General features: G+C 55.2%; 1 protein-coding gene and 1 long non-coding RNA gene across 2 annotated transcripts; one reads left to right on the top strand and one right to left on the bottom strand.

The window, feature by feature from the left end:
- Positions 1-26,368: 26,368 nt before the first annotated feature.
- LOC102459158 (transmembrane emp24 domain-containing protein 2) lies at positions 26,369-37,223 on the bottom strand. Its single transcript, XM_025184578.2, has 4 exons — positions 36,988-37,223; positions 32,782-32,974; positions 29,670-29,777; positions 26,369-27,829 (listed from the first exon to the last, which is right to left on the bottom strand). Exons 1-4 carry the CDS (start codon positions 37,201-37,203, stop codon positions 27,705-27,707), a joined length of 642 nt encoding a protein of 213 aa, XP_025040363.2. The 5' UTR covers positions 37,204-37,223; the 3' UTR covers positions 26,369-27,704.
- Positions 37,224-37,304: 81 nt separating this feature from the next.
- On the top strand, positions 37,305-64,460 carry LOC142818428 (uncharacterized). The gene is made up of 3 exons (XR_012895899.1): positions 37,305-37,837; positions 61,964-62,107; positions 62,303-64,460. It is a non-coding gene; the product is annotated as an uncharacterized LOC142818428 (long non-coding RNA).
- Positions 64,461-70,260: the final 5,800 nt, after the last annotated feature.

Raw genomic sequence — 70,260 nt, 5'->3', positions numbered from 1 at the left:
CTGTAGTTTGTTTAGACATTTTATGACCCTTATTAGCTAGAGCAGTGAGAAGTACAACAGAATCTGATCTGCAGGCCTCAAGGGAAGCACTACAAAGAAGCAAATCATCTACATATTGAATACAAGTAGAGCCAGAAGGGAATGTAATGTCAGAAGAGATCCCGCCGTAGACTATGTGAAAAGTAGGTGAGAGAATCTCTAAACCCTTGTGGCAGAACAGTCCAGCAGTATTGCTGTCCTTTGTAGGTAAAAGCAGTAAGGTGTTGGCAGTCAGGATGGAGGGGAACACTGAAAAAGGCAGAGGAGCGATCAACAACGGTAAATTGGGTGGAATCAGGTGGGATAGAGGAAAGAATAGTGGCCGGGTTAGGCACAACAGGAAACTGAGAAACAACAAGAAAAAGAGACAACGCTTGGAGGGTGGACCTGCTAGCACCTGTGTCCACTAAAACCTGGGGCTATGTCTAGACTGCAGGCTTCTTTCGAAAGATGCTCTTTCGAAAGCATCTTTCGAAAGAGCATCTTTCGAAAGATCGCGTCTAGACTGCAGGCGGATCTTTCGAAAGAAAAATCCGCTTTTTCGAAAGAGAGCACCCAGCGAGTCTGGATGCTCTCTTTCGAAGACGGCCTCTTTACATTGAAGAACGCCTTCCTTCGAAAGAGGAACTTTCGAAGGAAGGCGTTCTTCCTCGTGAAACGAGGTTTACCGCCATCGAAAGAAAAGCCGCGTTCTTTCGAAATAATTTTGAAAGAACGCGGCTTGAGTCTGGACGCAGGGGAAGTTTTTTCGGGAAAAGGCTACTTTTCCTGAAAAAACCCCTGAGTCTGGACACGGCCTGGGTGTTTTGTCCAGCAACCTGGCAAGTGCGAGTGCCATCAGAATTCAAGGAAATAAGCGGAGATAAAAAGGTGAAATTGCAATCCTCCTCAGGGCACCCCTATTGACTCTCGGCCGCTGCTAGGTTAAACTGACCCTGCGGGGTGCAGGCTCTGGCTGCCTGGGGTGGCACAGGCACTGACTTTTCCAGTGTCCGGGCTGTTTGCAATAGTGACAAGTATTTGCATTTGTCACTGTCCTGGGGTTGCCTCGACAGGCGGCATCCCCAGACCAAGGTGGCGCTACTCTCGGGGGTTCATATGAGCCCCGTGGCTGTCGTTCTGTGGGGCGCCCCCAACCCCTGCCTGTTTTAGGAGGCAGTGATTGCAAAACCATAAGTTTAGGTTCTTTGTCCTGTTTAGCTTTTAGGCACTGTCTGCAGTGGTTTGCCACTGTCAAAAGTTCCTCTAAGGATTTAGTTTCCCAGCCGATGGTTGTATTTTAACCGGGTCTGGATAGCTGGATCCAATCCATTACCAAAGCAGCACCCAGCGCCTGCTTAGCAGTGTCAGTTGGGTTTTCAATGCCAGAGTGCCTTTCAAACACTTTTGTAAGCCTTTCCAAATAAGCACCTGGTGATTCATTTTCTTCCTGCTTGCAGGTGTTAATTTTAACCCAATTTGGACGTTTGGGAGACTTGAATACTATCAAGCAGTTTCTAGCCTGGGTGAGAGCTCTAACATTAGCTGTTGAGTCCGGGTCTCCTGAAATAGGTCCAGGTGGCCAGCCTGCCTTCTCTAAAATCTTGTTACGCTTAGCATCAGGCAGAATCACCCTTAAAAGCAGATCAAGGTCTTGCCAGTTAGGATCATAAGACCGTATTACTAGTGCCAGTTCTGCTTTGAATTTTACCGGGTCGTCTTCTACTGAGGGAAAACCTTTGGCTAGGGCGTGTAACTCGGTCTTGGTCCAGGGTTGGTAAACCCGCATACGCCCTCCTTGTGGGTTTGGGACTTCCCATAAAGGATAAGCTGTGGCATTTGCAGAGCTACTAACCTCCTCACTGTCTGGCACTGACAGTTGTTCCTTTGCTAGCTTGAGGGCAAGCGCCTGACGTGTCAGCACTCCTAGTTCCCTTATATCATCCCTCCCGGTATATACTTGGTTCCCTGAGATTTCCTGGGACTCAGAAGCTGGAGCTGGGACTGGATATGGTGGGGGATTTCACACAGGACATCATTCATGTCATCCTGTGAATCAAGGTTTGGGAGACAAGGATACAATTGCCCAATAGGTGGTGCACTAGGCTTAGTTATTACTGCTTTTGGTTGAGTGCCAGCCTCTTTCAGCAGTTTAATCTGTTTGCAGTTTTTCCTGAGAATCTCTAAGGCTTTTTAATTGAGATTCTTTGTCTCTTAAAAGTTTCTTCATACCATGGCAGATAGCAGACCATTGCAGAAAGGGAGTTTTTGCTCCACGACCCTCAAGAGCCCCCCTTAAATGTAGAATTTTAGTTACATCAAAAGTCCCTTTCAACGGGAATTGTAATTTAGGATCATTTTGGGTATACAAATTCCACTTTTCTAAAAACTTGCAAGTATTTTTCCCATACTGAGTATACATAAAGAAAGCCAGACTGACTTCAGTAGGCACTGGAATTCCTGTAGACTGACCTACCCCCATTTTCTGCATGCGCTTTAAAAGATTCTGACACACACGGGACCGAAAGTCTGCCTGCTCACACTGACACCCCCCCCCTTTTTGTTTGCGAGGCACTGGACTCAAAAGTCCACCTGGCTCGCAGGGGTTTCTGGCACCCGCCCCAGCCCGGCAGAACACCACGTCCTGGTGCCTGGAGACAGCCTGGCGGAATGGGGAAATACTATGGCCTGGGGTTAGCCTCAAAGGTTAGTACTAAGTCTGCAAGTAACAAAGAGACAACAAAGCTGTCCCACAGTTCTGTGTGCTGAGAGAGTGTCATTGCACCACACCAGCTTTTAGCGTCCGAACACAGAGGGTCCAGCGCATGGCTGCCTAACTAGAGACACCGGTGTGCCCTTTTGGAACGGTGACACATAAGACAGGCCTAATAGACGAAGAGACAAAATTGAATTCCGTAGCTCCCCTTACCCCAACGGCCAGCCGTCACTCCAAATCCCAAGCCCTCAACCAGGAGATTTCGTAACAGGTATCCCCTTACCTTCTATTGAGCGCTCTGAGAGCTTTGGAAGTGGAGTGCCGGTCCGTCCATACGGGCAAGTGGCGCGTTAGGAATCTCGGTGGAACCTCCAAATTGTCGAAGCAAAAGCCTCACTCAGTTTACGTGGCTAAACAGACAGCTTTATTGATCAGTAAAGCAAAGTGAGCCAAACGTGGTCCCAGCAGAGCCGGGCCCAGTAAGGCTGCTAATACAATCAATCCTAGTATCTTTATACCCTTAACCAAACAGTCTGACATCAGGGCATCCAATTACAGAAATCATCAATTAAACTTGGAAAAACAAAGTCTTATCAGCAAGATGGTGGACAGGTACGAGGGAGTACATCTCCTGTCCCAACCAGCCCAATTAACACATTCCAATAGCCCATTCTGTAGGCCTCTTCTCACGGGGTGACAAAGTTCACTCTGGTCTACATGCTAAAGAGAAAAGCTGAAATGGTTTCTGTTATACAAGATGGCTTCTAGCTAAATATGAAATGGTTTCTACACAAAGTAGAAGACAATTTTGGTGTGAAACAACCATCCCCGACTTTTTTGTGCATTGTACTGCACACAAAGTGGTTAATGTGCTCCCATAGTAGATCTGTGTCTCATGCAGCACTGAGCACACAAATAATCATTGCACTATTTTCACAAAGAAGCCCAGATAAATTACCTGCGAAGAACAGTAAAAGCTGTCAGTAGACTCTACCAATGCACTACGCATATGTATCCCGTAACAATGGAATGACTTAATTAGCAGGTAGTCCCACTGCCCCCAGGTCATTTAAAAACTGTTCTAAGACACCACTTCATATACAGTTGCAAACAAGTTACACATTACTTCTGACATGTCAGGTTGTCACACTTTGATATTATTAGGTTACCACCCATTAATTCTGTACCTTGTGGTTTAATTAAATCATCTCTATCCATCATAAGAACGGCCGTACTGGGTGAGACCAAAGGTCCATCCAGCCCAGTACCCTGTCTGCCGACAGTGGCCAATGCCAGGTGTCCCAGAGGGAATGAATTGAACAGGTAATGATCAAGCCATCTCTTTCCTGCCATCCATCTCCACCCTCGGACAGAAGCTAGGGACACCATTCCTTACCCATATTGACTAATAGCTGTTAATGGACTCAACCTCCATGACTTTATCTAGTTCTCTTTTAAACCCTGTGTGACGGCCCGTGTGGGTGCGAGCGCCCCCTTCCGGCGGGGAAGGGGGGTGTGACGGCCCGTGTGGGTGCGAGCGCCCCCTTCCGGCGGGGAAGGGGGGGTTCAGCGGACCCGCCGTCTGGTCGTTTGAGTGCGATCACCCGGCCGCGAGTCCGGACCGGGGATCAGCGAACTCGGGGTTCCTTTTTCTCGGGGCTGGCCCGGGGTACCCGTAAGCCCGGGGTCCCGGCGAGGGGACGGGGTCGCCTCCGGCAGCCTTCCCGTAAGTCGGGTTCCCGCCGGGACAGTCAAAGTGACAGGGTCCTCGCCCTTTTATCTAGTCACCCCAGCGGGGTTCTGTGGGTTGGGGTGTCGTGGTAGGGAGGGGGGATGTGGGGGACCCGGGCCCGCCCTCTCCACCGGGTCCCAGCCCGGGGCCCTAAGTGGGGGGGGAACGAAGCGTACGTTCCTCCCACGACAGGCGGGGTTTATCCCCGTAACGCGCCTGTCCACGGGCGCCAAAAGGCCCCCGCCCCGGGCTGCTTCCACTCTCCGCTCCCCTCCTCCCCGACGGGGGAAGTCCCGCAGTCACTTACCCCGCCCGAGGCGCCGGTCTCGTCCTGCGGCCGTCGTGGGGGTTCAGGGTCGCTCCCTCGTCTCCTCCAGCGTGGGGGGGGTTCCCCTCGGCGGCTAGGTCGGCGGTGGTGGCGGCAGCTCTCCCGAGTGCCGCCCCTTCCTGCTCCGCCGGGCCGCTTGAAAAGCGGCCCGGGTGATGACGTCAGAGGCGTTCGGGCCGCCCCCCCGGCACCCTGGCGTCCGTCGGCGTCACGGCCGGGGCGTCCCGGTCTGACGCCGGTCCCGTGCGGCTCTGGCCAGGCGGAACGCCGGGCGGACTCCTCGCCCCCCTCGGGGGGTTGTCCCTGACCCCTCCTTCCCCGCCGGGGGTTTAGCCGCCCCTCCCCCTGCGGGGTTTCTTCCCCGGCGCACTCTCCCCTGCTCCCCCGGCTGCCTGCCTGTCCGTCCGGCGGGCTCCAGGGGGCGCCAGCGGCCCTGGCCCTAGTGTGGACCGGCGGGGGTCCGTCACACACCTCCCCCCTTTGGAGGGACTCTCTCGGGGGGTTCGTGGTTTCTCCTATCCGCGAGAAAAAGTCCGCGTTTTTGTGGGTGGCCCCCGGCCGGTGTACCACCTCGAAACAGTAGGGTTGTAGCGCTAGATACCAGCGCATAATGCGGGCGTTCGTATCTTTCATTGTATTTAGCCACACAAGGGGGGCGTGATCAGTTACCAGTTTGAATTTATTTCCCCATAAATAATATCTCAGGGCATCAATCGCCCACCTCACCGCCAGGGCCTCCTTTTCCACGGTAGCGTAATTTCTTTCTCTGGTCAGGAGCTTCCTGCTGAGGTATAGAATGGGGTGTTCTTCTCCCTGTCGTTCCTGGGCTAGTACCGCCCCGAGGCCCACCTCTGAGGCATCTGTGTACAGGAAGAAAGGTCTGTTAAAATCGGGTTGGGTCAGCACTGGGGAGTCTGACAGTTTGTCCTTTAATGTCCGGAACGCCCGGTCTGCTAGCGGGGTCCACCTCACCCGTGTTGGTTCGGTGTTCTTTACCATCTCCGTCAGGGGCGCCGCGAGGGTGGCAAATTGAGGTACGAACCGTCTATAGTAACCCGCGAGCCCCAAAAATTGTCGTACCTGTCTCTTCGTTGTAGGCCTCGGGTAGTCGCGGAGCGCTTGGATTTTACTGAAAATTGGCTTTAGCTTCCCCCTCCCGACTGTGTACCCCAAGTACGACACCTCGCGCTGTGCGAAGCGGCACTTTTTTGGGTTGGCCGTGAGGCCGGCCTGCCTGAGGGCCGTTAGTATTTTTTTCAAGTGCTTTAGATGTTCTTCCCCCGTCTGGCTATAGACGACGATGTCGTCTATATAGGCGGCGGAGTACTCTTGGTGGGGGGTCAGCATGCGGTCCATCACCCTCTGAAAGGTGGCCGCCGCTCCATGTAGCCCGAAAGGCATGGTTATGAAGTGGAATAGCCCCACTGGGGTCGAAAAGGTCGTCTTTTCCCTGGCTTCGGGGTCTAGCGGGATCTGCCAGTACCCCTTGGAGAGGTCTAAGGTTGATATGTACGCGGCTTGGCCTAGTCGCTCGAGGAGTTCGTCCACCCGGGGCATAGGGTACGCGTCGAAGCGGGAGATGGAGTTGACCTTTCTGAAATCGATACAGAACCTGGTCGATCCATCTGGCTTCGGGACCAGGACAATCGGGCTCCGCCACTCGCTCCTGGACTCCTCTATCACGCCCCACTGCAGCATCTGCTGGATTTCCCGGGCGACGGTGTCCCATACCTTTCGGGGCAACGGACGGAGGGATTCTCGGACGACCTTCCCGCCTTCGGTTTCTATCTGATGTGTCCCTAGGGTCGTGCGTCCGGGTCGGGTGGTGAGTGTTTTTTGGTGTCTCCGGAGGACGTCACGTAGTTGTTCCCGCTGAGGGTTCGTCAACTCCGCTCCTATCGCGCCCTCTCCTTCCAGTTCTTCCTCCCCGCCCCAAGGCCCGAGGTCTTCTCCTTCGGACGGCGTGGCAATCATCAGGGCCTCGCGGGGGACCCACTTTTTCAACAGGTTCACGTGGAAGACCTGGGTGCCCCGCCGGCTCCCCGCCAACCTGATCTCGTAATCCACTTCTCCCACTCTTCTCACCACCTCAAAGGGTCCCTGCCACTGGGCCAGTAGTTTGGATTCCTTTGTCGGCAGTAGGAGCATCACCCAGTCCCCCGGTTGGAACTCCCTCAGCCGCGCCTTGGCATCATAATACCGGGCCTGCCGCCTCTGGGTGTCTTCTAGGTTTAATCGGGCGTATTCGCCGAGTCGGCTTAGTCTTTCACGCAGTTCGGTAATGTATTGGACGGTCCCCCTTCCCGAGGTGGCCTGGCTCTCCCATCCCTCGCGCAGCAAGTCTAGAATCCCCCTGGGGTGACGCCCGTAGAGGAGCTCGAAGGGTGAAAAGCCCGTTGATGACTGGGGGACTTCCCGGACCGCGAACAGGAGGCCCGGGAGCAGCTGGTCCCATCCTCGGGGTTCGTCCTGCACGAATCGTTGTAGCATCCCTTTTAACGTTTGGTTAAATCTTTCGACCAATCCGTCTGTCTGAGGGTGGTAGACGGAGGTCTGTAGTCGTCGAATCTTCAACAGCCGGCAAAGTTCCCGGATGATCCGGGAGGTGACGTTCGGGCCTTGGTCCGTGAGGATCGCCTGGGGGAGGCCCACCCTCGAGAAAATCTTCATTAATTCCCGGGCCAAGGTAGGGGCCTTGGTGTTCCTGAGCGGGACGGCCTCGGGGTAGCGGGTCGCATAGTCTATCACGACCATAATATACCGGTGCCCCCTTCCCGACGGCTCGAGGGGTCCCACCAAGTCCATCGCTATGCGTTCGAACGGCACCGTCACTATGGGGAGGGGCACCAATGGTGCCTTCGGTACGCGAGCCGGGGCCGTGCGCTGGCACTCGGGGCATGACTCGCAAAAGTCCCTTACGGCTCGGAACACCCCGGGCCAATAAAACCTCTGGAGCACTCGTGCCAGGGTTTTCTCCCGCCCCAGATGGCCCGCCCACGGGTTGGCGTGTCCTAACTCTAAGACCTCCCGTCGACACCGCGCCGGGACTATTAGTTGTCTGAGTTCCCCCCCCCTCCCTCTTTGGTCACTCGATACAGGCGGTCATTTAGTACCTGGAAGCTCGGTCCTTGGGTTGGGGTTTCTAGGTCCCCGTCCGTCTCCCTTGTGCCGGCGGCCTGCTCCCAGGCATGCTGGAGTGAGGGGTCTTGTCTCTGTTCCACCACGAAATCAGGGGCCTCCTCCACCTGCAGGCAGGCATCTCCGTTGATGTCTTCCCGGGGTTGTTGCTCGTCGCTCCGGGCTCCTTGGTCCTGTAGCAGTCGTCCGAATTCGGGCCGGTCTCGCCCGATTAATATGGGGTAGGGCAGGTGCGGGACTTTCCCCACCCTCCAGACCCGTTCTTGTCCGCCTCCGGTTAGGCGGACCCAGACGGTGGGATAGGCTTTTACGTCGCCATGCACGCATTTCATCCATACGGGGTCCCCACCGGGCCGCCCCGGGGGGATCAGGTCCGCTCGCACCAACGTCATCGTAGCGCCTGAGTCCACCAGGGCCTTCACGCGCCGGTCCCCGACCTTCATATCCGTGAGGACCCTCCGTCGCCCGTCCTGCCTCCCTCCTCTGGCTTCCGCTCGTTCCTCTTGGGCCAGGGTACAATCCATGAGCGGGCAGTCTCTTTTAAGATGCCCCTCTTGCCCGCACTGGAAGCAGGGTCCTTTCGGGCCAGCCCGGGGTTCCCCGGGGGGCCTCTCGGGGGCTTCTTCCCCCTCCGATCTCCCCACTGTCTTGGTTGGCCACACGGGGGCCAGTCGGGGTATGTTGTCCCTCCCTCGCCGGTTCCCCGCGGTCTGGGCCCTCTCGGTGGGCTTACCTTGTGGTCGCGTGCCCCCCGTCTTCGGGCCCGGTAGCGCCTCTCGTCGGGCGCTGCCTTCTTCTGTCTCCGCCAAGAGATGGGCCTCCATTAAGCCCACCGCCTCGTTCACAGTCGTGGGTCGGTTTCTCCGCACCCACCGTTGTCCGTCCCGGGGCAAGATGTGGATGAACTGCTCCAGAACAATCAGCTCCAGGACCTGGGTGCCCGTTTTGTGCTCTGGCTCCAACCACCGGGTCGCCCACTCTCGGAGGCGCTGGGCCACCGCCCTAGGCCGGTCCCCAGCCTTCAGTGCCTCCTGTCGGAACTTCTGGCGGCAGGTTTCGGGAGAGTGTCCTATTTGGTCCAAGATGGCCTCTCGGACCTTGGGGTAGTTTAGGGCGTCGTTGACGGATAGGCTCCGGTAGGCCAGTTGGGCGGGCCCTGTAAGATACGGGGCCAGCAGGGTGGCCCATTGCTCTGGCGCCCACCTGGCTGCGGTAGCCACCCGTTCAAAGGTAGTCAGGAAAGCCTCTGGGTCATCCTGAGGCCCCAACTTCGTGAGTCGGAGGGGCAATCCGGGTCCCTCCACGGGCCCCGTGGAGTTCGTTGCCGGCGCTCCGACCCTTTTTTCGACTGTGTAGCCAGACAGGAATCCCCTTGTAACATCCATTTTTGCTTGCCTGGAGCATACAGGGCACACAGAGCAGAAGGCCCAGGCTGTGTGACCGTGAATGGCTGTAAACAGAGATACGCCAATTGCTGACCAAGAGGCTGCCAAGGAGTGCCCTTGACTCAAACCCATATTGATACGAACACACATCCATCCGTGGGGGGAGGAATCTCTCGCCCAGTAAAAAAATGTCTAGTGCTCACAATTTAGTTATCTCTCTTGCAAGTGTAAATTAACTTGAAACTTGCTTGTAAGAACTGGCGCCACAAAACGGACCAGTAGAATTCGGCATCTTAGATAAGAAAGAGAATACGGGCCCCCAGGGGTATAAAGATAGGTCCAGCAGCGCATTTTCTCTGAGTGTCAATCTACCATCTATCTGCTGGTCGGGTTAGGTGTTTGATCTCCCGAGGTTCCAAGGGGACGCCCACCTCGTATTCGTCTTTCCTAGGAATTGAGAGACCGGCCCTGGCCTGACACGCTAGAGTCGAGAGGCACAGAAAGGGGTAAAAATTGTACCTGGATGTGGTCCTTTGTTTAAGTATATATATACATAGACTTAGAGCTCTTTAAAGATTAAGCTGTCACTTGGTACCATTATTTCTATTTTCTATCTTTATTTTCTTTGTAACCATTTTTAAAATCTGTATTTGTTAGCATTTAAGAAATAGAGCAATAGCCATTGTAACCATATGCTTTTTATAAGTCTTTTAATAAACCTGTAACTGTTTAAGCTTTAACCTGACTCCTTCAGTTGCTGTAACAGAACCAAGCACAATTTAAAAGAACTTCAGCCGGTCATAAAGGGACAGACATAGGGAGAGCTTGGGCGTTTGGATCTGTGTCACTCCCAGGTGACAAGATCCGTTGGGGCACCTTTCCAGCCTTTCCCAGGCTGCCCGCTGCGAAGGAACCCCTGTGTTCTAGCAGTTAAAATCTAAGGTGTAATAAGCTCTTTCTATATAACGGGGCGTCTGTTGGCTTGCTGGCCACCCTCTGCGACGGGACCCCGGTCCTAGCAGTAAAGACACGGACGTTAAACCTTTTCTCGGAAGCATACACACACACACTGCCCTGACCGTCGGCTGACAGACTGTCTGGCGCCATTGCTCCTGCTGCGCCGACAGTTCCCGGACCAGCTGTCTCTGGTGCTCTTGGAACTGAGTAGTGAGTTGCTGTATCAACTGTGTTTGTTGCTCCTGCTGGGCTTGTTGTTGCCTCCGCTGCGTCTCCCCGAGCCAATCCAGTAGCTGGCGTGGCTCCATTGTGAGTGTCGTGTCGTCGTCGTCGTCGATGGCCCTCCGTGGGCGCCAACCGCTCGGGCGCCTAGCGTCTGCGGGACAGGGTGGGCGCAATCACAAATGCCCACATTCTCCACCACTGTGACGGCCCGTGTGGGTGCAAGCGCCCCCTTCCGGCGGGGAAGGGGGGGTTCAGCGGACCCGCCGTCTGGTCGTTTGAGTGCGATCACCCAGCCGCGAGTCCGGACCGGGGATCAGCGAACTCGGGGTTCCTTTTTCTCGGGGCTGGCCCGGGGTACCCGTAAGCCTGGGGTCCCGGCGAGGGGACGGGGTCGCCTCCGGCGGCCTTCCCGTAAGTTGGGTCCCCGCCGGGACAGTCAAAGTGACAGGGTCCTCGCCCTTTTATCTAGTCACCCCAGCGGGGTTCTGTGGTTTGGGGTGTCGTGGTAGGGAGGGGGGATGTGGGGGACCCGGGCCCGCCCTCTCCACCGGGTCCCAGCCCGGGGCCCTAAGTGGGGGGGGGGAAACGAAGCGTATGTTCCTCCCACGACAGGCGGGGTTTATCCCCGTAACGCGCCTGTCCACGGGCGCCAAAAGGCCCCCGCCCCGGGCTGCTTCCACTCTCCGCTCCCCTCCTCCCCGACGGGGGAAGTCCCGCAGTCACTTACCCCGCCCGAGGCGCCGGTCTCGTCCTGCGGCCGTCGTGGGGGTTCAGGGTCGCTCCCTCGTCTCCTCCAGCGTGGGGGGGGGGGTTCCCGTTGGCGGCTAGGTCGGCGGTGGTGGCGGCAGCTCTCCCGAGTGCCGCCCCTTCCTGCTCCGCCGGGCCGCTTGAAAAGCGGCCCAGGTGATGACGTCAGAGGCGTTCGGGCCGCCCCCCCAGCGCCCTGGCGTCCGTCGGCATCACGGCCGGGGCGTCCTGGTTTGACGCCGGTCCCGTGCGGCTCTGGCCGGGCGGAACGCTGGGCGGACTCCTCGCCCCCCTCGGGGGGTTGTCCCTGACCCCTCCTTCCCCGCCGGGGGTTTAGCCGCCCCTCCCCCTGCGGGGTTTCTTCCCCGGCGCACTCTCCCCTGCTCCCCCGGCTGCCTGCCTGTCCGTGCGGCGGGCTCCAGGGGGCGCCGGCGGCCCTGGCCCTAGTGCGGACCGGCGGGGGTCCGTCACACCCTGTTATAGTCCTAGCATTCACAACTGCCTCAGGCAAGGAGTTCCACAGATTGACTGTGCGCTGTGTGAAGAACTTCCTTTTAATGGGCAGCAGGCTTAAAACAATTTCATTTGGTGGCCCCTAGTTCTTATATTATGGGAACAAGTAAATAACTTTTCCTTATTCACTTTCTCCACACCACTCATGATTTTATAGACCTCTATCATATCCCCCCTTAGTCTCCTCTTTTCCAAGCTGAAAAGTCCCTGTCTCTAATCTCTCCTCATATGGGACCCGTTCCAAACCCCTAATCATTTTAGTTGTCCTTCTTTGAACCATTAATGCCAGTATATCTTTTTTGAGATGAGGAGACCACATCTGTACTGTGGAAGCAAGGACTACGTGTAGCCATTTTAGAATTGTTAGGAACGGACTTAACCTAACCTCGCGAGAACTGTAATGCCGCCTTTGCTCTCGCCTTGCTTTAGGAGATAATGATGGAATGCTGACTCTAGTGAGAATCCCGAGATAAGGTGGCACATGAAGGGAATTATGGGAAGGAGAATAATTGTTAGTTGTTATATGTAACGGGAAAGTATATATATTGGCTTTAATTGTTTTGTTTTTTGAAGGTCTGCCTTGCAGTCCCTTCCCTCGCAATTGCTCATAAAATAAACTGCCTCTGATTACTTGTTGCTAACGAACGCAGAGTGAAGACCTGTTTTCTTCCACAATTTGGTACGCAGTATTCAAGACGTAGGCATACCATGGATTTATATACGGGCAATAAGATATTCTCCGTCTTGTTCTCTATCCCTTTAATGATTCCTAACATCGTGTTTGCTTTTTTGACTGCTGCTGCACACTGCGTGGACGTCTTCAGAGAACTATCCACGATGACTCCAGGATCTCTTTCCTGATTAGTTGTAGCTAAATTAGCCCCCATCATATTATATGTATCGTTGGGGTTATATTTGGTTAAAAGACAGGAAATGAAGAGTAGGAATAAATGGTAAATTTTCAGAATGGAGAGGGGTAACTACTGTAATTTACCGAATATACCCCACACCCAAATATATCCCGCCGTTTTTTCTATTTAAGTAAAAAAAAACACCTTGTATACCCCGCGCACGAGTATAACCTGCAGAGTATACAAGACTTTTCTGTGCCAGGAGTATATTTGCTAATTTACGGTGTGTGCATGTGTGTGTTGGGGGGGGGGTAGAATTAGCCAGCCACTCACCGCCCCGGTTCCTGCACAGCCGCCAGCCTCCAGGCAGGGGGGCACTTATCCCCCTGGTTCCTCCGCAACCACAGGAAGGGGCGGGGGAGCAGGAGCCACCAGCCTTTGGGTGGGGGAGCACTCACCAATAGCCTCCGGTGAGTAAAAACCGCTGGTGAGTAAAAAACACACAACCCTATATATCCCGCACCTGAATATACCCCGCAAGGGGGGGGGGGGGGGGTTGTAAAAATGAATAAAACCCGCAGGTTATATTCGCTAAATTACGGTATTTATTCCTACCCTTTGTTTCCTGTCTTTTAACCAGTTCTCATTCTATGAAAGGACCTTCCCTCTTATCCCATGACAACTTAATTTATGTAAGAGCCTTTGGTGAGGGACCTTGTCAAAGGGTTTCTGGAAATCTAAGTACACTATATCTACTGGATCCCCCTTGTCAACATGTTTGTTAATCCCTTCAAAGAACTCTAATAGACTAGTAAAACATGATTTCCCTTTACAGAAACCGCGTTGACTTTTGTCCAACAAATTATGTTTTTCTGTGTGTCTGACAATGTTATTCTTCACTATTGTTTCAACTAATTTCCCCGGTACGGACGTTAGACGGTACGGACGTAATTGCCGGGATTGCCTCTAGAGCCCTTTTTAAATATTGGCATTACATTAGCTATCTTCTAGTCATTGGGTACAGAAGCGGATTTAAAGGATAGGTTACAAACCATAGTTAATAGTTCCGCAAGTTCACATTTGAGTTCTTTCAGAACTCTTGAGCGAATGCCACCTGGTCCCGGTGACTTGCTACTATTAAGTTGTTCTAACACCTCCTCTAATGACACTTCAATCTGTGACAAGTCCTCAGATTTGTCACCTACAAGGGACGGGTCAGGTTTGGGAATCACCCTAACATCCTTAGCCGTGAAGACTGAAGCAAAGAATTCATTTAGTTTCTCCGCAATGACTTTATCGTCTTTAAGTGCTCCTTTTGTATCTCGATCGTCCAGGGGCCCCACTGGTTTAGCAAGCTTCCTGCTTCTGATGTACTTAAACATTTTATTACCTTCTGAATTTTTGGCTAGCTGTCCTTCAAACTCCTTTTTGGCTTTTCTTATTACATTTTTAACACTTAATTTGGCAGTGTTTATGCTCCTTTCTATTTTCCTCAATAGGATTTGACATCCACTTTTTAAAAGAGGCCTTTTTATCTCTCACTGCTTCTTTTACATAGTTAAGCCACTGTGGCTCTTTTTTAGTTCTTCTACTATGTTTTTTAATTTGGGGTATGTATTTAAGTTGGGCCTCTATTATGGGGTCTTTGAAAAGTGTCCATGCAGTTTGCAGGGATTTTACTTTAGTCACTGTACCTTTTAATTTCTGTTTAACCTCCTCATTTTTGCATAGTTCCCCTTTCTGAAATTAAATACCACAGTGTTGGGCTGCTGAGGTGTTCTTCCCACCACAGGAATCTTAAATGTTGTTATATTACAGTCACTATTCCCAAGCAGTCCTGTTATAGTTACCTCTTGGACCAGATCCTGCACGGCACTCAGGACTAAATCAAGAATTGCCTCTCCCGTTGTGGGTTCCTGTACCAGCTGCTGCAGAAGCAGTCGCTTAAGGTATCAAGAAATTTTGTGTCTGCATCTTGTCCTGAGGTGACATGTACCCAGTCAATATGGGGATAGTTGAAATCCCCCACTATTATTGAGTTCTTTATTTTGATAGCATTTCGTAGTCACTATTACTATCCTGGTCAGGTGGTCAATAATAGATCCCTACTGTTATATTCTTATTAGAGCAGGGAATTACTATCCATAGCGATTCTGTGGAACATATTCATTCATTTAAGATTTTTACTTCATTTGAGTCTAAATTTTTCACATATAGTGTCACTCCCCCACCCACACAACCTATTCTGTCCTTCTGATATATTTTGTACCCCAGAATTAGTGTCCCGTTGTCCTCATTCCATCAGGTTTCTGTGATGCCTATTATATCAGTATCCTCCATTAACATGAGGTACTCTAGTTCACCCATCTTATTATTTAGACTTCTAGCATTTGTGTACAAGCATTTTAAAAACTTGTCACTGTTTATTTGTCTGCCCTTTTCTCATGTGTCAAATTCTTTACGTGAATGTTTCTCGTCTGATCTGCCCCATACTTTATCCTCTTTCATCCTCTCCTCCTGACAAAAACCTAGAGAATCTCTACCAATAGACTCTCCTCTAAGTGACGTCTGTCCAATCCACGTGCTCCTCTGCACCAATCAGCTTTCCCCCATCTTAGTTTAAAAACTGCTTTGCGACCTTTAATGTGAAATGCCAGCAGTCTGGATCCACTTTGGTTTAGGTGGAACCCCTCCTTCCTGTATAGGCTACCCCTACCCCAAAAGTTTCCCCAGTTCCTTATAAAGCTAAACCGCTCCTCCCTACATCATCTCATCCACACACATTGAGACTCTGAAGCTCTGCCTGCCTACCTGGCCCTGCACATTCAACTGGAAGCATTTCAGAGAATGCTACCATAGAGGTCCTGGATTTCAGTCTCTTTCCTAGCAGCCTAAATTGGGCCTCCAGGATATGTCTGCTACCCTTCCCTACGTCATTGGTACCTAAAGGAAATGCAGTGGATCTAATCTACCTCGACTTTAGTAAGGCATTTGATACAGTACCACATGGGGAATTATTGGTTAAATTGGAAAAGATAGGGATTAATATGAAAGTTGAGAGGTGCATAAGCACCTGGTTAAAGGGGAGACTACAGTGGGTCATACTGAATGGTGAACTATCAGGTTGGAGAGAGGTTACTAGCAGAGTTCCTCAAGGATCAGTTTTGGGGCCAATTTTATTTAATCTTTTTATTGTTGATCTTGGCACCAAAAGTGGAAGTGTCCTGATAAAATTTGCGGATGACACAAAGTTGGGAGGTATTGCCAATTCAGAAAAGGATTGGGATATCATACAGGAAGATCTGGATGATCTTGTAAATTGGAGTGATAGCAATAGGATGAAATTTAATAGTGAGAAGTGTAAGGTTATGCATTTAGGGATTAACAACAAGAATTTTAGTTATAAGCTGGGGACACATCAGTTGGAAGTAACGGAGGAGGAGAAGGACCTCGGAGTCCTGGTTGATTATAGGAGGACTATGAGCTGCCATTGTGACATGGCCATGAAAAAGGCTAATACGGTCTTGGGATGTATTAGGCGAGGTATTTCCAGTAGGGATAAGGAGGTGTTAGTGCCATTATACAAGGCATTGGTGAGACCCCATTTGGAATACTGTGTGCAGTTCTGGTCTCCCATGTTTAAGAAGGATGAATTCAAACTGGAACAGGTACAAAGAAGGGCCACTAGGATGATCCGAGGAATGGAAAACCTGTCTTATGAAAGGAGACTCAAGGAGCTTGGCTTGTTTACCTTAACCAGAAGAAGGCTGAGGGGAGACATGATTGCTCTCTTTAAATATATTAGAGGGATAAATACCAGGGAGGGGGAGAAATTATTTAAGCTTAATACCAATGTGGACACAAGAACAAATGGATATAAGCTGGCTAGTAGGAAGTTTAGACTTGAGGTTTCTAACCATTAGAGGAGTGAGGTTCTGGAACGGCCTTCCAAGGGAAGTAGTGGGGGCAAAAGATCTATCTGGCTTCAAGATTAAACTAGATGGGTTTATGAAGGGGATGGTTTGATGAGGTAACATGATCTTGGTAACTAATTGAGCATTCGTTACCAGTGGGAAATAGGTCAATGGAGGGATGATAGGAGTTACTATAGAGAACTGTCTGGGTGTCTGTCTGATGAGTCTTGCCCACGTGCTCAGAGTTTAGCTGATTGCCATATTTGGGGTCGGGAAGGAATTTTCCTCCAGGGTAGATTGGCAGAGGCCCTGGAGGTTTTTTGCCTTCCTCTGTAGCATGGGGTACAGATCACAGCTGGAGGATTCTCTGCATCTTGGGGTCTTCAAACTATTTGAAGGCTTCAATGTCTGAGATATAGGTGAGAGGATTATTCCAGGAGTGTGTGGGTGAGATTCTGTGGCCTGTACTGTGCAGGGGGTCAGACTAGATGGTCATAACAGTCCCTTCTGACCTTAAAGTCTAGGAGGACCACCGGCTCCTCCCCAGCACTACATACAAGTCTATCTAGATGCCTCGAGAGATCGGCAACCTTCGCACCAGGCAGGCAAGTTGCCATACGGTTCTCCCAGTCATCGCCAACCCAGCTATCTACATTTCTAATGATCGAATCTCCCATTACTAACACCTGCCTTTTCCTAATTACTGGAGTTCCCTCCCCCGGAGAGGTAACCTCAGTGCAAGAGGATATCCCAGCATCTGGAAGAAGGATCCAGAGTATGGGAACGTTCCCCTCTGCTCCCGTTGACTGCTCTCCTTCCCTGAGCCTTTCATCCTCTTTAACAGCGCAGGGGCTGTCTGACCAGAGGTGGGACAATTCTACAATGTCCTGGAAAGCCTCCCTCAGCTCCTTCCGTTCAGCCACCCTGGCCTCTAAAGCCTGTACACTGTCTCTCAGGGCCAGGAGCTCCTTGCACCAAATGCACACATACGCCACCCACCCATAGGGCAGGTAATCATACATGCTACACTGAGCGCAATAAATAGGATAGCCCCCACTCTGCTGCTGGGCTTCTACCTGCATGCTCTCCTCCAGCTACCTAGGTTACTGATAGGGTTTCTAGTTAAAAAAATTAGGAAGTTTTGATTAAAACCTTTCAACTAAGCTATAATGAATGGCAAGTGTACCTGGGTCCCTTCCCACTCCCCTCGCACAAAGCTCCCCTGGTCACTTGTTCACTGCTTTATAAAGCCCTGGCCTTCCTGATAGCCCCACCCCCTGACTAAGGCTCAGCCAATTAACAGAGGCTTCTAGATTTCAAACTTTTAGAAGCTCACAGCTTCCAACTGCCAGCCACAGCACACACTCCTAAAAACCAACCAACCAACCGACCAACACAAGCTCAGCACACAGCAAGTAACCCCCTAACACAAACATATACTACAGACAGCCACTTACCTCAAGGGTCCCCTATTTGCTCCTCTGTCTGGAGAGCTCCCTCTCCATCATGCTGTTATTTTACACCCTTTCCTAAACCTGGGTCAGTATCTGTGGGAACCAAGGTCTTTTTTTTAAATGAGCTGGTGGTACCATGTGCTTTCAACTTATTGCTAGTACCAATAACTGTTCTACACCTGGGCTTATTACTAATTAGTGTTTTACACTCTCAGCCCTGTTGGTGCCAAGTTCTGTGAGCAGGGGCCTGCCTCTTGCTCACAGCTTAGCTTTGCTTTATATTAGCCAAGTGTTGTCCATTGTTAGCTAGGCCTCAAACCAGGCCTGTGCTACATGGGCTTTTCTTTCAAGCCCTCCTCTTACTATAAATGACTATCTGGAATCGTCGAGTGGGGATTGACTTGTGCATGTCTGACTGGAAAAGAGCTCTGTCCACTGAAGACTTTGACATTGTCCTATTTAGGAATCTTCAGAGGGGTAGCAGAGTTAGTCTGTAACAGGAAAAACTGAAGAGTCCTGTTACAGACCAACTCAGTGATCCCTCTGAAGCTTATCTACTCTCAGGGTACGTCTACACTACAGCGCTAATTCGAACTTACTTTGAATTAACTAATTCGAACGAACGCCTCTAGAACTAAAAACTAGTTCAAATTAGCATTCTGCTAATTCGAACTAGCGCGTCCACACTGATTGGATGCAGGGGGGCATTTAAGGGCAGCTGAAACCGGTTGTGGCAGGGCATCAGGTCAGTAGTTGCTTTGTGTGGCTGCTGTCTGAGGCTATCTGAGGCTCGTGCTTAAAGGGACCCCCCCCCGGACAGCCGGTTCTCAGCTTTTCCTGCTTGCTTGCCAACCTTGCCAAGGGACAGCAAAGCGTTGGTCTCTGTGCCCGTCTGTGTCGGTGCTTCCCTTCGGGGACGCCGCAGCAGGTGGCAACATGGAGCCAGAGCTCGCCCTGCACCTTCTGGTGCATTTTCTGGACTTGCTGCTGCAAGCCTGCCACCAATGGCTCCAGGCTGCCTGGCACCTCCTGGTGCACGTCAGCCCCCTGCCTCTCCGCCTGGCCGCCCTGGGGGCCGTGGAGGAGTCGCGGCGGCTCCCCGGCACCGGCGTGCCCCGCCGCATCTGGCGTCTGGACACCAGCACCAACTGGTGGGACCGCATCATCCTGGAGCGCTGGGAGGACCGACAGTGGACCCAGAACTTCAGGATGAGGAGGGACACCTTCCTGGAGCTCTGCGAGTGGCTCGCCCCTGCCCTGCGCAGAAGGGACACTCGCATGAGGCCCACCATCCCCCTCCAGAAGCGGGTGGCCATCGCCCTCTGGAAGCTCTCCACGCCAGACAGCTACCGATCCGTCGGGAACCAGTTCGGCGTGGGGAGATCCACCGTCAGAGCGGTGCTCATGCAGGTATGGCACTCGCCGGCGACTGCGCCGGGGGGGGAGGGGGGCTGCGAGGAGGGGATGGGCCGCCCCAAGGACAAAGGGGGGGCGGGAGGAGGCGAAAGCGCCCCGCACCGGAGGAGTCTGTCTGTCCCAGCCGTACTACACGCCGCCAGGGGGGTTGCTTCCGGGAGTGGGGCGCGGGGCACTGCCAGGGCACGCACGCTCCCAGCCACCCGGGCGCCCCACTGATTGGCGCTTTGCTGTGTCTCTCTCCGCAGGTGGTCAAGGCCATCAACCGGGTGCTGCTCCGCAGGGTGGTCCGCCTCGCCGACCCGGACGCCGTCATCCGGGGGTTCGGCGCCCTCGGCTTCCCCAACTGTGGGGGGGGCCATTGACGGGACGCACATCCCCATCCGTGCCCCGGAACACCAGGCGTCCCGGTACGTCAACCGCAAGGGGTACTTCTCCGTCATCCTGCAGGCCGTGTGTGACCACCGGGGCCAGTTCACGGACATTAATGTGGGCTGGTCCGGCAAAGCACACGACGCCCGGGTGTACTGCAACTCCTCTGTGTGCCAGCGGCTGCAGGCCGGGACCTTCTTCCCCGACCGCCACATCAGGGTCGGGGACGTGGACATGCCCGTGTGCCTGTGTGCAGCCCTGGCTCATGAAGCCCTACACGGGGCACCTCAATCCCTCCCGCCAGGCCTTCAATGCCAGGCTGACCAGGGCCCGCATCGTGGTGGAGGGGGCCTTCGGGCGACTGAAAGCCCGCTTTCGATGCCTCCTCACCCGTCTGGACCTGGCCGAGCACAACATCCCTCCCGTGGTGGCGGCATGTTGTGTGCTCCACAATTTGTGTGAGCGGAAGGGGGAGGCTTTCCTGCCAGCCTGGATGGCTGAGGCTGACCACATGGCTGGACACTACGGTCAGCCCCGCACCGCCGTCGTCCGGGAAGCCCAGCGGGGGGCCGTCCGGATCCGGGAAGCCCTGCGGAGAGCTTCCTGGTGGAGGAGGAGGACTGACCTCTCCCTTGCATGCCCCACTGGGGCCTTCTTCCACCCTACCCCCCTTCCCCTTTCCCCTCCCTACCGTAAAATAAAGACACCTGTTTTTCAACCAAAAACCATCTGTTTATTTCACATAAGTGGGGTGGGGGGAGGGAGGAATGAGGGTGGGGGGGGGGGAGAACCTGGGACGAGGGAGCTGGAAGGGGAGGGAAGGGAGGAAGGGAAAGGAAAGCTCAGGGGTGGGAGTCCGGCTGCCTCTCCCGTCTCGCCACACTGCGGGTCCGGGGGCGTCGGTGGGGAATGGTTGTAGAGGGTGGGGCAGGAGGGACAGGGGGTGTGGAGGAAGCAGGAGCGGGAGCAGGAGGGGGAGCTGGGGGAATTGGGAAGCAGTCCAGCAGGCTCTGGAGGTGGCCTCGCAGGGCACAGCCCTGCTCCTCCAGGGCCTCCAGACTCCTCCAGCGCAGCCTCAGGTCCTCCTGGACCCAATGGTCCTGGAGACGGAGCTGTTGCTCCAGGAACTGGAGGTGCTGCCTCTGATAGTCCTCCTGGTTCCTGACTGTCCTGCTTGCCCGGGCGCGGGCAGCTGCTGCAGGCGGGGTGGTGCGCCCTGCAGGCCCGGGTGCTGCGGCTGTGGTGCAACAAGACCAGCGGTCAATTACCCCAGGGGCCCCGGTGTGTGAAACCCAGCTCCCCTCTGCAAGGCCAGGGCCCCTGCAGGATCCCCAGCTGCTGCTCCGTGGTGGGCAAGGCCCAGGCGCACGGTCCCGGGGCTCCCTCTCGCCCCAGCCCCCCGTACACATAAGGGGAGCACGATGGTACTCACAGATGGACGCCTCCCCGGCCTCGGACGACACAGGCGAGCGGCTCTGTGGGGTGCCTCGGGGGTCCCAGGTCCTGGGCAGGCTGCCAGCAGGCTCCTGGCTCTCGGAGCCCTCCTCCTCCTCCGTCTGTCTCCTAGAGCGGTCCCTCTGCCCCGGGGTCTATCACGTCCCGGGGGGCAGGGACGGCATGAGCCCCCAGGAGGCGGTCCAGGGCGTGGAAGTGGGGGCAGGCCTCCGGGTCGGCCCCTGGCAGGCAGGCCCGGGAGTAGGACTGCCGCAGGTATTTGATCTTGCAGCGCACCTGCTCCCGGCTGCGCTGGTGGCCCCTGGCAGCCAGGCTGGCAGCCATGTGGCCGTAAACTGCCGTGTTCCTGTGGCTAGTGCAGAGATCGTGGACATTGGAGGCTTCCCCCCAAACCTCGATGAGGTCCACGATCTCCCCACTTGACCAAGCGGGTGCCCGCCTCTTGCGTCCCCGGGCAGGCTCCTGGGAGTCACCAGGCTGGTCCTGGGGAGCAGTAGAGGGCTGGGTGTCCTCAGGTGGCTGGCTCATGTTGTGGCAGGTGCAGGGTCTGCTGGCTGGGTGCTGGCAGCCTTGCAACTGGCACAAACAGTGTAGCCAGCCCGTGGCCCTTTAAGGGCTCCGGGGCCGGGAGGGGGGCAGTAGAGTTTGCCTGGTGTTGGCCAGAGTGGCCACCAGGGCAAGCTGGGAAGGGCTAGCCTCCCACTAGTTCGAATTAAGGGTCTACACAGCCCTTAATTCGAACTAGCTAGTTTGAACTAGGCTTAATCCTCGTAAAATGAGGTTTACCTAGTTCGAACTAAGCGCTCTGTTAGTTCGAATTAAGTTCGAACTAACGGAGCGCTAGTGTAGCGCCTATGAAAGTTAGTTCGAACTAACGTCCGTTAGTTCGAACTAACTTTGTAGTGTAGACATACCCTCAGTCTCTCTCTTCTTCCTCGCCTCCATTTTTTTCCCCCTTCTCTCCCCCCCTTCCCTTATTTATTCTTGGATCAGGACTTCCAACACTCCCGTCATCTGAAGTGCGTTGTGCCCATGAAAACTCATACCAGCTACATGTTTTGTTAGTCTTTAAGGTGCTACTAGACTATTTGGTATTTAGGAATGTTAAACACGGTTAAACGCTAGCGCTTAACCAGTTAACTATTTTATAGCTATAAAATAACTAAACTGAAAAGCATTCTGAGTACTGGCATGCAAAAAAATGTCACTTTATTTCAGAACTTCCACGTATGTACCACTACAGAAAGTAGTTTAAAAGGTTTTATTAAATTTACTTCAAGTGTGTATATATTCTAGTATTCCCAATTCAGTCCTTGGACAATGCGCCAGGCAAGAAAGGCTGAGTCAGCACTCTGTTCAGAGGTTCCAATCAAGTAAAGCAGAAAGAAACTGACTAAGCAAAGGTGTGCCTAATTACACCATTAGCCAGAGCAAACAAGTAGGTACAGGAAGGAAAGGAAGTACCGGGGGGAACATAGGCAGAGATTGTTCTCCCCAGTTGTTATAGAGCTTTATAGGTGATGAAGGTGGTAAGCAATTTTCCCTCTAAGAGCAGAGTGAGTTTTGTCTTGTGCACCAATATTGATGCCACATGCGCTTCTTTGGATGAAAATATGACAACAAGGGATGATTTACAAGGTGCATAACCCTGCACCCACCCAACCTCAAAACCATCCAGTTTGGCACCCAGTCTCATTCCCACCCAGGCTTGCTACCACCATGCCTGCATCTATAGGCTCCCCAACCCCTACACCCCCATCCTGTGTACTCTTTAGCATGGTGTCCCCTTTGCCCCTAGCTTCTGCACAGTACCCCCTTCATCCCACCCCCTGCACTTTCCTCCCAGCTGTTCCCCCAACCTGCACCCTGTGCTTCCAGCATGTCCAGCCACTCTGCTCCCCTGCCCAGCAACAACCATGCCCAGTTGCCCCTCGCCCAGGACGTCATAGCCAGAGGGTATGGGCCCAGTTTGCCCAGCCCTGCGCCAGGGCAGACGACCGCCACATGGCTCCAGTTGCCCACCACACAGCTCTGGCACCAGCTGCTGGAGCAGCCACTGCCGCCCCCATGCAACGGCTTCGGCCCCAGCCCTGGCAACTGAAGCTGCCACCATTGCTACCCGCCATGTGGTGGCTCAGGCCCCAGCCCTGGCCACTGGAGCTTCCTCCAGCACCTACCACACAGCAGCCCAGGCTCCGGCCCCCAGAACTACCTCCACCACCTGCCATGAGGTGGCCCAAGCCCAGCTCCTTACTGCTGGAGCTCCCTCTGCCACCCACCATGTGCCGCCGCTGCCCACCACATAATAGCTCAGGACCAGGCCCCAGAGCTGCTGCCACTGCCTGCTACACAGCAACTCAGTCCCTGGCCATCGTAGCTGCCGCCACCCAGCCCCCTGCCACACTGCTCCAGCTGATAGAGCTACTGCTGCCACCACCCCACACAGCCGCTGGAGCCACCACCTGCCACAGAGCAGCTCTGGCCCTGGCCTAGCTGCCACCATGCCCCTGGGGGCTCTTGTGCATCTCAAAGGGTAAGTGCCCTTGTGGAGCCCAGAGTCAGCAGGACTTCCCGCGGGCCCTGGGCTGCACGGAGTTCTGCATTCCTCCTTTGAAATGTACAAGCGCCCCAGCAGGAGGAATGCGGAAGTGCCTATCATCTAGTCAATGGAAATTCCATCGACTAGTAAATTACTGGTTAGTTAACATCCTTACCCTGGGGTGGGGCAGCTACCCCACGTGGCCCTGCCCCCGAGCAGCCACTCCATGGCCCTGCTGAGCAGGTGGGCAGGCCTCCAATTCTTAGTGCGCACCCTCACAGGCACACACCTTAGATGGAACCATGGTGGTAAGAATCTATTTGTAAATAAGCTGCACAATGCGTTGGACCAGTACAAAGGTCTCAGAGTAGTTTATAAATTAGAAGAGAAGCAGGAGCCAGGAAGCCCTGATACAAGGCCACAGACTGGTTTTTCACAATTAAGTCAATGCAGAGTATTTTTTTTTACAAAGATCATTCATCTACATACTGTTTTCAACCCCACCCTTCCAGGGCGGAAATCACAAGGCCATTTAAGAGCCTCTTTAGCACTTACCCCTGCTGTGATATTTCACACTAAATAAGATAACTAAATTATCTCAGCAGTTTAACCCCCCCCCCCCCCCCCCAACACTAAATTTATGATATGGGACTAGCCCTCACTCAGATTTTACATTTGATCCCTTGCTAAAGTTGTGTTTCATCCTCGTTATGTCACGTTTAATTCAGAAGACAAATTCCGCAAACACAAGCCCACAAACAACTGATTTATAGAAGGCAAAGCATTAAATATATCCTTGATTACATGCAAGACTGGCACCCTAATTTGTAAACTCCTTGGGGCAGGGATTATACCTCATTTCTGCCCTTAAGAGGCACCAATGGAAATATATTAATTGTCAGTCAACTCACCCATGTTCTTTGAACTTTTCAGTATCTTCTATTGGATTCCTACCACTGCTCAAAAGAATCTGGCTAAAACAAAACATATTACTCAAAAATTTGCTAACAAATCCCAAAGGAAAGCCTGTTTTCATTACAAACCTAAACATACCTACCTAAACTGGGGGAAGCATTTTGTGAAATGTGATAGCACTTCTTCGATTTGAACAGCTAACTCTCTTGTGGGTGTGATGACTATGGTTCCAACCTGCTCATTAGTATTAAAAAAGATTAATGCCCAAAATACATTTACTATTTGCTGTGACTATATGAAATTTTGACGCTAAAGGTTTCCACGTGCAAACACACACCATTTTTGTTCAAGTGCTGAGAAACAGTGATCCAATTTAACGAAACATGACAAACTGGGATGCATTATACAACAGACCGTACAGTAAAATAAATTTTGATATGCTTTTTTTTTAAATTGGGTGCACCAAAAACAACAAAAAGCAATATAAAGATCTTTAGTGACAAGTAGTATTGAAGTGAATTCAAATTTCTTCAGAAACAAGAAACATTACAATAAAAAAAAAAAAAAAGCTAAAAGGCAATATTTCTTTGATTTCATTATACTGTTTTATGATATCTTGCTCTAACAGTTTAGGAACATCTTTTGGTTTTGGTGAACAAAAAAGCAACTAGTTGATTAGTAATAATTTGTACAGGTGTTTAAAAAGCAACACAGTACTTTGAAAAAAAAATTAATTCCTGGTTATGAATGCACAGGTTGGACCTGACTGGTTCCAGATGAGGGGATTTGCTAGATCAGGGGAGGTCACTGCTGGCCCCCCTGCTGCCACCCCCACCTCCTGCCCTGCTGTCCCACCAGGCTTCCAAGCTCTCCCGGCAGCCCAGCTGGGCCGTGCATCAGCTTTCTGGGACAACCCCACCCCAGCAAAATTCATATCTTGATTATAGGATTCAGACATTTGCTTGTCTAATCTGCCCACCACAGTGACAGGAATCAAACCACTAGTCAGCAACATAATTGCGCAGAAGCTAGAAGATTAATATTTTTATCACTACTTGGAAAGCTCGTGAAGTGTTTCAGGCACCTCTCAACACTGTTTCACAAGCAATACAGATACTTTCACTTGTACCAGGTTGAAAATAAAGATCCCCCATCTCTTCTGCTGGGTCAAAGTTCTCAAGTTCTCAATTTTTGAAGTTTTTATTTAGTTTTGCATGAATACTACAGGGTAGCAGAGCAATTGTTGCATTTCACTAATATTTTAAACATAAAAAGCCTCCCTACAAGCAATTTCTATCAAGCACCTACTTTTCGCTAAGCATCCCATTGAAATGATTTCCTTTACATGCCCTCAAATACCCACCTCTAATCAAACTGCTTTGTACTTAATGCTAAGACAACAAGTGTTCCCTGAGGGGGAAAAAAAATCTGGCCAAATAGTTTTATCATCAATGAATGCAAACTAAGAAATCAAATATAATCATGGCCGCATGTTATTAGTAAAAGCTGTATATTTAGTGTTCAAAGTTCTTCCTATCCCATAAACAGAGTATGACGTTCCAACAAAGATGTATTTTTCTTGACACTTTTCTAAAAAATATTTTAAAAAGCAACATTTCAATGGGGGGGGGGGGGGGGGGGGGGGGGGGGGGGGAAGAGAGAGAAGGTCCTGGTTAACTTTCAAGAGACAAAATCCTTTTTTAAAACATTTATTGAACCTGGGTCATGTTTAGATTAACAAGCAATTTTAAATGTACGTCTTAGAATTTAATTTTGAAGTGTTTCCACACAAAAGTATTGGCACACAACAGCCACATTCAGGTGTAATAGCCACCCTTTTTAAACAACTGCCTCAAGTGTTTGCCCAAGATTGAAGTAGTTTACTTAGAACATGAAAACCTGTAACGTTTTAATTAATTATACAAAACTGTTGTGATCTTTTATTTTTGAGGGGGGAAGGTCTACAAGTAACAATATACATCAGTCAACATAATCCTGGATCAGCACCCACATCATAGACAAGTCTTTACATTTTTCCAACCCAGCAACAGATACCAAGAAAGGAAAGTAATTGTTCATACAAAAACTGAAATCCACATGTGCCTGAAATACAGAAAAAAACGCATCAATACTTAGCATTATGCTAATTAGGACCAGAAAATGGCAGAAAGTGCCACAAACTAAAATAAGGACTGCATAGAATTGCCATCCCCTCCCCAAACCATTAACCCTTTGGCATCAGACATCCAGATTTTTTGAACACTGGTGCATTCTGCAATAGTGTCAACAGCATGAACTTTGGACCTGCAAGCACCAAAGGGCTTAATGACTAGCTTGCCAAAACACTGCACACAACTGACTGATAATTATAAATCTGCTAAACGAAAAATCATATAATTGTCTGGTAATAAGGAAAGCATGTATTTTAACATTAATGTTTTAATTAAAAAGAATTTAGGGAACAAATCAATGTAATTAAGATCATTACTGTAAGGTTTTTGTGGTCTCATATGCATAATATACTGGAAATGTCAGCTGTCTTCTATTCATTATTAGTCATATCAGAATGAAGTTCTGCTGCATTTGCTCCTTATGGGCAGTACATGAAAGCAAAGGGAAGATTTTAATTCCATAAAGGTCTACTGCAGGATTAAAGATGTGAAGAATGCAAATAGTCACTTAAGGACCTTTTACTGTTTCCCTAGACAGAATTGCAATTAAGAAAACAGAAAAAGTTAGAAAAAGGCAGTAACATTGCTTTATTACTACATTTGCAGTCTGTTTCCACCTCTCTTAGCATAAAGGCTAGGCAGATTTCAAGTGAAAAAGTTATGCCAATTAAGTGACAAGATTTTTAACACAGCTTTTGATACACAAGATATATAAAAACATTTCATTTCAACTAAGAACTTAAGCAAATAAGTTCTATAGTTCGGAAATCAGGGTTTAAAAACTAAATGATATTGTTTTGTGACCAAGATGTTTGGTAGACAGTAAGTGAGCATTTGGGATCATCAGGAAGAGTTCGCTTAAACAACTCTTCGGACTTCAAAAAATCTCTTCAGGTAGTAGATTTGTCCCAGTGTCATGGCAACTAGTACAAGGGCTTCAAAGAATGACCAGAGGACCACTCTGCTATTTGTGTTGTCGTTAACTGTTGGAGGAAAAAAAAATACGTAACTACTAAGCTATTTAAATAAGTGTGATGCAAGGTATTTTATTTAATAAGGTCTATATGGTTGACAGCAAGCACTATACATATCTGTGCATTCATCCATACAACCATTAGAACGTTGGCACACTCAGCATTCTCAGCCAAGTAAGAGGTCTAGGGTGACAGGGTTAATCTCAAAAAAGGTTAAAGCAGCTGAAATACAGAACACTACACTATAAAATTACAGCTACAAAAGAGTTAAACACAATTTGCCAATTATATGTCCATTTTCCCAATTCAAAGGCCAATTCCCCTACTGGAATCATACTTGTCAAACACTAGAAGCTCTTTCAATCTCAACATCAGTCTTGAGTTAGAGCATTGAATGATGCTGCATCCCACCTTCATGAGGAAAAGCTACTAACCCCAGACTAATTTATACAAGTTTGATGGCCACATCTAGTACCTTATTCCAGATCTTCTACTCAGCTTTCTTCCCCTTTAGATTAACCAGAGTTAAGCTGGTATTCCCATTTGTTTATTAAGTCTATCAATCCACCAGTCAGTCCAGATTCCAATATTGATAAGACAAAAATACAGCAAACTGCCACAAAAATTGCAGCATTTGCATATTGCAAAGTTCCCCCCCCCACCCCCCACCCAACATTTAAAAGTTTGTTGACATGTCAAGAATGTAATATTACACTTAAGTAAAATTCTAGAATAGTCCCACTCAGATAGTAACAGCAAGCTGTGACAACTGGTTTACCACCGAGTTTAACACACTCTTTCTTAGAGCCTAATGTTATACTGCATCTTCTGCATCCTTAAAAAAAACAACCTGCATAATGGACATTGTTAGGAAGATAGTAAATGGATATGGATATCACCACTCACAAAATGTTAAGTCAATTCCTTTACAGTAATCATTGTCTAAAGCATCAAGAAACATTCTTCCTGAATGTGAAATTATGAACAGGGACCACAACTGCTAGAACAAGTGTAATGTAGCAATGGAAGAACTGAACAACTGTATTTTGTTTGATGATTTTTCCCCCTCAGGAATCTGCCTCATTTTCCCCTAGCCTTAGATTGTGTTTTTCTTTATGAAAAGTCTATCAAAGAAATTTTGATTTTATGAGGATAAAGAGACGTTGAGGTTAATGTACATTTATGAAGTTAGCCCTGTAATGGAAAATTGTATGTACTGAATCTTTTAAAAAAATTAAGTTACTATACAGAAAGTTCTAATGTACAATTAAGGGTTTCACAGGAAAACAGATCTCCCCTTTATTTGTATTGGGCTTATTCTATCTGCCAACTATATTTTAAAGTAGTGAGGATTGAGTCTTAGACCTTGTTCACCTTCCTCACATGAGTAGCAATAAGTTCCGCTAACATCCAAAACTCTACCTCTGCATAAGGAAGACAAGGTGAATTAGGCCGATTTACAACAAAATAAGCCAGACTTATTTCGTGAATGAAATAATGCATCTACCAACCACTAGGGAACATATCACTGACCTGGAGATAGTAAATGATATGGTCATGAATAACTGCAAATAGTTCCTCCTTTCTTTCAAATTTCACACTGGAAAAGCAGATATAACTAAAAAGTTCTGTTATGCAAAATGTCCATTAGAGAGAAAGGATCTGTCTCATAACACTTGAGTCCTACCATTATGATAGAAATAAAGTGCTTGAAAAGTCTCCAACAAATCTAGTTTCTAGATAGTTTCCCTAGAGCTCAAAATATTCTAGCGTTTAAGGGGAAAAAAAAATAAAAAAATAATAAAAAAAAACCACCCACAACACCAGGATGCAAGTCAAAGCCACATACTTGCTCTGTGTATTCTCTCACGAACTTCCATGTACTCTTGTTCATGCTTGACAGCTGTCATGGCCACTGCTAACTCATTAATCATCTCTTCTAGCTTGTTCTGATGAGCTGCAGAATAAATTAAAAAAACACCACACACATCAGAGTCTGTATTATTAAGATACCAAAAACAGTTTCTCCTGAAAGTGGATGAATAGTTACGTTTAATTCCATACTATAGTTAGTTTTGTAAAATGCATAGCCTATATAGCTGAAAAATTTTCAACCTCAGATCTACTTATTGAATAATGACATGAACAATATTTCTAAAAAATCTCAGAGTCATGTTCACAGGTTTCTTCATTTACTTTTTTTAAACACACACTTTTGGGTAGGCCTTTGTGATGGATAGGAGTGCTGGCAAGCATCCGGTGACTAAGGGGTTAAACTCCAGTAGCTAGCAAGGGTGTTGGCAGGGGGCCAAAAGAACCAATAGGAATAAAGTGCTGAAATTTGAATTGTAGAAGCTACCTTAACTTCCCCACCCAAAGAAAGCAGGTAAGCCAGATGTTGAGAGACAGACAGAATTATTTAAACCAAGGCAAGACTACCTTGCCTCCAAGGAATTTGGGATATCGAAGTGGACTGAACCAGGAAGGGATTGTGAGTAAATAATTTAAAAAAAAAAGTGTATTTTTCTTTGTTTTGGTTGTTTGGTTTAAACTTGTGTGAATCTATGCCTTCCCTCCCCCATTCACCATCTAAGAGTTGTTCCCAAAGATTTTCTCTGTGTTTTAATTTGTTTTACTTAGTTGCTCTGTACACCTAGCAACCAAATACGCGCGCTCAAGTATTTTTTTTAAGTTAACAAAAGTAGCACTTCAAGCATCGATGATTTGATTCTTGTCTCCTGAAAAGTAACAGAGGAGGTGTCTGCGTCAGACTAGGAAGTCAGCTACCAGAGACTGCAGCTTGTTTCTCTACTTTTTTTCAAAGCTCTTTCAGGCAAAATAGCTTGGGGTACCCCGGGAGAGAATTCAAGTGTTGCCTCCTGGTTTTTTAGGGTGAAATCACTTGGTGGTGGCAGCTTTTTGAGTTCCCCCCTGGAGCCAGTGCATCTGTGACTGAGGAGTTTTTGTAAGCAGAGCCTATAGAGGCAAGGTATTTAGGGTCTTTGCGGGCCCCTGCCTTCTGCACTCGGAGTGCCAGAGTGGGGAACAGCCCTGACAGCCTTCTTCTCCATGGTATCCAACTCAGATGAGGGCAGAGTCAACAGAGACCAGAGTGCACATAAATTTTGCACTCTGCTTCTCTGGATAAGCGTGTGTATAAGTGTATGTATAATAGGGATGTTAAATACTGGTTAATTGACCTCATGAATTATCAGTTACTTGACTATTCCATAGTCCCTGGGGGTGTAGCCAGCAGCCAGTGCACTCCAGCCCCAGTCCCGAGGAGCCCCCTGCCAGGTGGGCGCTGGTCCGTAAGGGGGGGGGGGCAGTTTAAAAACCAGCGCCCCTCATGGGCCGGCTTCCTGTTGCCCTGTGCAGCTGTCTCTGATACAGGGGATGGTAGCAGTCAATCAGCAGGAAGTGGGGTGGCTGAGCTCCCAGACCCAGCACAAGGTGGAACTGAGTCAGGCTGCCTGCCCACCCACCTGGCTCCCAATACACTTTAAATGCAGAGCCGCAGCAGAGATGGGTCCAAGGACGGAGCCAGGCTGCTGGCCAGCCTGCTAAACAATTTACTGGCAGGGGGTGGGGGAGAACCTGTCATCTTAGCATTAACCTATAAGCTTTTGCTTATCAGTTAATCGACTGATTATGGCAATATGGGTAGCTTATTAGTAAGAACAAAGGTTACTACTTTATGGAATGTACAAAACATGCTAAAAACATACTTGCTTATAGGCAAACATCTGCCTTAAGCTAAAGAAAGAAGATGTGTGTCAGCATTCTGCACAAAAGGTATGCTTTTCACAAACTTGAGAGACTTCTTGAACTCTCTTATCAATAAGAACTCAGTTAGCAAATAGTTAAATATTTCAAGAACATGTCAAGCACTTCACACATGGGTTACATACCTTTTGACTTCTAGTCTAGAAGATATTACTGTACTCTTGCTAATGATTGTACTGTTGCATTTTTTTTCAATTTTATGATTGACTGTTTCCCAGAACATTTCATTTTAAGGTAAATTACATATGTTATTTTTCACTTACAGGTTATGCATTAGCTGTAAGATATTACAAGGAAGTTGTTGATTTCCCCTCCAAAATGCTCTCAATTCTCCATGCCTGCTTCAATGACAAAGCAAAACTACAACTACAAAACATCTAAAGTTACTGAATGTTCAGCATTTTTAATTGAATTCTACTTAACAGAAACTCTTGATTACATCTCCCGTTGGCCATAAATAGCCACCTGAAGACAAATGTTCATTAACAGTTTAAGGACCTGACCCAGAGAGATTCTAAGCACCCAGTCCTCTTAATGGAAATTGCAGTTGCCCAGCATCAATGAATATCAGACCTTCATTTTGTGTAGTTTATTTTAAAAAGTTACCTTGCTAACCAACAGATGTTAGAGAAGAGGAAAAGTTAGATGTTAGTGAATAAACATATGCAAGAGACAAGATGCTAATGAGCTTTCAAAAAGCAGTACACATACCATCCCAGGTATCTCCACCACCTAAGGAAAAGTGTAAGAGATGAACACGAGTACAGGACAAAAGGCTACAGATAAACCAGTAATTTACATAGCTCCGAGAAAATTACGTATTAGCACACTTATCAAATAAATCAATTAATGCATTTAGTAGTCTACATAGTACTGAGCACCTGAACTGGAAATCAGAGTGTGAAACTGAGGAAAAAAGACTAAAGAACGATAGCACTAGTGTCCGCAAGGAACAGTGTGGATTACCTGGTCATTTTACATTACATTGCACAGTAGCATCTAAACATATTTTGACCCAGTTGTAGCTGGAAAATGGAAAACTAAAGTGACTAAATGAGAAGAATTCTGGGTTTTCCATTACAGTATTTTGTAAGGATGAGTGCAGAGACCAGCTTCTAAAATTAATCTTTCAAGATCACAAATCAGAACCATTTCATTTCAGAAGTTCTCCTCACCTTCTGTCTCCATATCTTGCCCTTTTGGAGCTTCTCCAATATCAATAGTGAACATCACTATCTTAGGAGTCATGGTGGACATTCTGTTGCTAAAGCAAAACTTGTAAGTTCCATCCATGTGAGCAGCAAAGGTGTATTTTCCACTGGACTCACGATCTCCTTTATAAATTCCTTTATTATCAGGCCCTGTGATCTGGGAACAGAAAAAAAAATTCACTACTTTGTATGCATCTGAGGGCATACATTTAAGAAGAGGAAATTTCAATTAAACTCATTATATTCCATCTGGACATTGCATGCCTACAATTACTGGGCAACGTCAAAAGAATCTGCTCAAGATAGTTAAGACCAAAGCAGACTGAAGAGCTTCAAAAAGATCTCACCAAACTAAGAGAGTGGGCAACAAAATGGCAAATGAAATTTAATGTTGATAAATGTAAAATAATGCACATAAAAAATAATCCCAACTAAGGATGTTAGAATGCGGTTAACTGACTAGTCGACGGAATTTCCATCGACTAGTCGATAAGCACTTCCGCATTCCTCCTTTGAAATGTACAAGTACCCCCCCCCCTTTGCTGCCTCTATCTCAGAGGCAACAGTGGGGGTGGGGGTGTAAATCGACTAGTCAAAAGACTACCTGATAAGCAAATGATTACTGAATAATCGACTAGTCTTTAACATCCTTAATCCCAACTATACGTACAATATGATGGGGACTAATTTGGCTACAACTACTCAAGAGAAATCTTGGAGTCATTGTGGATTGTTCTCTGAAAACATCCACTCTGTGTGCAGTGGCCTGTCAAAAAAGCAAATAGAACAGGCCTAGGCAAAATACAGCCCACCAAGCCACCGGATCTGGCCTGTGGAGGCAGAGGGGAGCCCCAGGCAGGCTCCCCTGCTTGCCCCGCGCACCATGCAGAAACACAGCTGCAGGGTTTCAGGAGCCGTCCCGCCCCCAGCACAATCCCAGTTCTAGCCAGAACCTGGCCACTGGGAGCTGCTTGTTGGAGTAACAGGCAGCCAAGAACCACCACGCTCCCTGTCCTCAACTCAGTTATTCAGTGAAGCACATGGCCAGGCAGGCTGGGAAATGTTTTAAGCTCTGCAGGCAGGCAAGTTTGGGAGCTGGCAGGTACGACTCTTGGCCACAGCCTGCTTCTGGCACCCCAGCCCTTTCCTGTCCCTTCACAACCACCTCCTTCACCCCAACTCCCTCCCAGACTCCTGTCTCCCTCCTGCACCCCAATCCCTTACCTCAAGCTCCCCTCTGCACCCAACCTCCATCCCAGACCCCACATCTCCTCCATTAATATCATGGAAGAGTGCGGCCCTTGACCACTTTCCAAAATCTTGGAGTGGCCCCATCAAACATTATTGCGCACCCCTGAAATAGAATGTTCGGAATCATTAAAAAAGTGATAGAGAAGACAGAGAATCTCTTATTGCCTCTATATAAAACCACGGTACGCCCACATCTTGAACACTGTGTACAGATGTGATCACCTCATCTCAAAAAAACATATAATGGCATTGGAGAAGGTTCAGAAAAGGGCAACAAAAATGACTAGGGGTGTTGGAATGGGTCCCATATGAAGAGAGATTAAAAAGACTTGGACTTTTCAGCTTAGAAAAGAGGAGACTAAGGGGGGATATAATAGAGGTCTATAAAATCATGACTGGTATGGAAGAAGTGGATAAGGAAAAGTTATTTACTTAGTCCCACAATATAAGAACTAAGGGGTCACTAAATGAAATTAGCAGGCAGCAGGTTTAAAACCAAAAAAAGGGAAGTTTTTCTTCAGTCAGCACACAGTGAACCTGTGGAACTCCTTGCCAGAGGATGTGTTGAAGGCTAGGACTTCAACAGGGTTCAAAAAAAGAGCTAGATAGTGTCATGGATGTTAGGCCCATCAATGGCTATTAGCCAGGATTAATAGGAATGGTGTCCCTGGCCTCTGTTTGTCTGGAAATGGGTGACAGGGGATGCATCACATAAGGATTACCTGTTGTGTTCCCTCCCTCTGGGGCATCTGGTATTGGCCACTGTCAGCAGACAGGATACTGGGCTAGATGGACCGTTCATCCGACCTAGTATGGCCATTCTTATTCTATATACTCTTACCTCCCACAGCCAAAATACAGCGTGAAATTTTTCTATTTGCATTAGAACCTTTCAGAAAATACCTCTTTAAGGTGATGTGAAAGGCTTTTTACCTGCCAAGACTTGCATTATCTTTCAATAGTCCATTAGAATCTAAAATTAATCATGAGATCAATGAAGGCAGGGGAAATGCAGAACCCTAACCTCCATTTCTGGCAAGAAAGTAAATGCGAAATGAACTTACTTCCTTTTGACATGTCACTTTAGTCTTTAAATATACAATTCTGTGCTGCTGCAAGTGCCATTATGGGGAGGTGACAGAGCCAATGTACTTGTGGTCATTAAGATCTTCAGGCTCTTTTTGCCAGAAGTACAGTGTAGAATCCTGCGTCTTGGCCTTGTTTCATTACGTTCTGCTGCCCTAGATTTCATGAGTTTAAACTGCATTTAATAGTTTTCCTAAATACGTCTCATGCCTCCTGTATATTGTCACTATATAACTGCAGAAAGCACCAAAAACAATATTGCTACATCTGATCATTCCGCTCACAAAATCGCTCAACATTTTTCTTCCTTACTATATCCAACTTCCTTTTGTTAAAGTGCTCAAGATAAGCCTAATTAGTTGTCATATTGCACTTCAAAGCTAACTGCATTTGTGACTGATGAAGAGATTCCACTTGTAGATTGATTTGGGATTCTTTAAGACAAAGTGTGTACATTATTGTCCTACAGACCTGGATTTCTTTGGGAGGGGACAAGGTGTTAAAAAAATTAGGACCATAATTCACATGTCAGTCAAATCCAACTTAAAGGAAACTGCTATGCCCCTCCCCCAAACTAATGAGCACTATTCTGTAAGAAGCATCGCCTACCACATCCATTGCTAATAGAAGACTTATCTTGAAAACTTTCAAAAGAGGATGTGGGATGGAGAAAGAATGGGAGATTTTAAGAGGTGGTTTTATAAGTCGTTACTAGACAGTTGCTTTCTACAGGTGGGTTGACAATAGAGAGAGTTATAATTGGGCAATTTAATCGCACAAGTAATTTAGCCACTTCTGGGGGGGGGGGGGGGGATTTGGACATCTCACATGACCCTTGCCCTGCTGCTGTTTATGTCCCAGAATGGATGTTACAGTGCTTCTGCCAAGCAAAAATTTAGCAGGTAAAACCCTATAAAACAATGCAAGTCAACAAAGAGAAAGCTATATCAACATTCCAGCCAATTGTTAACAGCATGTTTCTGTCTTTGGATTTCTCCCCCAACAGGGCAGCCCCAATCATCGCTTTCCCTAGCTTCATAACTTCATTGCTAGCCATTAGGTTACCAACAGCTCAGGATGCAACCTGTTGTGCCTTTCCCCCACTCCACCTCCAGGCTGCTAGTAGCATCATATCCCTTATCTTCCCCCTCCCGTCCATGATTACACTCAGAATCCTCTCACACCACAACAGGGCATATGCATATACTGTCCTGGCCCTTAAAGAAGCCTGCTTTTGGCCTTGATAAGACAGACAGACACAGCTCTGAACCTTGATACCCTGATCAAATGAAGCATTAGTTTACCATCCTCTCAAGTAGGAGAGGAGGCTGGGCTGAGCTCAGGTCTCAATAGTCCACATGCCCTTGGGTGAGCCAATAGTTGAAGTTGGACCCCCCACCTGAGCAGCTACAGCCCCCCAGCCGTGTTTCCCCCCCCCCCCCCGCTTTAACCACCAGCAACCCCCTCAAGTGCAAGGTAATAACCAAAAGCACCCCCTGCATGCCAGCCATTACCAGAACTCATCACTCTCACCTGCTGTGCAGATAACCTCCTCCAGGGCCTAGCCTTTTTCAGTCTACCTTCCCTTCTTCTTCCCCACCCCCATTCCCTCCGTCCAAGGTCAGGGTGCGGTGCCAGCACCCCCGCAGATCCACTCCCCACACTAGGGATATAAGCACCTAGTCAAGTGACTACTGGAGTAGTCACTCCCCCTGCTGCTGTATCAGTGAGCTCTTACTACATTTAAAGGACAGAACCACAACGGGAACACCCTCCCCCTTACAGGCTGAAACTCCCAGCTCCCCTCTTCATCCCCCCACCCGCCTCCCTCACCTCCACGTCGATGTCCAGGAAGCCCCCCTCGGCCACTTCGAAGATGAGCCCCATCTTGGTACCGGACGGGACCCGCTCCAGGAAACACTCCTCCGCGTGAGCATCAATGCTCACAAAGTAGCCAGCAGCCGTGGCTGGGAACACAACCAGCAACACTACCATCATCGGCGACATGGCGGAACAGAGGAAGACTGAGCGGCGCGGCAGAAGAGACATTTCCGGCTCACACCACGTCCCTTCCGGGGCACGGGACTACGCTCATAGGCCAGGACACACTCACTGCCACGTATGGGCTACGCTACGGTAACTACCTAGGGCCATAGTAGGGGGTGGTGAGTTCGAGAGCAACGAAAGGCGTTCTCGTTGCATAGGGGGCGGGACGGTAGCCGTCCGGGCCACTCCACGTTCGTGGGGACTGGCTGGGGACAGTCTAGGCGGTGGGCGGGACGGACTAGCGACAACGCATGTCAGAGCCTGAGGAGCGGGGCCGGGTTAGGAATCGGTGAGACCTGGATGGGAGTGTCAGAGCGGCGGCACAGCCGAGAGGGGCGGTAAGTACAGAGGGGCGTCAGAGCCCGGTCTAGGGCAGGTTGTGCTGGGCCCCCTCAAGCTGGCCTGGCTCCAGGAAAAGTTTTGAGGTTCATTGGGCGGGCTGGGACTTCCCCATTGCCAAAGCTATGGGAGTAGTCTGGCGGAGAGGTGGGGGGAGGGTGCTATTAGGGCAACCACTGCTCTCTGCAAAACCAGATGTAACCAGGGCATTGCTTTTTCTCCTGCACCCGTCCTGTGGAATGCCCAATAGCCAGACATCTGTACGGCTACAAAACTGGGATCTGAACCAGCGTTCCTGGTAAGTTATGCACTTGTGCTGCTGCTCAGGAGAAATTCAAACACCACCTAGCATTAGCAGAGCGCCCACTGCTAGGTTTTGCTTCTACTGGTGGTGCACACATGCTTTGGTGTACATAAAAATTATTCTGCTCCGGATGGAAAAAATGAGGGGGAACATTGGTCTCAACAAATGAACCACGGATACGTGCTGATATCTGCAAATTTACAAGGTTTAAGGTACAAAGTTGGTCTACATATCCACAAACATGAGCTATGGCTATAAATTGGATATCTGCAGATTTGTGGGGCTCTACCAATAGGATTCCCACCCCCCATCATGACTTGCACTGACAAACACTCCCATTTGAAGTAGGACCTAGCATTTGTTCACTCACCTAAATATTTCCCCGTACTATCGATATTCTTTCTTTTACTGAATCAACTTCTGTTGGTCAAAGAGACAGGCTATGTCTACACTGGCATGATCTCGCGCAAAAACTCTTTAGCGCAACAGTTTTTGTGTTAAAGTAGTTGCACAAAGGCACATGCCAGTGTAGATGCTCTCTTGCACAAGAGCATCCATGCCAGCGTAGACGCTCTCTTGCACAAGAAAGCTCTGATGGCCATTTTAACCATAGGGCTTTCTTGCTCAAGTAATTCATGTTGCCTGTCTACACTGGCATCTTGCGCAAGAACAGTTGCGCAAGAGGGCTTATTCCTGAGTGGGAGCATCATAGTTCTTGCGCAAGAAGCCCTGATTTCATACATTAGAACGTTAGTGTTCTTGCGCAAGAACTCACGGCCAGTGTAGACAGGCAGTCGCTTTTGCGCAAGATCACGCTAATGTAGACACAGCCTTACAGTTTAGTGTATTTCCAGAAAATCCATGTGTAAAATCAAGTAATAGCTTGGGCGGAGGCTTTTATGCAACAAAAGCTTGTCTCTTTCACTATAGCAGTTAGGCCAATAATAGCTATTCTCTCACCCACTTTGTCTAGCGAATAGCCTGACCTGTGTATGGCTACAACAACACTACAAACGATATCATTTATGTCTTATTTGGTTTGTGCTTAAGACAATCACTCACACGATCAGGTAATGCCAGAGAGCAGAAACTGCAGGGTCTGACTTTTATAGAATGCTAGAATTGGAAGGGACCTTGAGAGGTCATCGAGTTCAGTCCCCTGCCCTCACGGCAGGACCCAGTACTGTCTAAGCCAGCCATGTCAAACATGTGGCCCAATCTAATTTTTTTGCGGCCCGCAACTACATCTTTATAAATTATCTAAGTGTGGCCCACCCGGTTACATTGTTTATAACAGGGGTGGCCAACCACCCCTGATTAAGGAAATGCAGCTCCTACTGGTTCTGAGCCGCGTGCCAGGACTGCTTGCGGCTGGCCGCTCTGTACATGCTGTGACGACACATTGGGGTCCCCCGTCTCCTGCACCCCCGAAATGGCACGAACAGACTCCGCCAGCCAGTAGAATAGAGGTGGTTTATTGCTTCTCCAGTATACAGCACAGATGTCATCAGGTTACAGGGCAGGCCTAGGGTGCCTCAGCCCCCCTTGATATGGGGCAGGGGTCTCGGCTTCTAAACCCCCCAGCCTGTTGCTGAGGCTACTTCCTCCATGCTCCCAGACAGAAACTAACTCACTCTCCTCCAGCCCTGCCCCCCAGCCAGGGCAGCATTCACCTTCCTTTATTCCTCTCCATGGGGGTTAGCTGGTCGGACCGGTTGAGAGATCCCTTTGCATAATGACCCATCCCTGTCCTTCTGGGCTGTGGTACCGGCGGCAGCCAGTGGGGTTACCACAGACCCATAGAAACCAGCAAGTTCCCCCCCACTACGTCACACGTGCATCCGAGCGCCTGGAGTGAGAAGCACACGTGGTGGCGGCGGCTCAAGGACCCAGGCATTAAGTTAGAGCGAGGGCGGGGGGGGGGGGTGTGAGGCAGAAAATGCCTCTTCCCCCATTGTATAATGTGTAGCACAACTTGGGGGAGTGTGATTCTCAGTGAGCATGGCTAGCTGCATCCCTAGTGGTCTGGGCACCCATCCCAGCAACAGCTGTGTTGTACATGAATTTGCTAGTCGGTTTTCTCAGTTCTTCATATACAATTACATTGGGGATGGGCTTGTATCCCCAACTTAGTTTGTCAGACCTTCCCATGGCTCACCTGTGTGCAGAAGCAGGCTTTTCATTTCAGACTTAGACCCCACTGCTCTAAGTTCTTGCGTGTAACCTTAGGTCTACACTGAGCACCAATGAAGCATAACAAGGGGAATAGTCTGCACAACTGAGGTTTTAAAGCAGGGGTGGGCAAAAGAGCCTCCGCGGGCCAGCTCCAGCCCACCAAGTGGGTTGATCTGGCCCGCGGCCGCCTTGCCGCTCCCCCACTCCCAGGCCAATCAAGACCTGAGGATTGGGGAGTGTATGGAGTCTCCTCCCCCTGCAAGGGACACATGGCACCTAGAGTGAAGCACCAGCTGTTTTGAACAGCTGGCAATTCACTCAAGGTTCTGTGTGCCCCTTGCAGGATGGGGACAGGGGGTGAGAGACCTCATGCACTCCCATGCCCTGATTGGCCGGGGAACAGGGGGAGTGCGCAAAGTCTTCTCCTGTCGCCAGGGGTGAGCAGCACCTAGAGAGAACTGCCAGCTGGCGATTCTTTCTAGGTGCCGGTGTGGGGGGTGAGGGGCAATCCAGGATCTGTGGGTGGGGAAGCAGGAAGTGTCAGGGGCGGCCCAGGACCCCTTCAAAAATTATTGCCCACTCCTGTTTTAGAGTCCATCATCCCCAGAATCCCAACAGAATTGGGGGGGGGGGGTGTCTGGAGGTAAGATTTTGGGTTGAGAGTATCTCTAACCAAAACAAAGGAGTTAGCGTTTGTAGAGGGGTCTATTTGAAAACATGGGATGGTGGGCGGGCAAAGCCCGCCCACCTTCTAAAAGCCCCTCCCCAGCCTTATGGGAGGGACACTGGACCCATGTCCAACTAATTGCTTGGGACAAAGAATGAATAAAGGATCAAGGAGTGCGGGTTAGAGGTTCAAAATAAGGGAGCCGGATGGGGACACCGAGCAGAGAACCCTGGACAGCGCCCACTGCTCCTCAAAGCTGTCGATGGAGCCAGTGGACGCCGCCCAGAGGAACTCTGCCCGGATTCGTGACACAAGGGAGGAGCGGAAATAGGCCCCACAGTCGCAGAGAACCCCCTCGTCTAGCATCCTCCTCCTGGTATTGTAGATGGTGCTCTTAGCTAGAGCCAGGAGGAGGCTGACGAGGAGGTCTCGCGACTTTGTGGGGCCACGGATAGGGTGTGCGTAAATGAATAGGTGGGGGGAAAAGTGCAGCCAGAACCTCAATAAGAGGTTCTGGAGGAGCCGGAATAGGGGCTGCAACCTGGCGCATTCGAGGTAGGCGTGCGCCAGGTTCTCCCTCACACCGCAGAAGGGGCAGGTGTCTGGAATGGGGGTAAACCGCGCCAAGTACACGCCCGTGCTCACGGCTCCGTGAAGGAGCCGCCAACTGATGTCCCCGATGGGCCGCGGAGTTAGATCGGAATAGACGCTGGCCCACCGGGGTTCCCCACCCTCTACGGGTCTTAGATAGTCCCGCCATTTGGTATCAGGGCGGGACACAAGGGTGGGGAAATGCAGGGTGTGGAGCACGAGCATGTACAGATGTTGCCTTGGCACGGCTTGGAAACAGACCTGCTGCAGATTTTGCAGCCGGCTGGGGGTCCAGGGGTGGGGAGGCCGGGGGGGCCCGTGGAACAGGGGCCCAATAATAAGGGACGGAGGCTTTGCAGGAGGGGAGGGGAGGGGCGGGGTGTACCCTCTCGCAAGGACCGCTGCAGGAAGTCGAGAGCGGGCCGCGGCAAAGCCGCCTTCACCTCCTGGAGTAGGCGCAGGGGGGTTCGAAGGGTGGAGAGCCCCATGCGTTGAGCGAGCGCTCGGGGATCCACCCAGTCCCCCCTGTCGTAGTCCAGGAGGTCCCCGACCATGGTGGTTTCTGCCAGGATCAGCCTCCGGCGCACCGAGGGAGACTCCGCCACCTGCACGCACAAGGCTGGATTGTGGAGCAGGGGCTCCGCGAGGAGGTCTGCTCCCTCGGAGGCCACAACGGACCTGGTCGCCGAGAAGAGCTTCCAGGTCTGGAGGAGGTCCTGGTAGAATTCCGGCAGCTCTGAGAGGTCTCGCAGAAGACCCCTCGGCTGGATAAAAAAGAGCTGCCGGTCGTATCGGAGCCCTCGGAGGCGGCGGAGGAAGGCGTGCCCCAAAATGCTCCATGCCGGACTACCTGCACTAAAGAGGAGTCTCTGCAGGGCCTGGAGGCGGAAGGTCCGGACCTGGCCGCGCGCACAGACCAGGCCCTGGCCCCCCTCCTCCAGGGGGAGAGACAAGACCCCTGCAGAGACCCAGTGCAGTCCCGGCCAAAGGAACCCCAAAGCTGCCCTCTGGAGCTTGGCCGGGATCTCGGGGTGCGGGCGCAGGGTGTTGAGCCGGTGCCAGAGCATGGACAGGACCAGCTGATTGAGCACCAGCGCCCTCCCACGAAGGGAGAGACACCGGAGCAGTCCTGTCCATCTCCGCAGCCGCTCACCCACCCTGGCCTCCAAACCTTGCCAGTTTTCCGGCGGAGAAGGATGCGTGGCGGATAGATAGACGCCTAGTTAGAGCAGCGGACCCGCGCTCCACCTGATGGCCTGAAGCGCGGGTGGGAGGGAGCCGGCCCGCCACCCGTCCCCGACCACCAGGCCAGAGCTCTTGACCCAGTTGACTCGGGCGGAGGAGGCTGCCGAGTAGACGGCTTGGCAAGCCTCCACCCGCGCCAGGTCGCCCGGGTCCTGGACCACGAGGAGCACGTCATCGGCGTACGCCGACAGGACCAGCCGCAGCTCCGGCTCCCGAAGCACCAACCCCGTCAACCTCCTACGGAGGAGACAGAGGAAGGGCTCGATCGCCAGAGCGGACAGCTGGCCCGACAGCCGACACCCCTGGCGCACCCCCCGCCCGAAGCTGACCGGCTCGGTCAGGGTCCAGTTGAGCCTGACCAGACACTCCGCGAGGGCGTACAGCACCCGGAGAAAACCCACAAACCGGGGCCCGAAGCCGAAGGCCTGCAGGGTGCCCAGGAGATCATAGAATCATAGAATCATAGAATAATAGGACTGGAAGGGACCTCGAGAGGTCATCGAGTCCAGCCCCCCGCCCTCAAGGCAGGACCAAGCTCCGTCTACACCATCCCTGACAGATGTCTATCTAACCTGTTCTTAAATATCTCCAGAGAGGGAGATTCCACCACCTCCCTTGGCAATTTATTCCAATATTTGACCACCCTGACAGTTAGGAATTTTTTCCTAATGTCCAATCTAAACCTCCCCTGCTGCACTTTAAGCCCATTACTCCTTGTCCTGTCCTCAGAAACCAAGAGGAACAAATTTTCGCCTTCCTCCTTGTGACACCCTTTTAGATATTTGAAAACCGCTATCATGTCCCCCCTTAATCTTCTTTTTTCCAAACTAAACAAGCCCAGTTCATGAAGCCTGGCTTCATAGGTCATGTTCTCTAAACCTTTAATCATTCTTGTCGCTCTTCTCTGTACCCTTTCCAATTTCTCCACATCTTTCTTGAAATGTGGCGCCCAGAACTGGACACAGTACTCCAGCTGAGGCCTAACTAGTGCAGAATAGAGCGGCAGAATGACTTCACGAGTTTTGCTTACAACACACCTGTTGATACAACCTAGAATCATATTTGCTTTTTTTGCAACAGCATCACACTGTTGACTCATATTCAACTTGTGGTCCACTATGACCCCTAGATCCCTTTCCGCCATGCTCCTTCCTAGACAGTCGCTTCCCATCTTGTATGTATGGAACTGATTGTTCCTTCCTAAGTGGAGCACTCTGCATTTCTCCTTATTAAACCTCATCCTGTTTACCTCTGACCATTTCTCTAACTTGCTAAGGTCATTTTGAATTATGTCCCTATCCTCCAAAGAAGTTGCAACCCCACCCAGTTTGGTATCATCTGCAAACTTAATAAGAGTACTCTCTATCCCAATATCTACATCATTGATGAAGATATTGAATAGTACGGGTCCCAAAACAGACCCTTGAGGAACTCCACTTGTTATCCCTTTCCAGCAGGATTTAGAACCGTTAACAACAACTCTCTGACTACGGTTATCCAGCCAATTATGCACCCACCTTATCGTGGCCCTATCTAAGTTATATTTGCCTAGTTTATCAATAAGAATATCATGCGAGACCGTATCAAATGCCTTACTAAAGTCTAGGTATATGACATCCACCGCTTCTCCCTTATCCACAAGGCTCGTTATCTTTTCAAAGAAAGCTATCAGATTAGTTTGGCATGACTTGTTCTTCACAAACCCATGCTGGCTATTCCCTATCACTTTATTACTTTCCAAGTGTTTGCATACGATTTCCTTAATTACCTGCTCCATTATCTTCCCTGGGACAGACGTTAAACTGACCGGTCTATAATTTCCTGGGTTGTTCTTATTCCCCTTTTTATAGATGGGCACAATATTTGCCCTTTTCCAGTCTTCTGGAATCTCCCCTGTCTGCCATGATTTTTCAAAGATCATAGCTAAAGGCTCAGATACCTCCTCTATCAGCTCCTTGAGTATCCTGGGATGCATTTCATCAGGACCTGGTGACTTGCTGACATCTAACTTTCCTAAGTGATTTTTAACTTGTTCTTTGTGTATCCTATCTTCTAAACTTACCCTCTCTCTGCTTGTATTCACTACGTTAGGCACACCTCCAGACTTCTCGGTGAAGACCGAAACAAAGAAGTCATTGAGCATCTCCGCCATTTCCAAGTTCCCTGTTACTGCTTCTCCCTCCTCGCTAAGCAGTGGGCCTACCCTGTCCTTGGTCTTCCTCTTGCTTTTAATGTATTTATAAAAGGTCTTCTTGTTTCCACAGATACCCGTGGTCCATCCTGTCGAACGCCTTCTCCTGGTCCAGGGACAGGAGGGCGAATGACAAGCCATCCCTACGCCCGAGCTCCAAGAGATCCCAGACCAAATACAAGTTATCGAATATACTACGGCCCGGGACGGTGTAGGTCTGGTCGGGATGGATCACGTCCGCCAGCACGGACCGCAGTCGCAGCGAGACGGCTTTCGCTACGATCTTGTAGTCCGTGCTGAGGAGCGAGACGGGACGCCAATTCCGTAGGTCGCGGAGGTCCCCCTTCTTCGGCAGCAAGGCGAGCACCGCTCGCCTGCACGACAGAGGGAGGACCCCGCTCTCCAAGGACTCGGCCCAGACGGTGACGAGGTCCGGGCCGAGGACGTCCCAGAACACGCGGTAGAACTCCACGGTCAGCCCGTCCATGCCCGGGGTTTTGTTGTTGGGCATGAGACGGAGGGCTTCCGAGAACTCGGCCAGAGTGAGAGGCAGCTCCAGCCGGTCTCGGTCGCCCGCGCTGACCGTCGGGAGCTCGGTCCAGAGCGCCCTGCAGGCGTCGGCTTCGGTCGGATCCGGGGAGAACAAACTGGCGTAGAAGGCCCTGGCCCTTCCACGCATCTCCACCGGATCCGTGAGGGGGGTGCCGTCCTCCGCCAAGAGGCAGGTGACGTGCTTTTTTGCCCCCCTCCTTTTCTCCAGGGCATAGAAGAAGCGGGAGCCGCGATCCATCTCCCGAAGGAGGTGGATGCGGGATCGAACAAAAGCGCCCCGGGCCCTGTGATCTTCCAGGGCTCGGAGCTCCTCCCGCTTCTCCCGGCACGCCTCGCGGAGGAGTGGATCCTCGGGGGCGGACGCCAGGCGCCTCTCAAGCTTCAAGACCTCCCGCTCCAGCTGCCCTATCGCCGCATCCCTCCGCCGGCTGGCGCCCCGGGAGTAGTCACGGCAGAAGAGCCGGGCGCGCACCTTCCCCACATCCCACCATCGCCGCGCCGAGGGAAAGGCGGGCCGCTGCCCCCGCCAGGCCTGCCAGAACTCCCGGAAGGACGCCACGAAGCCCGCATCCTCCAGCAGGCTATTGTTGAAGTGCCAGTAGGCCGGCCCCAGCCTCTCCGCTGTCAGAGAGGCTTTCACGGCCACCAAATGGTGGTCCGTGAACGGGGCCGGCCGGACGCTGGAGGAGTGGGCTCGTGCCAGATGGAATCGCGAAAGGTAGATGCGATCCAACCGGGAGTGGCTCGACCGCTCGTTCCCCACCCGGACGTAAGTAAAGGTGGTACTGTCGTCCGGGTGGTGGTCCCGCCAGACGTCCACCAGGGAGTGATGTTCCACGATCTCCCTGAGGACGTCCGCCGCGGCCTGGCAGTTCGCGAGTCCTACACGGTCCCGGTCATCGAGGATGGTGTTAAAGTCCCCGCCCAGGACCAGGCACTCGCGAGGATCCAAAGTGCCGAGGAAGGTGGCCGCCTGCCGATAAAAGGTGACCTGGTCCGGGCCCGCGTTCGGGGCGTAGACGTTGACCAGGTTCAACGTCTGCCCCTCCACGCGGGCCCGGACGTGCAGCAGGCGGCCCGGGACAACCTCGGCAGTCCCCAGCACCTCGGGCCGTAGGGCAGGGGAGAACAGGGTGACCACCCCGGCCGAGCGAGCGCTGAGGTGGCTAAAATACACCCCGTCCCCCCACTCCAGCCGCCAGCCAGCCTCGACGGCTGGAGTCGTGTGAGTCTCCTGCAGGAAAACCACCGAGTACCCCCCCTCCCGGAGGAAGGAGAGCACCCAGCTCCTGCGGAGACCCGCCCTACAGCCCCGGGCGTTCAGTGTCGCGATGGTGGCGTAAGTCATACTGAGGGCTGGGGTGGATCCTTGCGGGCAGGCGAGTCGGCGGCCCCCCGCGGGCTCGGCAGCAGACCGCTCCCCGACCCGAAGGTCAGGAGAGAGTCTCGAAACTTGCGGGCCCGGCGGAAGGCCGCATCGTCCTGCCTATTGGCCCCTCTCCCCTGCTGCAACAGGGCTCTAGTGGCCTGAAGGATGGAGTGAAAGTCCCCCCAGCGCTGGAGGGCGAGCTGCACCTTTCCTCTTGCCCCGCGGTTGTCCGCGAGGAATTGGCGCAGCTCGCTCCCCAGCGCCGAGGGGGAACCGGGGTTCTCCTCCGTCCGGGCCCCCAGGTGGAGCTCACGGGCCACGGAGGCGGGCAGACAGGGGTCCGATCCCCGTCGCTGCGCCGACACGGCTGGCGCCGAGCTGCCCGCCCCTAACCCCGGCAAGGGAGGAAGCGGCGGAGGGAACACGGCAGCCCCTAACGGATCGGGGACTGGGGATACAAAAACAACCCCCCGAGGGCCGCCCACAGCTAGCGGGAATGAGACGGCCCTCGTGGGGGTGGCACTAGCGGACATTTGGGGAGGTGGTAGGGATGAATCGGGTGACACGACTGGGGCCGGGATGGGAAAAGGGTGGGGGGACAGCAACGGAAGGGTGTTTTCCACGGTAGGGGTGGGGGGGAGGGTGGGCTCTAGGCTGGACGATGGGTCAGGGTTGGGGGAAGGGGCAGACATGGGGGTAGTAGAGGGATCGGGAACAGGGGAGGGTTCGGTACCGGAGATGGGTTCATAAAGGGCAGAAGCGGGGGTGGGGGGAGGATCGGGACGTGGGGGGGCATCGGAATCCCAGGCAGGGTCTGGGAAGGGGTCCCCCGTGGCCGTTCCACCAGACTGCGGGGCCTCCCGAATGGGGACCTGAGGGTCAGGATCAGGAACAGGAACAGGGGGGTCCGCGCCGACGCCGGGCTCAGATGGAACATCTAGTATTAGTGCCTCGGCGTCGGCCAGTATGGTATCTTGTGGTGGGCCCCCAACGGGAAGGGAGGATGACCGCCCCACCCCGGTTACTGGAGGGGGGGCACCCTCAGCCCCTGGACTCGGTCGCTCGGCGCCAGCTGTCGCCCCGGGGGGCTCGGCAGCATCCGTTCTGGCGCTCGAGTTGGCCGGGCCAGTGGGCAATATCAGGGGTGCCCCGAGCGTGAGGATGGGGTCAGCCACCTGGGACACGGGATCGGGGAGAGGAGGGGGCGGCGCCACGGAGTCGCCGCCCAGACCGAGGCCCGCTGGCGGAGGGTCGTCCTCCCCCTGGGTGAGCGGGGTCAGACCCAGGGCCTCGATCTCCTCAAAGATGGAGCTCAACTCCATCCCCTCGGCCCCGGAGCCTTCCCCTCCGGCCGCCAAGGCACCAATTACCTCGGCGGGGACGGAAGGGGGGGCAATTGGAGCCTGGGCCGGGGGGGCTCCATCAGAGGCCTCCTCGTGGATAGGCTCCTCAGGGGGGACATGGTTGTCCCCCCTCGCTGCCACGGCTTCCTCGGCCGGCGCCTCCTGCTGACGCTCGCCGGGGGGGATTTTGACAGCGCTGGCCCCCCTCGGGATCTTTCGGGGGGCCTTCCCGCCCTCCGCATCGGAGGGGGGAGAGGAAGCCCGCGAACGGCGAGCTCTGCGCTTTCCCCGGACGAGCGTCCAGTCCTCCGAGGTGGAGGTGGAGGGCTGGTCAGCAGGGGCAAGGCCGGGGGGCACGTTTGATTTTCGGGGAGGGCGTTGTGGCAAAGGAGGGAAGGAGGGGGATACCTCCACCTGGGGAGGGCCCTCTCCCTTGCCCGGCGGCAGCCGCGCCACCCTCTCCTCCTCGGGCCCCGCAGGGACAGATTGAGTAGAGGCGGGGCCCGCCTGCCCGCTTGGGCACGTCGGAGGGGGCGCCTCCGGCTCCCGAGGAGGGCCGTCGGTTGGAGGAGGGGCGGCCGCGGAGGCCAGACTACCAGGGGGGCTGGCGGTGGTGGGGCCAATGTCCTCACGGGCCCCGGAGGTCCCGGACGCTTCCCCCGACCGGGCCAAGGGACAGTCCCTCCGGACGTGCCCCATCGACCGGCAGAGGAAGCACCGGGTCTCCCCCGAGGAGTAGTGGACTCGGTAGAGAGCCCCCTGGTAGGGCACCATAAAGGACCCCTCGAGCGCCTCCCCGCCACGCGCCGCCGGCGGCAGCTGCAGCTGTACCTGCCGGCGGAAGGATAGGACGTGGCGGAGGGCGGGGTCCTTACAGCCCAGCGGGAGAGGGCTGATGGTCGAGATGGGCTTCCCCAGAGTGGAGAGGGAAGGTAACAGGGCGGCATTAGGGAGGAAGGGCGGGACGGAGGTGAGCACCACCCGTACGCCCAGGTCCTCCAGAGGTTCGAGGGGCACGTGCACGCCCCCCACCGCCAGGCCCCTCTCCACCGCCTCCTGGGCGGCGGCCTCCGAGGCAAGGAAGAACACCGCCTTGCCGTACATCTTAGAGGCCGCCACCACGGCCGAGGCCCCCACCACCCTCGCCATCGCCCGCACGTAGGTTTCCATGTGGGGCGAGGCGGCGACCAGGAGGCAGCGGACGCCGTGCCTCCTGGTCATGGCGGGAAAGGGGCCCCGGCCGCCAGGGATGGAGCTGCAGGCGGCAGTCGGGGCGGATGACCCGGCACGTGGGGGGGCGGCAGCAGCCACCTGGGCGTACGCTCTGGGGGCTGGAGGTGGATCGCCTCCAGAGCCGGTGGGGGGAACAGCAGGGAGGGGGGGAGCTGCAGCCGGTGTCGGGGCTGCAGCGGGCGGGGCGGTTTTGGCCACGGAGGGGTCGGCTTTCCGGGCCGGGCCCTTGCCTTTCTTCCCTCCCCGGTTTTTCTTGCCGGTCGAGGCAGAGGATCCACCCTTGTCAGGGGGGGCAGCGGCAGAGCTCGGGTCGGGGGTAGGGAGGTCGGCCGCAGCAGTTGCCTGGGCCGATGGCTCTGATGGGACCGAGGGACCATCAGGGACGGGGGTCTCCTCCATCCTGGGGAGTGGGTGGAGTGAGGTGCAAATAGCAAACTGTGGGCGGGGGGGGCAGGGGTTAACCACTCCTCCCCACCAAACAGCAGGCAGGGGCGGAGGGTATCAATGGAAGGGGGGGGGGGGACCGGAAAAGGGGGGAGGCACTGGGTCCAAGGAAGGGCAACCGTAAGAGGGAAGGGTTAGCAGCCACTCCTCCCTGCTGAGACTAGGGCAGAGGAGGAGGGCGCTATTGCAAGGGAGGGGGCACGCGAGGGAAAAGGGGGGGTACACAATTGGGGGGGGAGAGGGAAGGAGGGGGAGGGGGGGAACCAACCTCTCCCTCCCACTAACTGATTTCAGGGAGGGGGGTTCTACCAGGGGTAGTAGACTGGAAACCTAACAGGCCAGCGACCACTCCTCCCTGCAAGGCTGGAAGCAGAGGGGAGGGTGCTGGCAGGGCGGGCAATGAACAAGGTAATGGGTGCAGGGCGGGGGCCGGCTCCTCCGGCTGCACTGGGGTACGAGAAGGACTATGGGGCTGTTGAGCGGCAGGGGTGATGTGAAGGAGGGGTAACTAAAAAAGGGGGGGGGCACAAGCGCTCGGGCTGGGGGCAGAACTCTGGGTGGGGCTACAGGACTTCTGGAGGGGTGGGGGAGAGGGGCATCAGGTTAGCAGGGCAGGATAGGGCAGTGGGGACTGGGAGACAGAGCACTAGCTGAATGTGGGCGGGGCAGGTGAAAACAAACTAAAGCTGAGCTAGTCAGCAAACTGAGGAGGGGAGAAGGGAACAGAGCTGGCTAACAGAGTGGGGAACAGGGCAAGGGAACCAAGGTAAGGGGGGGAGCTCCCAACCTAACACTGCTGAGGGAAGGGGGCCAAGTCCAAGGGGGGGGAGGGAGCTCGCCCACGAGCGTTTGTGGGGGGCTCAGTCCTCGCCCACTGCCGCAGCAAAGACAGTTCCAGGTGGCACTAGCAGGGGGAACAGCCAGCCCCACTGAGGGGCGCTTCCTTGGTGGTGCAGGGGTTGGTGGAGGGGGTTGTGGGGGGGGGGGGGGGGGTGGTATGGGAGGGGGGGCAGCTGGACTAGGGGGAGGGCTCTATGCCTCTCCCCCAGCCCCCCTCTTGGTATCTCTGTCCACCACCACCCCAGGAGCAGGTAAAAAGCTCAGTTCTTGCAAACAAACCCCCTCCACAGTCCAACCGGCAGTCTTTGTCCTCCTTGGTGGGGTGCAGGTAGTCAACAGCAGGCGGGGAGCAGCCAGGTGGGGCAGGCTTCCAGGTGGTGGGTGCTGGTGGGGTCCTCCTTCTCCGGAGCAGTGGAGGAGGGGAGAGGAAGGGCAGCCAGCAGGCCCCCCCTCTCCCCTCAGGCAGCAGCAGCAGCTGCAAGTGGTGGTGAGAAGCAGCAGCAGCAGTGGCTGGAGCAGTGTCCAGGGAAGCAGGCCTCAGCAGGCAGGAGGGTGGCTGGGTGGCTGGGGAGGGCTCCTGCTGGTCTATTTGAAAACATGGGATGGTGGGCGGGCGAAGCCCGCCCACCTTCTAAAAGCCCCTCCCCAGCCTTATGGGAGGGACACTGGACCCATGTCCAACTAATTCCTTGGGACAAATAATGAATAAAGGATCAAGGAGTGCGGGTTAGAGGTTCAAAATAAGGGAGCCGGATGGGGACACCGAGCAGAGAACCCCGGACAGCGCCCACTGCTCCTCAAAGCTGTCGATGGAGCCAGTGGACGCCGCCCAGAGGAACTCTGCTCGGATTCGTGACACAAGGGAGGAGCGGAAATAGGCCCCACAGTCGCAGAGAACCCCCTCGTCTAGCATCCTCCTCCTGGTATTGTAGATGGTGCTCTTAGCTAGGGCCAGGAGGAGGTTGACGAGGAGGTCTCGCGACTTTGTGGGGCCACGGATAGGGTGTGCGTAAATGAATAGGTGGGGGGAAAAGTGCAGCCAGAACCTCAATAAGAGGTTCTGGAGGAGCCGGAATAGGGGCTGCAACCTGGCGCATTCGAGGTAGGCGTGCGCCAGGTTCTCCCTCACGCCGCAGAAGGGGCAGGTGTCTGGGATGGGGGTAAACCGCGCCAAGTACACGCCCGTGCTCACGGCTCCGTGAAGGAGCCGCCAACTGATGTCCCCGATGGGCCGCGGAATTAGATCGGAATAGACGCTGGCCCACCGGGGTTCCCCACCCTCTACGGGTCTTAGATAGTCCCGCCATTTGGTATCAGGGCGGGACACGAGGGTGGGGAAATGCAGGGTGTGGAGCACGAGCGTGTACAGATGTTGCCTTGGCGCGGCTTGGAAACAGACCGGCTGCAGATTTTGCAGCCGGCTGGGGGTCCAGGGGTGGGGAGGCCGGGGGGGCCCGTGGAACAGGGGCCCAATAATCAGGGACGGAGGCTTTGCAGGAGGGGAGGGGCGGGGTGTACCCTCTCGCAAGGACCGCTGCAGGAAGTCGAGAGCGGGCCGCGGCAAAGCCGCCTTCACCTCCTGGAGTAGGCGCAGAGGGGTTCGGGGGGTGGAGAGCCCCATGCGCCGAGCGAGCGCTCGGGGATCCACCCAGTCCCCCCTGTCGTAGTCCAGGAGGTCTCCGACCGTGGTGGTTTCTGCCAGGATCAGCCTCCGGCGCACCGAGGGAGACTCCGCCACCTGCACGCACAAGGCTGGATTGTGGAGCAGGGGCTCCGCGAGGAGGTCTGCCCCCTCGGAGGCCACAACGGACCTGGTCGCCGAGAAGAGCTTCCAGGTCTGGAGGAGGTCCTGGTAGAATTCCGGCAGCTCTGAGAGGTCTCGCGGAAGACCCCTCGGGTGGATAAAAAAGAGCTGCCGGTCGTATCGGAGCCCTCGGAGGCGGCGGAGGAAGGCGTGCCCCAAAATGCTCCATGCCGGACTACCTGCACTAAAGAGGAGTCTCTGCAGGGCCTGGAGGCGGAAGGTCCGGACCTGGCCGCGCGCACAGACCAGGCCCTGGCCCCCTTCCTCCAGGGGGAGAGACAAGACCCCTGCAGAGACCCAGTGCAGTCCCGGCCAAAGGAACCCCAAAGCTGCCCTCTGGAGCTTGGCCAGGACCTCCGGGGCCGGGCGCAGGGTGTTGAGCCGGTGCCAGAGCATGGACAGGACCAGCTGATTGAGTACCAGCGCTCTCCCGCGAAGGGAGAGACACCGGAGCAGTCCCGTCCATCTCCGCAGCCGCTCACCCACCCTGGCCTCCAAACCTTGCCAGTTTTCCGGCGGAGAGGGATGCGTGGCGGATAAATAAACGCCCAGATAGAGCAGCGGACCCGCGCTCCACCTGATGGCCTGAAGCGCGGGTGGGAGGGAGCCGGCCCGCCACCCGTCCCCGACCACCAGGCCAGAGCTCTTGACCCAGTTGACCCGGGCGGAGGAGGCTGCCGAGTAGACGGCTTGGCAAGCCTCCACCCGCGCCAGGTCGCCCGGGTCCTGGACCACGAGGAGCACGTCATCGGCGTACGCCGACAGGACCAGCCGCAGCTCCGGCTCCCGAAGCACCAACCCCGTCAACCTCCTACGGAGGAGACAGAGGAAGGGCTCGATCGCCAGAGCGTACAGCTGGCCCGACAGCGGACACCCCTGACGTACCCCCCGCCCGAAGCTGACCGGCTCGGTCAGGGTCCAGTTGAGCCTGACCAAACACTCCGCGAGGGCGTACAGCACCCGGAGAAAACCCACAAACCGGGGCCCGAAGCCGAAGGCCTGCAGGGTGCCCAGGAGATACCCGTGGTCCATCCTGTCGAACGCCTTCTCCTGGTCCAGGGACAGGAGGGCGAACGACAAGCCGTCCCTACACCCGAGCTCTAAGAGATCCCGGACCAAATACAAGTTATCAAATATACTACGGCCCGGGACGGTGTAGGTCTGGTCGGGATGGATCACGTCCGCCAGCACGGACCGCAGTCGCAGCGAGATGGTTTTCGCTACGATCTTGTAGTCCGTGCTGAGGAGCGAGACGGGACGCCAATTCCGTAGGTCGCGGAGGTCCCCCTTCTTCGGCAGTAAGGCGAGCACCGCTCGCCTGCACGACAGAGGGAGGACCCCGCTCTCCAGGGACTCGGCCCAGACGGTGACGAGGTCCGGGCCGAGGACGTCCCAGAACACGCGGTAGAACTCCACGGTCAGCCCGTCCATGCCCGGGGTTTTGTTGTTGGGCATGAGACGGAGGGCTTCCGAGAACTCGGCCAGAGTGAGAGGCAGCTCCAGCCGGTCTCGGTCGCCCGCGCTGACCGTCGGGAGCTCGGTCCAGAGCGCCCTGCAGGCGTCGGCTTCGGTCGGATCCGGGGAGAACAAACTGGCGTAGAAGGCCCTGGCCCTTCCACGCATCTCCACCGGATCCGTGAGGGGGGTGCCGTCCTCCGCCAAGAGGCAGGTGACGTGCTTTTTTGCCCCCCTCCTTTTCTCCAGGGCATAGAAGAAGCGGGAGCCGCGATCCATCTCCCGAAGGAGGTGGATGCGGGATCGAACAAAAGCGCCCCGGGCCCTGTGATCTTCCAGGGCTCGGAGCTCCTCCCGCTTCTCCCGGCACGCCTCGCGGAGGAGTGGATCCTCGGGGGCGGACGCCAGGCGCCTCTCAAGCTTCAAGACCTCCCGCTCCAGCTGCCCTATCGCCGCATCCCTCCGCCGGCTGGCGCCCCGGGAGTAGTCACGGCAGAAGAGCCGGGCGCGCACCTTCCCCACATCCCACCATCGCCGCGCCGAGGGAAAGGCGGGCCGCTGCCCCCGCCAGGCCTGCCAGAACTCCCGGAAGGACGCCACGAAGCCCGCATCCTCCAGCAGGCTATTGTTGAAGTGCCAGTAGGCCGGCCCCAGCCTCTCCGCTGTCAGAGAGGCTTTCACGGCCACCAAATGGTGGTCCGTGAACGGGGCCGGCCGGACGCTGGAGGAGTGGGCTCGTGCCAGATGGAATCGCGAAAGGTAGATGCGATCCAACCGGGAGTGGCTCGACCGCTCGTTCCCCACCCGGACGTAAGTAAAGGTGGTACTGTCGTCCGGGTGGTGGTCCCGCCAGACGTCCACCAGGGAGTGATGTTCCACGATCTCCCTGAGGACGTCCGCCGCGGCCTGGCAGTTCGCGAGTCCTACACGGTCCCGGTCATCGAGGATGGTGTTAAAGTCCCCGCCCAGGACCAGGCACTCGCGAGGATCCAAAGTGCCGAGGAAGGTGGCCGCCTGCCGATAAAAGGTGACCTGGTCCGGGCCCGCGTTCGGGGCGTAGACGTTGACCAGGTTCAACGTCTGCCCCTCCACGCGGGCCCGGACGTGCAGCAGGCGGCCCGGGACAACCTCGGCAGTCCCCAGCACCTCGGGCCGTAGGGCAGGGGAGAACAGGGTGACCACCCCGGCCGAGCGAGCGCTGAGGTGGCTAAAATACACCCCGTCCCCCCACTCCAGCCGCCAGCCAGCCTCGACGGCTGGAGTCGTGTGAGTCTCCTGCAGGAAAACCACCGAGTACCCCCCCTCCCGGAGGAAGGAGAGCACCCAGCTCCTGCGGAGACCCGCCCTACAGCCCCGGGCGTTCAGTGTCGCGATGGTGGCGTAAGTCATACTGAGGGCTGGGGTGGATCCTTGCGGGCAGGCGAGTCGGCGGCCCCCCGCGGGCTCGGCAGCAGACCGCTCCCCGACCCGAAGGTCAGGAGAGAGTCTCGAAACTTGCGGGCCCGGCGGAAGGCCGCATCGTCCTGCCTATTGGCCCCTCTCCCCTGCTGCAACAGGGCTCTAGTGGCCTGAAGGATGGAGTGAAAGTCCCCCCAGCGCTGGAGGGCGAGCTGCACCTTTCCTCTTGCCCCGCGGTTGTCCGCGAGGAATTGGCGCAGCTCGCTCCCCAGCGCCGAGGGGGAACCGGGGTTCTCCTCCGTCCGGGCCCCCAGGTGGAGCTCACGGGCCACGGAGGCGGGCAGACAGGGGTCCGATCCCCGTCGCTGCGCCGACACGGCTGGCGCCGAGCTGCCCGCCCCTAACCCCGGCAAGGGAGGAAGCGGCGGAGGGAACACGGCAGCCCCTAACGGATCGGGGACTGGGGATACAAAAACAACCCCCCGAGGGCCGCCCACAGCTAGCGGGAATGAGACGGCCCTCGTGGGGGTGGCACTAGCGGACATTTGGGGAGGTGGTAGGGATGAATCGGGTGACACGACTGGGGCCGGGATGGGAAAAGGGTGGGGGGACAGCAACGGAAGGGTGTTTTCCACGGTAGGGGTGGGGGGGAGGGTGGGCTCTAGGCTGGACGATGGGTCAGGGTTGGGGGAAGGGGCAGACATGGGGGTAGTAGAGGGATCGGGAACAGGGGAGGGTTCGGTACCGGAGATGGGTTCATAAAGGGCAGAAGCGGGGGTGGGGGGAGGATCGGGACGTGGGGGGGCATCGGAATCCCAGGCAGGGTCTGGGAAGGGGTCCCCCGTGGCCGTTCCACCAGACTGCGGGGCCTCCCGAATGGGGACCTGAGGGTCAGGATCAGGAACAGGAACAGGGGGGTCCGCGCCGACGCCGGGCTCAGATGGAACATCTAGTATTAGTGCCTCGGCGTCGGCCAGTATGGTATCTTGTGGTGGGCCCCCAACGGGAAGGGAGGATGACCGCCCCACCCCGGTTACTGGAGGGGGGGCACCCTCAGCCCCTGGACTCGGTCGCTCGGCGCCAGCTGTCGCCCCGGGGGGCTCGGCAGCATCCGTTCTGGCGCTCGAGTTGGCCGGGCCAGTGGGCAATATCAGGGGTGCCCCGAGCGTGAGGATGGGGTCAGCCACCTGGGACACGGGATCGGGGAGAGGAGGGGGCGGCGCCACGGAGTCGCCGCCCAGACCGAGGCCCGCTGGCGGAGGGTCGTCCTCCCCCTGGGTGAGCGGGGTCAGACCCAGGGCCTCGATCTCCTCAAAGATGGAGCTCAACTCCATCCCCTCGGCCCCGGAGCCTTCCCCTCCGGCCGCCAAGGCACCAATTACCTCGGCGGGGACGGAAGGGGGGGCAATTGGAGCCTGGGCCGGGGGGGCTCCATCAGAGGCCTCCTCGTGGATAGGCTCCTCAGGGGGGACATGGTTGTCCCCCCTCGCTGCCACGGCTTCCTCGGCCGGCGCCTCCTGCTGACGCTCGCCGGGGGGGATTTTGACAGCGCTGGCCCCCCTCGGGATCTTTCGGGGGGCCTTCCCGCCCTCCGCATCGGAGGGGGGAGAGGAAGCCCGCGAACGGCGAGCTCTGCGCTTTCCCCGGACGAGCGTCCAGTCCTCCGAGGTGGAGGTGGAGGGCTGGTCAGCAGGGGCAAGGCCGGGGGGCACGTTTGATTTTCGGGGAGGGCGTTGTGGCAAAGGAGGGAAGGAGGGGGATACCTCCACCTGGGGAGGGCCCTCTCCCTTGCCCGGCGGCAGCCGCGCCACCCTCTCCTCCTCGGGCCCCGCAGGGACAGATTGAGTAGAGGCGGGGCCCGCCTGCCCGCTTGGGCACGTCGGAGGGGGCGCCTCCGGCTCCCGAGGAGGGCCGTCGGTTGGAGGAGGGGCGGCCGCGGAGGCCAGACTACCAGGGGGGCTGGCGGTGGTGGGGCCAATGTCCTCACGGGCCCCGGAGGTCCCGGACGCTTCCCCCGACCGGGCCAAGGGACAGTCCCTCCGGACGTGCCCCATCGACCGGCAGAGGAAGCACCGGGTCTCCCCCGAGGAGTAGTGGACTCGGTAGAGAGCCCCCTGGTAGGGCACCATAAAGGACCCCTCGAGCGCCTCCCCGCCACGCGCCGCCGGCGGCAGCTGCAGCTGTACCTGCCGGCGGAAGGATAGGACGTGGCGGAGGGCGGGGTCCTTACAGCCCAGCGGGAGAGGGCTGATGGTCGAGATGGGCTTCCCCAGAGTGGAGAGGGAAGGTAACAGGGCGGCATTAGGGAGGAAGGGCGGGACGGAGGTGAGCACCACCCGTACGCCCAGGTCCTCCAGAGGTTCGAGGGGCACGTGCACGCCCCCCACCGCCAGGCCCCTCTCCACCGCCTCCTGGGCGGCGGCCTCCGAGGCAAGGAAGAACACCGCCTTGCCGTACATCTTAGAGGCCGCCACCACGGCCGAGGCCCCCACCACCCTCGCCATCGCCCGCACGTAGGTTTCCATGTGGGGCGAGGCGGCGACCAGGAGGCAGCGGACGCCGTGCCTCCTGGTCATGGCGGGAAAGGGGCCCCGGCCGCCAGGGATGGAGCTGCAGGCGGCAGTCGGGGCGGATGACCCGGCACGTGGGGGGGCGGCAGCAGCCACCTGGGCGTACGCTCTGGGGGCTGGAGGTGGATCGCCTCCAGAGCCGGTGGGGGGAACAGCAGGGAGGGGGGGAGCTGCAGCCGGTGTCGGGGCTGCAGCGGGCGGGGCGGTTTTGGCCACGGAGGGGTCGGCTTTCCGGGCCGGGCCCTTGCCTTTCTTCCCTCCCCGGTTTTTCTTGCCGGTCGAGGCAGAGGATCCACCCTTGTCAGGGGGGGCAGCGGCAGAGCTCGGGTCGGGGGTAGGGAGGTCGGCCGCAGCAGTTGCCTGGGCCGATGGCTCTGATGGGACCGAGGGACCATCAGGGACGGGGGTCTCCTCCATCCTGGGGAGTGGGTGGAGTGAGGTGCAAATAGCAAACTGTGGGCGGGGGGGGCAGGGGTTAACCACTCCTCCCCACCAAACAGCAGGCAGGGGCGGAGGGTATCAATGGAAGGAGGGGGGGGGGGGGACCGGAAAAGGGGGGAGGCACTGGGTCCAAGGAAGGGCAACCGTAAGAGGGAAGGGTTAGCAGCCACTCCTCCCTGCTGAGACTAGGGCAGAGGAGGAGGGCGCTATTGCAAGGGAGGGGGCACGCGAGGGAAAAGGGGGGGTACACAATTGGGGGGGGGAGAGGGAAGGAGGGGGAGGGGGGGAACCAACCTCTCCCTCCCACTAACTGATTTCAGGGAGGGGGGTTCTACCAGGGGTAGTAGACTGGAAACCTAACAGGCCAGCGACCACTCCTCCCTGCAAGGCTGGAAGCAGAGGGGAGGGTGCTGGCAGGGCGGGCAATGAACAAGGTAATGGGTGCAGGGCGGGGGCCGGCTCCTCCGGCTGCACTGGGGTACGAGAAGGACTATGGGGCTGTTGAGCGGCAGGGGTGATGTGAAGGAGGGGTAACTAAAAAAGGGGGGGGGGCACAAGCGCTCGGGCTGGGGGCAGAACTCTGGGTGGGGCTACAGGACTTCTGGAGGGGTGGGGGAGAGGGGCATCAGGTTAGCAGGGCAGGATAGGGCAGTGGGGACTGGGAGACAGAGCACTAGCTGAATGTGGGCGGGGCAGGTGAAAACAAACTGAAGCTGAGCTAGTCAGCAAACTGAGGAGGGGAGAAGGGAACAGAGCTGGCTAACAGAGTGGGGAACAGGGCAAGGGAACCAAGGTAAGGGGGGGAGCTCCCAACCTAACACTGCTGAGGGAAGGGGGCCAAGTCCAAGGGGGGGGAGGGAGCTCGCCCACGAGCGTTTGTGGGGGGCTCAGTCCTCGCCCACTGCCGCAGCAAAGACAGTTCCAGGTGGCACTAGCAGGGGGAACAGCCAGCCCCACTGAGGGGCGCTTCCTTGGTGGTGCAGGGGTTGGTGGAGGGGGTTGTGGGGGGGGGGGGGTGGTATGGGAGGGGGGGCAGCTGGACTAGGGGGAGGGCTCTATGCCTCTCCCCCAGCCCCCCTCTTGGTATCTCTGTCCACCACCACCCCAGGAGCAGGTAAAAAGCTCAGTTCTTGCAAACAAACCCCCTCCACAGTCCAACCGGCAGTCTTTGTCCTCCTTGGTGGGGTGCAGGTAGTCAACAGCAGGCGGGGAGCAGCCAGGTGGGGCAGGCTTCCAGGTGGTGGGTGCTGGTGGGGTCCTCCTTCTCCGGAGCAGTGGAGGAGGGGAGAGGAAGGGCAGCCAGCAGGCCCCCCCTCTCCCCTCAGGCAGCAGCAGCAGCTGCAAGTGGTGGTGAGAAGCAGCAGCAGCAGTGGCTGGAGCAGTGTCCAGGGAAGCAGGCCTCAGCAGGCAGGAGGGTGGCTGGGTGGCTGGGGAGGGCTCCTGCTGGTGCAGGAGCGGGAGCGGGGGGAGAAGGGGAAGAGCAGCTTCTGCACCCTGCTGCCTCTCCTCCTCCTCTTTCCCAGGAGTTGCAGTGGGGCAGGGGAATGGCACCCACAGAGCCCGAGTGCGGAGGAGGAAAAAGCAGCCCTAAAGGGCAAAACTCCTGTTAGAAAAGCAGAGAACTGAAGCACAATTAGGTGCAGCTGGGAGGGAGCTGGCTGAGGCAAATTGGGGCCAGCTGACTTCTCTGCTGTCTCTCTGAGGGCCTTTAAAAACCTCAGCAGTTGGAGGCTGGAGAGGAGAGTGAGAGGATGAAAGGAAGGTGGTGGAGAGGCAGAGGAAGAAAGGGAGAGAACAAGTTGGACCAGCATTAGGTAAAGGCAGCAAGGGAGGGAGCCTGTGGGCCCCTGGCTCCGGTTCCCTACCACTGAGACCCGCTGCAAAACCCCAGTAGTGGCTTGGAGAAGAGGGACCCTTACCACATCCTACAAAGACTAACACCTTTTTGAAATAACTGCAGCTGCCCTGTCTACACAGCCCCTATTTTGAAATAGCTATTTCAAAATAGGGGCTGTGTAGACAGGGCAGCTGCAGTTATTTTGAAATAAGGGGCCTCCAGCCCTTCCCAAGGTGCCCTGCTGGCCTCTGTCTACACTCAGCCAAACTCTGTTGTTCCCCCTTCCCTTGGAGCCCTTCAAGCTGCAGCCTGAGGGGAAAGGGCTTGGGGCACACAGGAGGCGATGACAGCCCTGAGCCACGCAGCAGCTGCCCCTGCCATGCATATTGGCCAAAATGAGCCAGTCTGCTGCTCCCACCCAGCCCTCCACTTCTCCCAAGGAGCAGTCGGATGGCTCCCGGGAGCCTGCCAGGGGCCAAAAGAGGCATGCACCTTCCTGGTCTGGTGCGGAGATCCTGGACCTTATTGAGGTTTGGGGCAACAAGACCAACCTCCAGGATCTCACCAGAGACAGGAACACCAATGTCTATGGCCAGATGTCCAAGAGCCTAGCCAACAAGGGGCACATCCGCACACAGGAACAGGTGCGGATGAAAGTGGAGGAGCTCTGCCAGGCGTATGCCAGGGCCCGAGAGCGCAGCTCCCACTCCCAGGCAGAATCCCACACCTGCCCTTACTACAAGGACCTGGCCTGCACCTGGGGAGTGGGGCAGTCTCTTCCCCCCCACCCTGGGTAGTGGACTTGGGGCTCGAGATGCCAGTCGTAGTCCTCCCGGGGGACAGACACAGAGAAAGAGGAGGAATAGGAGGCGCCAGATGAGGTCAGCACTGTCACCCTCCTGACCCTGGAGCCCCAATGCTCTGGATGTGTCCCAGGCACTGTTGGAGGTTGGGGAATCTACATGAGGTGAGTGCCATCACTTTCCCTATGCACATAGGGTGGAGGGGGTGGGAGGCGAGGGGCTGGGGCGTGCTCCTCGCTTGGCCTTTGTGGCCTGGGGATCGCGCAGCAGCCTGTGCATGTGAGAGCACGTGCAGCGTCACTCCAAGGCGCACAGCCCCAGCAGGCTGCACCAGAGGACCCTTGTGCTATTGTCCACAGCGAGTCTGGGGAGGCCTGCCATACTCATGACACCGAGGTGGGACACCCTCCCTCCACAAGCCACTACTAGAAGGAGGCTGGGGAGGAAGGGAGGGAGGCACACACACCCACACCACCACCCCATCAGCAGTGCCACACACAGGAAAGTCCACACTCTCAGGGCAGCATCCACTCCTGGGGACACCTCCCCCCACAACACCCTGTCCCCCTCTTCTCCAGCAGGCAAGGATAGAAGTTCTCTCCCTGTAGGACGTCACCCCTGCCAGACCCAAATTGGTGCGTGGCATGAAGCGAAGCCCAGCCGCCCTGTGACCCCGCCTCCCCCCCCAGCCCACAGAATCCCCATCTGTCTGGCACCTTCCTATACCTACTTGTCCCCAGGATGGGGGGGGGGGGTTGTGAGACTCCCCCGCCCCAGGACATCTGGGCCCCTGCAGGTAACGGCCCACTGACTAGAGTGCACATGGCCTAGATCCAAGCACATTGCCATCATCAGAGCCGAGAACTCTCGCTCTCAGCTCAGGGTATGTCTACACTACAGCACTATTTCGAATTAACTTACTTTGAAGTAGTTAATTCGAATCAAGCTAATTTGAAATAACATATCTATACACGGGGGCTGTGTCTAGACTGGCAAGTTTTTCCGCAAAATCATCTGCTTTTGCGGAAAAACTTGCCAGCTGTCTACACTGGCCGCTTGAATTTCCGCAAAAGCACTGACGATCTCATGTAAGATTGTCAGTGCTTTTCCGGAAATACTATGCTGCTCCCGTTTGGGCAAAAGTCTTTTTCCGAACGAGCAGAGGGCCCGTTCCAGGAGACGGAGGAGGAGGAGGAGGGCTCTGAGAGCCAGGAGCCTGCCGCCAGCCTGCCTGGGACCCGGGACCCCCGAGGCACCCCACAGAGCCGCTCGCCTGTGTCGTCCGAGGCCGGGGAGGCGTCCACCTGTGAGTACCATCGTGTTCCCCTTATGTGTACGGGGGGCTGGGGCGAGAGGGAGCCCCGGGACCGTGCGCCTGGGCCTTGCACACCACGGAGCAGCAGCTGGGGATCCTGCAGGGGCCCTGGCCTTGCAGAGGGGAGCTGGGTTTCACACACCTGGGCCCCTGGGGTAATTGACCGCTGGTCTTGTTGCACCACAGCCGCAGCACCCGGGCCTGCAGGGCGCACCACCCCGCCTGCAGCAGCTGTCCGTGCCCGGGAAAGCAGGAGAGCCAGGAATGAGGAGGAGTACCAGAGGCTGCACCTCCGGTTCATGGATCACCAGCTCCTCACCCAGGACCACTGGGTCCAGGAGGACCTGAGGCTGCGCCAGAGGAGTCTGGAGGCCCTGGAGGAGCAGGGCCGTGCCCTGCGAGGCCACCTCCAGAGCCTGCTCGACCGCTTCCCATTTCCTCCTCCTGCTGCTCCCCCTGCTCCCCCTCCTGCTCCCGCTCCTGCTTCCTCCACACCCCCCGTCCCTCCTGCCCCCCCCCTCCACAACCATTTCCCACCGACGCCCCCGGACCCGCAGTGTGGCGAGACGGGAGAGGCAGCCGGACTCCCACCCCTGAGCTTTCCTTTCCCTTCCTCCCTTCCCTCCCCTTCCAGCTCCCTCGTCCCAGGTTTCCCCCTCCCCTCTCCCACCCTCATTCCTCCCTTCCCCCACCCCAGTTATGTGAAATAAACAGACGTTTTTGGTTGAAAAACAGGTGTCTTTATTTTACAGTAGGTAGGGAGGGGAAAGGCGAAGGGGGGTAGGGTGGAAGAAGGCCCCAGTGGGGCATGCAAGGGAGAGGTCAGTCCTCCTCCTCCACCAGAAAGCTCTCCCGCAGGGCTTCCCGGATCCGGACGGCCCCCCACTGGGCTTCCCGGATGGCGGCGGTGTGGGGCTGACCGTAGTGTCCAGCCATACGGTCAGCCTCAGCCATCCAGGCTGGCAGGAAAGCCTCCCCCTTTCGCTCACACAAATTGTGGAGCACACAACATGCTGCCACCATGGGAGGGATGTTGTGCTCGGCCAGGTCCAGACGGGTCTGGGGGGAGGGATTGAGGTGCCCCGTGTAGGGCTTCATGAGCCAGGGCTGCAGTGGGTAGGCGGCATCCCCCACCAGGCACACGGGCATGTCCATGTCCCCGACCCTGATGTGGCGGTCGGGGAAGAAGTTCCCGGCCTGCAGCCGCTGGCACACGGAGGAGTTGCGGTACACCCGGGCGTCGTGTGCTTTGCCGGACCAGCCCACATTAATGTCCGTGAACTGGCCCCGGTGGTCACACACGGCCTGCAGGATCACGGAAAAGTACCCCTTGCGGTTCACATAATGGGACACCTGGTGTTCCGGGGCACGGATGGGGATGTGCGTCCCGTCGATGTCCCCACCGCAGTTGGGGAAGCCGAGGGCGCCGAACCCCCGGATGACGGCGTCCGGGTCGGCGAGGCGGACCACCCTGCGGAGCAGCACCCGGTTGATGGCCTTGACCACCTGCGGAGAGAGACACAGCAAAGCGCTAATCAGTGGGGCGCCCGGGTGTCTGGCAGCGTTCGTGCCCTGGCAGTGCCCCGCGCCCCCCTCCCGGAAGCAACCTCCCTGGCGGCGTGCAGTACGGCCGGGACAGACCGACCCCTCCGGTGCGGAGCGCTTTCGCCTCCTCCCGCCCCCCCTTTGTCCCTGGGGCGGCCCATCCCCTTCTCGCAGCCCCCCTCCCCCCCGGCTCGGTGGCCGTACCTGCATGAGCACCGTACCTGCATGAGCACCGCTCCGACGGTGGATCTCCCCACGCCGAAGTGGTTCCCGACGGATCAGTAGCTGTCTGGCGTGGAGAGATTCCAGAGGGCGATGGCTACCCGCTTCTGGAGGGGGATGGCGGGCCTCATGTGAGTGTCCCTTCTGCGCAGAGCACGGGCGAGCCACTCGCAGAGCTCCAGGAAGGTGTCCCTCCTCATTCTGAAGTCCTGGGTCCACTGTCGGTCCTCCCAGCGCTTCAGAACGATGCGGTCCCACCAGTCGGTGCTGGTGTCCAGACGCCAGACGCGGTGTGACGGACCGTGCCGTGTCTGGGCGCAGCTGAGGGCGTCCGCTCAGGGCGAACTGCTCGAATCCGGGGCTACTTACAGCCCCCGACTGGTGACCTCTCCACACAGGCCACAAACCAGTCCCACAGAGCGCTTCAGCAACCTGCCTGAAGCCTCCCGAGCAAAACCCCTCCGACACCCCAGCAATATCCGTGCCCCAGATGGCCCCGGGCCTCATACACAGGTGGGGGGTCCTAGCACCCAATCCCACCTACCCCGAACAAGTCCTGTCCGGTTCCAAGAAACCAGCCACAGATCCCTGGTCAATTTACCCTCTGGACCTTGCCCACAAATCACGCTGGGCCAATCCTTTAGAATCTATAACTAAAGGTTTATTAACACAAGAAAGAAAAGCCTGAGAGTAAGGTTATTAAAGTACAGTACGTTACATGCACCGAATCTCCCAGTTCTCGATGCAGGCTCTAGCAGAGGTGTTGCAGCTGCTGGTTTAAAAGTTCTTATTGCACATCCTACGATCAGGATGGGTTCACAGGTCTTCCAGGCTCTTCAATCCCTGCAGTGCTGCCTCTGGGATGAAGTGCTGAGCTGAGAACAAAATGGCATCGACCGCATGGCCTCTTTATACCTCCTTCCTGGCCTCTTCTGGTCTCAGCCGGTCACCTGGTCCTCAGCCTCTCTCTGCTGGCAGCTCTTGGGTCTCCGCCCTCCTGCTTTAGGTGTGTCTTTGGGCCATCAAGGGCCATTGTTCCACAGGGCTTCACTACTCAGCCTGTCCATAGCCATGCTCAACCACATTCACAGAAATATTCAGCTTCCACACAGATTACAGATTCCTACCTACACACACCGACATTATACACTCACATAAATAGCGTACATAAGATCAACAAACAATAATCTCCCGTTCAATACCCCACATGGCTCCCCCCATACCAATTTCTGGGGCCAACACCCCCACCTAGGGGTGCAGCAGCGATCTGGCTGCTTCCCTCCAATTCAGCAACGTGACACGCGGCGGGGCACGCCGGTGCCGGGGCGCTGCCGCGGCTCCTCCACAGCCCCCAGGGCGGCCAGGCGGAGAGGCAGGGGGCTGACGTGCACCAGGTGGTGCCAGGCAGCCTCGATCCATTGGTGGCAGGCTTGCTGCAGCAAGTCCAGAAAGTGCACCAGAAGGTGCAGGGCGAGCCGTGGCTCCATGTTGCCACCTGCGGCGGCCCCCCCCGAAGGGAAGCACCGACACAGACGGGCACAGAGACCGACGCTTTGCTGTCCCTCGGCGAGGTTGGCAAGCAAGCAGGAAAAGCTGAGAACCGGCTGTCCAGGGGGGTCCCTTTAAGCTCGAGCCTCAGATAGCCTCAGACAGCAGCCACACAAAGCAACTACTGACCTGATGCCCTGCCAGAACCGGTTTCAGCTGCCCTTAAATGCCCCCCTGCGTCCAATCAGTGTGGACGCGCTAGTTCGAATTAGCAAAACGCTAATTCGAACTAGTTTTTAGTTCTAGACGCGCTAGTTCGAATTAGCTTAGTTCGAATTAACTAATTCGAACGAAGTTAGTTCGAATTAGCGCTGTAATGTAGACATACCCCAGGAGGCTCTGCGGGAGAGCTTCCATCCTGAGGAGCACTAACAGTCTCCCTGGTCTGCCCCACTGGGGGCTTGTGCCTCATTCCTCCCTCACATCCTTCCACTTACTTACCCGCCCCCCTTCCTGATGTAAAATAAAATACACTTTGTTTCATAAACACAAACTGTCTTTATTTAACAAAACTGGGGAGGGGGGGATGAAACTGTGGTGAGACTTGGGAAAGGAGGTGGGAGAGGGGAGGGGGAAACCTTGGGGAAGAAGAGGGAGGGAGGGCTCAGGGTTGGGGGTCTTGCTGGACCAACTTGACTTTCATGCAAACCTGCTCCTGGGTTCACATGTGGCCTTTGGCAGCCAGGCTGGCAGCTATCCTGCCATAGACGGCCACGTTCCTCCATCTAGTGCGGCAATCATGGACGTTGGGGGCATCTCCCCCCACCCACCTAAGGTTCGTGATCTTTACCCTGGACCAGGAAGGCGCCCGCCTTCTCCGGGCCCTAGCAGGTCCCTAGGAGCTGGCAGACTGCTCCTGGGGAGCGGTGGAGGGCTGGCTGCCATTGGCTTGCTGGCTCATGTTTTGGGGCCACTGGGTCAGGGGCAGTGACTGCTGGCTCTGGGCTGACAGGCTTGGAGCTGGCACAGGCACTGTGGCCAGAGTCAACCCCTTTAAGAGCTCGGGGGAAGGGGGGAGGGAGTGGAGTGTTCTTGGTTGAGTCTGGAGTTACCACCAGGGCACCCTGGAGGCCCCCTATTTCGAATTAAGTGTCTACACAGCACTTATTTCGAAATAGCTATTTCGAATTTGGTGTTATTCCTCGTAGAATGAGGTTTACCAAATTCGAAATAAGGGCTCCGCTATTTTGAAATAGCGGTTTGGCTGTGTAGATGCTAGTAAAGTTATTTTGAAATAAGGGCTGTTATTTCGAAATAACTTTACTGTGTAGGCGTACCCTAATATATTAATAGGTAGATTTAGTATAGAGGTAATAGTTAAGAGCAAGACATCTGCTAAAGTCTGTGTAGCAGGGCAGCTGCCCTGTACTGGCCCTTTAGGAGCCAAACCCCAGCCTGGAGCAGGCCCGGGGAGTTCAGCCCAGCTGGGCGGCGTTGGCCAATTACGGCCCAGCTGGGAGCTATAAAAGGGAAGGGCTGCTTCAGCCAAGGCAGTGTGAGCCTGGCTGCCGAGGGAGCAGGACGCTCCCTGGAGCTAGGGCAGGGCCTAGAGAGCCAGGCTGGGCCAGGGTACTCGGACAGCCAGCCAGCCAGCCAGCCTGCTAGGCCTGCGGCAAGGCCTGCTGGAGAGACACCAACCCCCGGAAGGGGGGCTCAGAGCGAGTGACTTGGGCACTGCCGGAGGGCAGTGTGGCGAAGAGAACGACGTGATCGGAGGATTCTAGAGGGGAAACGCCACGTGAGCGGAGGCCCGTGTGGGCGGAATGGACTGATTCCAGGGACAGACGACAGACCCCTGCTACGGTGGTGAGTGACCCCCTCACAGATGGTGGAGAATGTGGGTACCTGAAGTTACGCGATCCCGGCCCTGACGTAAGGGCTCCGCGTGTGCCTCAGTGGACCCAACACAAAAAAAAAAAAAAACCCACGCAAAGAGAGAAGTTTGCGGGGTTCCCTCCTCCCCTCTCGACGAGCTCGGGCGGGAGGGCCATGGAGGGAGAGGCAGTGCCCAAAGGACTGACTAAGGGGCGACAGCCGCCATTGAAGCTTCGAGCCCAACAATTGGCGGCGCAGCTCCGACAACAGCAGAGGCTGGTACAGCAGCTGGACGCCCAGTACCGCCAGGCTCTACAGGAGGTGGCGGAGCAGGACCAGGCCGGTCTGGGGGCCGCCCCGACTCCACCGGCTAGCTCCCCATCCCTGACCACGTGGGGACCCACGGGGGACCCCGCGGTGTTTGCCCTCCTCGACTCGGGATGCAGCCAGACGCTTATCCGCCCCGATGTACTGCCTGACACCGCAGCACCCGAGGGGGAGCTGCAGCTGTGGTGCGTCCATGGGGATGTAAAGACCTATCCTCAGGTCCGGCTCCCCTTGATGGTGCGTGGAGTCACCCGAATGATGCGGGTGGGTGTGGTGCCGCACCTGCCATACCCTATGGTGCTGGGACGCGACTGGCCAGGTCTTACAGCTCTCGGTAAAGACTTACCGGCGCCGACCGAACCCCGTGTGGAACTCCTGGGGGAGGAACTCCAGGCAGTCCGACCGCAGGGGTCGCTCGACAGGGAGGGCCCTGCCGAGCGCGACGCACCTGTCCCGGCCGACCCAGTGCGCTCAGACCCGGAGGACGTGCCGATTGCGCTGGACTCGGCGGATTTTCCCCGTGACCAGCGGGAGGATCCCACCCTGCGGGAGGCCTACGCCCAGCTCGCCAGTGTCGACGGGACGGTGGTGGATCCACAGAGGGCGGCACACTGGCCCCAGTTTGAGCTACGAGCCGACCGGCTCTACCGGGTCGGGCGGAACCCGCAGACGCAGGAAGAAGAGGCCCAGTTGTTGGTACCCCGGGCCCATCAACGAGCCGTGCTGAGGTTGGCACACGACATTCCCGCCGCCGGGCACCTGGGGCACGAGAAGACCCTGGCCCGAGTCCTGGCCCGCTTCTTCTGGCCCGGGGTGTACAAGGAGGTCAAAGACTACTGCCAGTCATGTCCGGCCTGCCAGCTCGCCGCAGCCCCCGGGGTGCCAAAGGCTCCCCTCGTCCCTTTGCCCGTGGTAGGGACCCCCTTCGAAAGGATTGCCTTGGACATAGTGGGCCCCTTTCCGCGGAGCGCAGCTGGATTTCGATATATCTTAACGATCATGGACTATGCAACCCGGTTCCCTGAGGCCATCCCCCTTCGAAACACCCGTGCCCGCACGATCGCGAACGAGTTGGTGCGGGTTTTTGCCTGGGTGGGGCTACCTTGGGAACTACTGACAGACCAAGGAACGAACTTTACATCCCGGTTACTGCGTCAGGTCTGCGACCTCCTGGGTATTCACAAGCTACAGACCTCCGTCTACCACCCCCAAACCGATGGGCTGGTAGAGCGGTTCAACCGCACCCTGAAGGGGATGCTGAGAAGATTTCCTCCACCGGACATGAAGCACTGGGACCAGCTCATCCCTCTGCTCTTGATGGCGGTGCGGGAGGTGCCACAGGCCTCCACTCGATTTTCCCCCTTCGAGCTCCTGTATGGCAGACGACCTCGTGGCGTCCTCGATCTGGTCAGAGAGACCTGGGAACGGACCCCCTCCTCCTCCTCGGTCGGGCTTCTGCAGTACGTACTCTGGCTTCAGGAGAGACTCACGCAGGTGGGGGCCTTGGCTCAAGAAAACATACAGGCGGCCCAGGGAGCACAGGAGCGAGGGTATAACCGGGGGGCCCAGGAAAGAGTGTTTGAACCCGGGGATCGGGTGTTGCTGTTACTCCCCTCAGAGGAGTCAAAATTGCTGGCCCGCTGGCAGGGGCCGTATGAGGTCTCCCGACGAGTGGGCCCGGTCAACTACGAAATTCATCAGCCGGACCGGCGAAGGAAAAAACAAATATACCATGTGAACCTCCTCAAACCTTGGCGAGGGCGAGAAGGCATGTTGGTCGCGCCCTACCCGTCGGAGCCCGTGTTAGGTCCAAGGGTCCCTGACACCAAGGAGGAGGAGATAGACAGGGTCTCCGCGAGCTGGGGTAAGGACCAACGGCGGGTAGCCCAGGTGCTCATCGAAACGTTCACCAGGACCTTTACTTCGCGTCCGGGCTGAACCTCGGTGATAACGCACACCATCCGAACCCCGCCCGGACAGGTCGTTCGCGAGGGAAACCGACCTCTTCCCCGACGGATGCGCGACGTCGTGGAACAAGAGGTTCGCACCATGTTGGAGCTGGGAGTGATCGAGCGATCCAGAAGTGAGTGGAGGAGCCCAGTCGTGTTGGTCCCTAAGCCAGATGGAAGCATTAGGTTTTGCATCGACTTTCGAAAGGTGAACGCGATATCGAAGTTTGACGCCTACCCGATGCCCCGGACGGATGAACTGCTGGAGCGCCTGGGAAAAGCCAAGTTCATAACAACCCTCGACCTGACCAAGGGCTACTGGGACTCCCGATCCAGCGGGATCTGCCAAGAGAAGACAGCTTTCACCACCCCGTCCGGGCTCTTCCACTTCGTGCGCATGCCATTCGGCCTCCATGGGGCACCCGCCACCTTTCAGCGGATGATGGATCGCCTGCTCGCCCCTCATCTGGAATATGCCGCAGCTTACCTGGATGACGTGGCCATCTATGGTCGCGACTGGGAGGACCACATAAACCAAGTGGTGGCCGTGTTACGGACGCTCCGCGACGCGGGTCTCACGGCTAACCCCAAAAGTGTAAAATCGGCGCGCAAGAGACCACCTATCTGGGTTATCGTTTGGGGCGCGGGCTAGTCCGGCCCCTGGTGGGGAAGGTAGAGGCCATACGAAATTACCCCACACCGACCACGAAAAGGAAGGTCCGACAATTTCTGGGACTG

The sequence above is a fragment of the Pelodiscus sinensis genome, chromosome 15 (genome assembly GCF_049634645.1).
Source record: "Pelodiscus sinensis isolate JC-2024 chromosome 15, ASM4963464v1, whole genome shotgun sequence".
NCBI lineage: Eukaryota > Metazoa > Chordata > Testudines > Trionychidae > Pelodiscus > Pelodiscus sinensis.
Note: the sequence above shows the minus strand (reverse complement) of the source record. Positions and strands in the feature narration are given on the sequence as shown.

Coding starts and splice junctions, on each gene's coding strand:
- LOC102459158 (XM_025184578.2), bottom strand. CDS start 37,203: ATGTCTCTTCTGCCGCGCCGCTCAGTCTTCCTCTGTTCCGCCATGTCG. Junction 32,975..36,987: donor TCCTGGACATCGACGTGGAG/GTGAGGGAGGCG, acceptor TTCTGTTCCCAG/ATCACAGGGCCTGATAATAA. Junction 29,778..32,781: donor GCAAGATATGGAGACAGAAG/GTGAGGAGAACT, acceptor TTTATTCTGCAG/CTCATCAGAACAAGCTAGAA.